Here is a 51222-nt window from a genome sequence, read left to right on the forward strand (position 1 = left end):
TTGTTTAACCACTCACTGTAAAAGTCTTGAAACTACGTCGCTGGGGTAGTGGTGAAAAATAAAAAAAAACGTTTATGGTCAAGCACTAGGCCTTCCTCGAAGCGAATGACGAGGCGCTACATTGCCCCCAATTTATTTTATCTCCTAATTAATGAAACAGGATTTATGTATTTTATCATTGCACCGTCCTCGACCTTCTCGTTACGCCACAGGACGGGAGAGGAAAGAAGACGGCAACCTTGTGTGACAAGCGTGACAATAATTTTGTTTGAAACAAAATTTCCCCAAACTTCACTTTCCTTTAAACAGATCTTTTTGCAAAAGACCAGAAACCCTTAAGGTTAAGTGAAGATCACGACAAAACATGCAAGTAACAGCCCTGTCAGGTTTGTCACATGCAAACGTTTTGCTGTCCTCTTCTTCCTGCCGTCCGGTTGCGTAAACTCACTATTAGCATCAACTGCGTTTTTCTTAGCATATTCAGTTCAAAGCCCTTGTCTTTCGACATTCCTGTGAGTGGTTAGTGTGTGTTTTGTGCAGTTTGAGGGCGGATTTATTAAAAGCAGAATAAAAAAACCTCGTTAACTTTAAATGGATATTTTTCATCAATGCATTTTTTCTTAACTCTTCTTACCTTTTCTTTAGATTCCTCCAAGCGGCAATCCCTGCGCCAAAACAAATCTAGCAGAACACATTAACAATGTTAGGACTATTGTTATGCTCTTTCACAGTATGGAATTTACGAGGTCAGTGAGCAGCTTCCAACTATAAATACCTCGGAAATTTATTTTCTAGAATAACCGTAATAACTGTTTACCTTTTCTGAGACAAAGTAGAAACTTAGCATGAACTGTTAACATAAACGTGTCTAAGAAACATTGATTAAAATTTAATAAGCTTACACTAATTTAATTGAATCAAAATCTAGGTTTTTGGTCCGCTTCTTCTTTATGAAATTTTTGCTTGTGGAATCCGGAATCCTGGGCTTTGGAAACCGGAATACAGTTTAAGGAGTCCAGTCCCCCTAAAAGTTGGAATCCGGAATCCAAGTTCCACTGACAAACAATCCGGAATCCATGCCGTGGAATCCAGAATCCAAGACTGTCTTGGATTTCCTTACATGGGGTGAAGCTCACTTACCATGGTCCCCGCAGTACCTCGACTGGCAGAAGTCAAGTGGTACCAACTTATAGACATGCGGCGCGCTGGCTTTGCAGCGGTGAGTCTGAGGACAGTTTTCTGACGTAGATGTCCCAGCTAGACCAATAAACCGATACCACTGATTTACGATTTCCGAGTCACAAGTTAGATTACCGTCCACATTCCCGTAACCGATGTACCTATCTGGTTTGCTCAGTTCAGTGTAATCGGTACATGGATCGGCAAGTTAAACGCAAGAAAGGTTTTCTTTCCGTCAAGAAAAGCAATAAGATCTAGCCGAGAGCAGTTAAACAATACATGTTCAATCATCGCATTTGTTCACTTTTTCGATCACAAATTTATGTTATGACTTAGTGTTGCTTTTGGGCGCTTTCCATTTGTCAGAACTGACCGGCCGACCGACCGTTCCCGCCTCAATAATATTATACTGTAAATCAAAACTTTCCGGCAAAATCAGTCAAATCCTAAATTTATGCAGGAAGCAGATGATTTTCCATTAAACCCTCCTGGAAAAAGCCCATTTCATTGTCAAACTGACTGGCCGGGCAATGGTCCGGCCAGCCAGTTCTGACAAATGGAAAGCGCCCTTGTATAAAGGGGTATCAGGGTCAAAATTCGGTTCCTAATAGGGACAGGCACAGCGAAAGGCCAGCTCAACGTATTTAGGACTGGCACAGCGTATTTAGGCCAGGCACAGCCTATCGAGCACAGGCAAAGCGTATCGAGGACAAGCACAGGCTACTTAGGGCAGGCACAGCGTATTGAGGACGGGCACAGCGTATTGAGCACAGGCACAAAGTATTGAAGACAAGCACAGGGTATCGAGAACAGGCACGGCGTATTTAGGACAAGCACGGCCTATCGAGGACAGGCACAGCCTATCGAGCACGGGCAAAGCGTATCGAGGACAAGCACAGGGTATTTAAGACGGCCACAGCGTATTGAGCACAGGCACACCGTATTGAAAACAAGCACAGGGTATCGAGGACAGGTACGGCGTATTTATTACAAGCACAGCCTATCGAGGACAGGAACAGCCTTTCGAGCACAGGCAAAGCGTACCCAGGACAAGCACAGGGTATTCAGGACAGGCACAGCGTATCGTGCAAAGGCACAGCGTATTAAAGACAAGCACAGGGTATCGAGAACCGGCACAGCGTATTGAGGACAAGCACAGCGTACCGAGGACAGGCACAGCGTATCGTAAACAGGCACAGCAACTACAGAGCCCGAAATACTGTTCTTCTACTGTACATCGAGCACTGTCTCCTTTTCGGGAGCTTTTCTGGAGTTGTGCAACACACAGTGTCCGCATTGTTTTCAGCTTATAAAATGAACCATCTTAAAAGCAAACTGCAGGAGATAAAATACCATATGGACGACAGTATCTGTGCTATGTCTTCAACTCCCGGCACGTCAGCCGCTGGAGCAGCACGTTCAGTTGCACAGGGCCAACAAGGCAATTCCTCAAAGACCGAGACGGTTTCGTTTGCTACTCGAGCAGCCGACAACTTCAGGTATCTCAGTGTTTTTTTTTTATTTTCTACTTTGTTTTTTCTTTTGTTTTCTTTATATTTGCAAAATAAAAGTAAGCTTACCTTGTAGTCGCTGTGTTGAATTTTGACTTCCTATCGAAATGGAACTAGGCTTGTCACTGTCAGCCTGGCCCCGGTTGTTCAAACGTTGGATAGCGCTATCCACCAGGTCTCAGTTGTTCAAAAGGTGGATAACGCTATCCGCCGGATAAATTACTATCCACTGGATAGCGCAATTGGTTTCCCTGACACTTATCTGTTGGATAGCGATTTATCCGGTGGATAGCACTATCCAACGTTTGAACAACTGGGGCCAGATAAATCACTATCCAGCGGATATCGTAATTGATTTCCGCAATACTTTTCTGCTGGATAGTGCTCGGTCGCAAAACAAGCACACAGGCATATTTTCCTGGATGCCTAGAATAAACAATGAACAGGCCATTCCACTGTGGCATTTTTAGAAGTGGTCCTGCACTGTTGATTTCTTTGAGTCATTTTCTTTATAATTATTGCATGCCTCAAATAATGTTAGTCATGCTACTCTGCTTACTTATTCTGTCTTTTACAATTACCCAGTGCCTGGATCCAGACCTTGAGATAAGGGGAAGGACCGGTCAGCAAAAAAAATTTTTTCGGCCCTTAGGGCCTCAGTTTGGTCTAAAAATAAGGGGGGAACTCGGGCCCTTCCCCTGGAGGAGAGTCGCGTAAGGCTCCCGTTTCCAAGCGCTGGTAAGCGTCCCCTCCCCCTCCCTCTTCCCCTTCCCCACACCAACTTAGAAAACGGCTCTGCAGTCCCCTAGGTAGCGTAGTGAATAACTGTAGTTCTTACCGGTTTATACAAACGCGAGTCGATTGGTGGCATTTTCATCCTCTGGATTTTTTTTCCTTTTTTTGTTTTTTTTAAGAATCACGAATACCAGAATTTTTGAGTACGGTAAGACAACATCATAGCAGGGAACATTAAAACAAGAAAAAAACCTAAAATACTGCTAGCTTCATTCTAGCCACCATGATTGGCCACTAACTGGAGGAGGTTGAGAAACTCAGTTTCCTCCAGTTCATTATCATCAGTCATCTTTTCTGCTTTTCCAGTGAGAGCAGAGAGTCGTTTCTCGACCATTTTAAGTCTGTCTTCTGTACACTTGATTATACTTTTAGAGTTTAAACAGTTAGGCTCCGCCTCTGACTGGCACATGTTGAAATATGTTGCTTCGTCGCAATATAGCTTGAATTCTGGTCGCTTCCTGTTGCCCCTTAACATTTCTTCAAATCTTTCCGAAATAAAGCGCGCTATTTCAAGTTCTTCAGCACTTTCCTCTACGTATGTTTTAGCATCGATGTATGACTCGTTAAGAATCGAAACTAACATATTCATAAGGACAATTGTCATTATTGTCATGTATATGAAAACGAATAAGGGTCCAAGAATTTGGTGTTCACGTCTTAAATCATCAAGTGGGACAGCTTTTCCCAGAAGGAATTCAAACTGAGAAATCACTGCTCGCAAATAACTAGAGTATTCAAGGACAGTGTGACCAAAAAATTGTTTTCCTGATATAATAAACCCATTAAACAATACCAGGAAAATAAAAACGTAAGACAGCTGATAGCCTACCGACTGACGGAAGGATGAAAACAAGTAGATTACATAAGGATTAAATCGAATCAGATTTAAAAGTTTAAGTGTTACCATAAAAATAGCACAGGCATTAGCAACATTTTCCCAACTAGCCCAAGTCAAGGAGGAGTGAAAATGTACGATATCATATGGATTGTTTTGGATAGATTTGATGCTTTTTAGAAGAGTTTTCGAACGGATCACGTAAAACAGTACCGCCAATACTGAGAATATGATCATGAAAAAATCGACCATGTTCCATACTGACTTGAAAAAGCTAAGGCGGCGACGGTGGAAGTTGTAAAACATCATGATGAGGTAATAACACACCATGGCCATGAAAAGGAACTGGCAGATTAAGAAGAACATTTGAGCCCCTGATTCAGTGCTTTGTAAGTCGAGCGTTTCAACCGTTCTTGTTGTGTAAGCAGCACCAGTGGAAAGAACCTCGTAAAAGTACGTGGCAATGCTGAGAAGATTTGTGTTAACGTTGAAAACTGCGAACTCTAATATCACTGCTCGCGTCTGGCGATCAACCCATCCATGACCGAATGTTTCGCCAAGGACACTTCGGCCAGTTTCAACGTCGTATCCCAAGACAGCGACATAGCCACCTCCTTCATATGTATTGTAGGTCCCCATTATCCGACCATTGTCTAGTTCTTCACTTGTGCGATAACGCCAAGGCTTGGGACACAGTTGAAGGGCCTTTGGCCATGAAGTATTGTAAGGGAGTCGTTTCCATCCAGGAAGACTCAGTGTTGTGGTGTCCTCACCTTCACTTGTGTAATCGTAGAGGCAGTCTGGGAAAAGCACTGCTAATGATTTGCAAGAACCTAAAATTAAAATATACAACAGTTTTTCTATCATTTTTTTAGCATTACATTTGACTGGCCTAAGACAACTGAATAGATCGTTTTCACATAACGACACGGCGACCATATTTGTGTACAAAACAACGAAATGGCGGTCACGTTACTTTAGTTGCATTCCTTTTAGCCAAACTTTTTTCGGATTTAGACAATCCAGATTGTTTAGATTTCCTGCTAGCCGGAACAAAAGTCTGAAATAAGATTGATCCATACAGTAGCTACCTGCTGCTCTGATCTTCTTCTCAATTTCAACACATCGTTTATTTTTTTTCCGCTAAATTAAGCGTCTTCTCGTCGAAAAATGGAAAGAAAAATTGCTCTTTAACTAGTGGTGGTTCATACTGGGACTCGTAAACTTAAAATTATCTGGAATTACGAATTCTCAAGTGCTGAGAAGCGCGTTCTAAACACACACACACACACAGACCTTGGACACTGTGGTTTTACGGTGAGAAAATGCAAGCGTTTTGGCCTCCCTATAGATTTTGAGTTACTGGGGAACTTGAGTTTCATATACTACAATCTTTTAGTGGCATAGAACAAAGAAGGAGTGTAAATAACTTTTGTTCGAACTAACCTTGACCCACCGTGTTTATCGATAAACGAGCACGGCCTTGCAATCGAAAAACAGTTTCGTTAAGTGGAATAAATATCTGAAACCAGATTGAGATACCAATCTGAACGATCCAAGTGCGGAAGTGGATCGTTCAGATTGGAACATTACATTGGTTTAGTCCTTAATGGAACGGAAAAAAATTTTGGATCGCAAAATCCAGATTTTGATGGGTCAAAAGGAATGCTACCATTGTCTATCGAAAAAATCCTATATGGGGATTGAACTCTTTTCTTATGTAAAAACTTTTTTGTTCCAAGAAATTTGCATAGCTGCTAACCCACTTGAGTGAAAACGATCTAAAGAGTGTTTCACATGAAGTCACGGCGACCATATTGGTGTCCCAAACTAATCCCGTGGGAATTGCACACTTTTCTTATGAAAGCGCTTTCTTTTGTTCTAATAAATTTGCATGTTCTAATAAATTTCCGCGTGAGTGGAGACCATCTATTTCTCGGCCTTTCCGTAATTTTGACTTTATGGAATGCACGTAATACCTAGTTAACGTATCAATCATTTCAAGGATAACCGAATAGTAAAAAGTGGTTTGTAAAGGAGCGGCATAAAAATCAGCAGTGAAACTGTTCGTTGTCTTCTCCTTTTAGAAAGGTCCTGGTAATTTTGATGTTTTATCATGATATTGCACATAGTTAATAGAGTGGAATAGTTATGAAGCCCCGCAGACTCTTTTGCTATATTTTTTCCCAGACTTAAAGGTGCACAACGTCTTCAACTGAATCTCTATCACCCTGATAAAAAAAAAAAGTGGCATTAACTTATTCCGATTGGGCATTTTTCTTGTTTGCCGCCTTTTATAACCAGTTTGCTTAACTAACTTTTGTAGGGCATAAGAAAAAGAATTTTTGTCGATTTAATATTAGGTTTTGCAAATTCCAAATCATAAAGCTTACTCTTTTTGACTCTGAGTTGCCTCATCCATGGCATACCGACCAGTAAGGACACCTTGTTTTCAACATACACATCTTTCTCTTGACGTCCATTGTACCACGGATGGCTGTAAATATTTGGAAGGAACTCTTGTCTCATCCAACCCCATAGTCTGTACCTTCCAGTCACCTGAAATAATAAGAGTGCCGCTGTTTATACAGTCAACCATTGAAAGGACGCCTCTATATGACGGACATCTCTATAGAACGGAAACATAATGCTGGTCCAAAAGGTATGGAATTGACGGTAGTCCAATGAAATGCGATGGTTCTGAAAGAACTGTCCTGAAAATACGACAGAGGGAACGCCAACGCTTAGTTCACGCGGCGACAAAAGTCAGGAAACCTCCTGTAAACGTGACCACCGGAGAAACATGTAACACCGACGTGAAATTTTAAACCGGTACTAAAACTAACGGACGCAGATGCGCAAACATAAACTAAAAAAATTTAATGTATAACTACATTTGAAAAATCTCATCAATAACTCCTAAAAAAAATACCACATCAGTGATAATCCGTGTCTGTCATTCTGAACAATCATGGATAATTTTTCAGCGTTTAAAATTAAATTGGCACTATCTAATGACAGAAGTCTTTGAATCCAATCTATAAACTCCCAGTTGAAGTTTTACAGATTTGAAGACACAACGTTCGCCTTGTGTTTTAAACTTGATAGCATAAATCAGGTTTTATGTCTAAAAACAACGCTGAAAATTTAAAGTTACAACTAAAATTATTCCAGCTTCTCCCTTATATATGTGACCCTCCACAGGAATTTGATGCTAAAGGTGAAAGCACGCTCACGACACGCTTGCACGACACGCTTAGCGTGCCGTAGATCACGGATATGCGCATATTAAATTGAAAAAACAAAGACGGACACACTTGCCTTTGTTTTGGTAAATTTAACACGCTAGACCTTTTGTTTTTTTGTAGCGTGCCATATGTCACGGTAACTGTGCGAATTATAGCACGCTTAGCGTGCAGTTTGGGTAAGACACGCTGAACACGCTTGATTACTAAAACTGCTGAGATGATAAAAATGGCTTGGGTTTTCAGCGGATTTAATCAGCATTGATAACTGGTCGAAGTGAATCAAATATACCAATTGAGACTGTTTTGGAATTTGATCGTAACACCAATTCCTCCGGCTGTCGGGTGTTGACCGGAATCGCAAAGTTGCCTGCTATCTCATGCGAGGCAGTGGAGTTATGTCGCCTGAAAATTATAGTTATCCACCGGAATATTTATTAGCAGTAATGCACAGGAAATGAAGTTGAATAAATTAGTTATATTTCTTTAAGCCATGCTGAGACGAACGAAGGTAATTAAATCGGAGAAACGAAAACTGCCTAGAATTTTCCATAGGTTGAGGAAGGCTAAACATTTCTAGATGACCGTGCCATGCATGTACAATCTTCGAAGCTTATCTAATAAATTCCTTAAGATTTTCTGAAGTTTAATTCTTTCCATTTCACTCCCCAGGTTAAGCTATTTTTCGTAGAGAAAGGAATCCTAAAATTTTCGGAACCGAAAATACGATAAAATTCTCACTTTCCTAAAACTTTAAATTTTTTGGAAACATATTGCTGAAGCCCTTGTAATTTCGAAAAGACTGAAGTTGTCCTAGGATGTATTTAGGAGGAAATCGCCGTTAGCTGCCCCTGACGAACGAAGCGCTATCAAACATAATTTATGTGAAGATATCTCGTTACGCTATGCTAAGACGAATCAAGCGCTGTAAACGTGTACTGTATCTCTCCTGTTCTTCACAGGACACAAAAAGAATCTGTAAACTAAAAACACTGTAGAATACTAGACCCCGTTTCGAGAAACACAGAGGCAAACGTGTTTCCGATAGCGGGTACATCCTGGTAAGCCGGTTTTTCCATGTTTCCGTCGCTGCGTTCACCGGTTTCGCTTTTTGTGTTATTGCCGGCCGGATCAATTAAGCAACATTGAAACCGTTTTGGAATTTTGGTACATCTAGAAAAGCAGGCTGGTTTTCATTTGATCAGTACGATCCTTGCAATCGATAAAAAAAATAAGAAGAAGAAAAATAAATACAATTTAGCGATCCTGGCACTTGATGATTTCTATTTGATAGCGATTGTTACGATCGGCAAGAAAGTGACTTAAGTCCGAAAGATCACTGTTTCTGAGAAAATTGCAAATGTGTTTTAAATTAAGGAAAGTTAAGATAACCTTTGCACAGCTTCGTCAGTAAACATTTCTGGAAAGAGCTTTGATTTTGCAGTGCTAATATAGTTCTACCCATAAATCCAGTAGGTTCCACCGTTCACTGTTTATACTTTTTAAGCGACAACGTTTTTTCAATCAGATACTATCGCTGCGATCGCTGAGGTATAACTTTTTCTTTCTCGATAGTTACCAAAAAAGGGTGCCGTTCATAATCATTTACGGTTCCTTTTTGTAGAGGAAATTTATTTAGCTTATAGATAACACGCCTTGCGTGCTTTTGCGTACACTGTTGTGCCTTTTCGCACGGAGCTTTTGTTTGAAAACTTTAACACGCTCTTTTGTTCGACTTGCTCACGCTTAATTGTCTCAAGCGTGTCCTCTGAAACAAAAGGTATTGCTAATGAGGCAAGATTGCAAGCGTGCTAAAGCGTGTTAAAATAAATTCTTTTGTTTAAAGTGAAAGCGTGTCGTGAGCGTGCTTTCACCTTTAGCATTAAAATCCTGTGGAGGGTCACATATGACTTCACTAATAAGGCCTTACCGTTTCAAACTTTGCAAAAGGATTCATCAGAGTGGTAGTCATCATAAAGCGATTACTATTCTTATTTCCATAACACACTATCGCCAAGAAAAACACAAATATCAAATGAACAACAATTTCTTTCATCGTGCTCGCCAACTTAAGTTCTTTTATGGCTCGTTCACGCATGACTCCTAACCTTGCGCACTTAAAACGCTGTTTAGGATCATCAGAAAATAGATCTATGTCATTCAAGTTAACATCTTCTTCATTCTCTGTATCAGAATCTTCACTGCCGCCCTTGGTTCTCGTTACAAGCAATGACACCATCACCACGGCCAACATGACCTTTGTCGGCTGTACAATGAAGATGTCCTGACCATTTGAAATCAAAATAGAGGAGAGCCATTGCTCTGCAACTTCTTTGCCCCACATTAAGCTGTAAAATAAAGTGAAGGTTGCTGCAGTAAGAGTTGTAGCAAAACAAAGCAACCATGCTAGGTATACGCAAAAGTGAGGCAACATGCAACCATCGTCTTTTACTCTGTCGATGAGTTCTCGGGCGTGATCCACTTCCCGATATTTGTCTGCTTTTGTATTCCTCGGCTTGCTTGATTTAAAGAGCAAAACAATGACTACATTTACAGGTGCAACTATCAGTCCACTTTGCACACCAACAACGATTTGTCTCAACGAAACCTTGAAGGGTCCAATGTAAATAGCACCCTCTGATTCCCCACCAATGTTATAGAACATAGCATTGGCAATCATGGCGCTGAAGAGAACTGAAAGGCAGCATGAAGCTCTTTGCACACGAGTAAACGAGCTGCTACAGGCCTTGCCAAAGACAGACATCCACAAGTGACTGTCTGCAATTTTTCTGCCGAAACGGCTGCGAACTTGATCTGAGAAGGAACCCAAATTTCCATGCTTTACGGTAGCTTCTGTTAAACCATCACCTTTTTCTACCGCAAGCCATCTGTTTATTGGGAAGGTCCATTGCTCTTCTTTTTGTCTGTCTCGGATTGTCACTGTTTCCACAAACCAAGAAGGGCCGCGCCCTGAGTTGTCATGTTCTAAGGTTATTTCTTTCAACGTTCCCAATGATTCATCAGTGATCAAAACAAATCCGTTTATACCTCCTCGTGCAAACAGATCACTTGACTCGTCTTTCCTACGCAGTGGAATGTGATTGTGCTCATCTAAGTCACCTTTAATACTGATTGTCACGTTTGCTGTTGTACCCGAATTTTTCCAAACGCCTGTGCAAATTACCATGTCGTAATAATAGGTCCCTTCTTCCACAATGGGTACACGCTTTGGAGGGCATATCTAACATGTTGAAGCAAAATTTCGTTATAACATGACGCTGATGTAATCAAATTGAATCTTACTGGCGAGACAAAAACTGTTGATCAAACAAAACTACAAATAGTGTAGGGCGAGAAACGAGTAATTTTAATAGACCCATAGAACCGCCACAGCGTAGCGGATCAAAATATTAAACCTTTTCTCCCACTGAAATAAACGGCGAAACTTGGTTTTAATATTATGTAACCGTGCTAGGTCATGTTCGGTCATGCAACAGTTTAACTTCATCACATGTATATACCAAAGGGTCTGCATACATATGCGTCTTTTCAGTCGCGATCTCCAGTTTCTAAATTTGGGTGATCGCGTTTGCAATCTTAAAAAAGTATGGAGCTATTGGAGGATACGCATTGAGTAATACTCCGCGCCTCGTTGAATGGCCTGGGTACGAGAAATTATAGTTAGACGTGTGTTTTCGAAGGCCACTTTTGGACGGTCGAAAACGATGAGAAAATGATCGGTAAGCGACAACTATTTAGTCTGGACACGGCCTTGGTGTTAACACCGCGACCAAATGCCTGCAGATGAGGCTAGAGTGTCACTAGATACCCTACAGATAGTACATTTATTTTCACACATACCTTGTTTTCATCTCTTTTATCCGCTTTCCTCGCAAAAACTAGTACAACAAAGTAAAGAAGAAACGCACAAGCAATGGTCACCAGTACGGAAATGTTACCACTCTCAGCAAGGTTTGCAAACTCTGAGAAAACTTTGTCAAAGTCTATTGGATTTGGTGCTTGAATAAAGTTACCCCCGAAGGAGGTAAGGTGATTACAACGGCAAATGAGATGGGTGATATTCGACCTGGGATCAACCTACGAAAGAAGACTCAGTTATTAGCAACAATGCAAAGGAGAAGGAAAAAGATTTGGAAGATGAGACAAAAAGAATGTATAGGGAAACGAGTTAGCACTGATTGCCTCATTTTTGCTTCAGGCTCCTCAATGCTGTTCAAAAGCAAACAGTTTGAATGTGTAATGTTAGTAATATGCTATATCGCATCATTGAAAGGCGGAGATAAGTTAAAGGAAGAAGCAATAATATTTTTATTTTTCTTACTTTTGTGCGGTGACATTTTTAAAATTGACAAAATCTGTTAATGTCAAGATTTAAAAATTGAGCAGAATGCTGAACCAAACCCTAGGTTCGCATTTTACAGTTTTATTTAGCTACAATCTTGGACAAAAATTGTTAGGAATTTTGTACTTTCTTTTCCACAGAACGCCTATCTCACGTATTTGGTACCGTTATGGCCCCTCCCCTCGCCCCACCCTGATCATAGTTGTTCATTCGGAATGAGAAATGATCTTATCTTCCCCGCAGCCGTTTTTGTCCCGTCACGCAACGCTCCTCCCCAACAAAAGGCTGCTCAAATTTGAACCTCGTTCCACTTTGGGGAGGAGCGTATTTAACGAGACAAAAACGGCTGTAAGTGAGACTAGTAATATTCCAGCCAGATTTCAACACTATTTTTTTATGGGGGCAGGGGGAGTATTTGTAGTTGTTAGTGTTTTCAAGAACTTTATCTTGAAACTAGACATGGCAATGTCCATTTTCTTAACATTTTTGTCCAAGATTGTAGCACGCGTTTGTAATACTGAGAAGTAACCGTGTACCCACCCTGCCCTCCCTGGGTTCAATCGGGGTTTCCTAGAGCAATAAGGACTCCCAGAGTCCCAAAGATGGTAGGGTGGTCAAGTTAATATTACATCATTTTTTACGAAGAAGAAATTAACCTTGGAGACCCAGGCCGAGGGAAGGGCGAGTGTTTCAAGTGCATAGGCGCGTCAAGAACTTTAGGTTACCTTGCAACCATCAGATATCCACTTGCTCCTATCTTCAGACCAATACAAACAGCTTGATTGAGTAATAGTCATTGTATAGTTAACATCCGTCGAAGGGTTGTACCGCGGAGTAACCGTTTTAGTGAAACCCTTTGGCGGTGGATCTTTGAAGCCAACACAGGAGCGCCTTTGACGACCGTGGCCGAAACAAGATCTTTTTTCTCTGGAGTGTTCACTGGCATTTGTAGCACCCAAGAAAAGAATTCCGACATAAAGCAGACCTCGTTTTGATGGCACCACAATCATAGATGTTTCCTCTGGAAGACAGGACAAGCTGATGTTTTTGCCATCTGGTTGGTTTTCACACATTAATTTAAACTCTTGGGTAAAATTGTGATCGTGATTGTCAACTGTGGGCCTTAATCCAAACTTAACAAACACTTCCGTGACAAAGACACCTATTTCCGTAATACCCATCTTTATGGTCACTGGGACGTCCGCAAGTTCCGCGTAGTAGCTGCGGATGGTCATTTTATTTGGCTTTAAAAAGAAATGTTCAGGTGCATCGCTGTTGGTTGTATTGTTTGTCGGTGACTCTAAAATTGGTATCACTATTACGATGTCTTCTTTAAGGTTCGATACGTTTATTTTTGTCCCATTATTACTTTGAAGTTCGAGGCTGGTTACTGGAGACTGAATCGCATTGCTGCTGTTGTCCCAGGTGTAAGGGTTAAACTTCAATGTCAGCATCTGCGTAAAATAGAAAAATCGTGACTGATGTATATATGTACAGATAGGCCTACAACCGGTTAATTTTTCATCCAATAAAAAAGCAGCCACTTTCCCTGCCTATAATTAGCAGAAAGAGGAAAAACAAATTGCGCCATCATTCCATTTATTCTCTTACGGAACATAGCTGTCGGCCAATGAGGATGCGATATTCAGGTTGACAAGCAAGATTAATTTTACTAATTCATCATAAACATCTTTAAAAGAGCTATATTATGGTAAATTCTACATTTATTGGTCAAAGCTGAGCTGAACTCATCAGTAAGTATGCTCAGTCACCTTTTCCCAAACTTGGAACTCTAAAGAAAGCTATCAAATGACTCTATCAAAGTGAAAATAGTTATCGTTTCAGGGCAGTTTACGAGGAAGAAGTTTAATTCTAAAACGTTGGCCAAACTTTTTCAAGTTGCAATCCGTCTCGATCCCAGCAATTTAAAACCAAAGTCCCACACTTATACACATGTAGCTTAGGTTGGTTTAAGCTCAGGTATAGTAGTAGACTAGTCTTAAATAAAACTGAAACATAATTTCAGGGTTTTCAGTTATTCCAATCTGTTTTTAGGGTTTTAAAGTGGTACCAAAAAAGACCTGGAACGTTTATATGCGCGGTTCTCGAACCATAAATAGGCCGACGTTCTTCAAAGGAACAAAAAGTCCCTTACCTTTGCATTTACGTTATCGGTGCCCATTTCTCCCAGGTTTCTTGGCAGCTGAAACTTTGATGGTCCTTCTTCCATACTAAGTCCATTAACATCCTTTGGAGAGACCTTCTTAAGGGATGAAGCCAGATTTGCAGTTTTAATGATCATACTTTCGGAAGGAACAAGGCGAACAAAAAACCCATCGTTCATAGCATTTAAATTTTTCGAGGCTCTTAGTACGTTCTCCTGCAGTCACAAAAGAAATAAGTTAAAATAGAATCCTGGCTACAAAATGTAACACACAACCTTTAATTGGCTAAAACATTTCCATACATAACAAATCTTAAAGTGTGGCGCTCCGCCGTTAAAAAATGGACATTTAAAAAAAACTTTTTTTACGGGTCATGGATTTAAATAGCTTCAATTAGCATCAATATTTGAAGTAACTTTCAGAATATCCAGAATAGTACATCTTTGTCAGATTTATTTGGCACATATTGTGAAAGGGCTCCATAGAGAGGCTTTCAAGCAAACAATAATAGAATGCCTGAGCAGAGGACTGGGGTTGGGGGCTCCTCACGGTGAACACTAACGATTCAGGTTTCGATATGGTAACTTTAGTCCTGAACTTCCTTTGACAGATTCGTGGAAGTCTTGAATTCAACGTTTTTTCAATATAGCTTCAAATTTGACAACGTAGCATGGAAATTTAAAAAAAAATTAGGAAATAATTGAGTGTCCACACTAACGGGAACGTTGTATTTTCTAACATTCTCAACCTTATCACGTGCCATAGCTTTCGCTGCTGCTCCGTTCGTTCGGCCGGATGCAGATTGTAGTACATTGTTAAGGCAGCTTGTGACACTCGTTGCTGCTTCATCTAACTCAGCACTGAAAGGCTGCTCTAGGTCATTTAGAGCCGACAAAAGTAGGCCGGTTGTTTTCACTGTCAGTTCTGTTACTTTATTCTGAAATAATAAATATTTATTAGTTCAACGAATTACGATTTTGCCACGTTGTTGGTTCAGAAAGACAAAGAAGGAAAACTAAGATTTTAAAAAGGATTGGATTAAACTGATTGGATGCGGGATCAAAGGATACACTTCTGCAGCGATAAACTTTTAATTTATGAAAGTGTTCACTGTTTTCTATTTATAACAAAATATTCTTTGCAAATGCGTCCAGGAATAAATAATATACCTCAAACTATTTGTATAATGTCTAAGAAACAGTAATTGATTTTCGAGTTTATTAGCCCACAACACAGAATGCAATTTTTTGTACGATTCTATAGTAATTTTTATATGTCTTATTACTTAAGCAATGTGCTGGTTACCATGGCGCCACTGCAGTCATCGCATGTCTGCTCTCCTTGTTCTCCAGTCGCCACTTTGACTACCGCCATGATCGTTCGAGACATTTGCAGGGTCTCTGGGTTTATTGATGTGAATTTCTCCACTAATGTGGTCGAAATCTGGTACCGTTCAAAGGCGTTACATGAAGTTAACAATCAAGGAGATAACGTGTTAATGTCAAACTAAAAAGTGCTTCAATAAATTTTGCAAGCTCGGTGCATATAAGCATCATTTTTGACTACCCAACTAACCCTCTTGACTCATTAAACAGAGAAATGGCACAATGTTCACCTCCTGCGTTGCATTGCATTAGGAGCAAGTGTACAGTGCAAAAAAAAAAAAACGTGTCAAACTGGATAAGCCACCTAAAAATAGCACATGACCTTATCTTCATGCCATTCCACCGCATTTTTATATTTCCGCAAGGAAAAACTGATAAGGGGTTTCTACTATAATTTAATGAGTTTCCTTAGGAAAAAAAGGAGTAAAACATCCCTGTCATACTACTTGAACATGAAAGCATAATCTTACTAAAGCCTTCTATCAGCATCGTTAGAAGGGACTGTGTAGTGCCCACATCGGAGGACGTGTCGCTCACGATGACTCTTACTGCCCAATTACACTGCTTAAATCAGAGCTACTAATAGCCATTCCAAGGGAATATTTTTGTTGTACTAATGATAAATTCTGCTACTAAAGTGCCCTGTACGCATTTTATCAATTCTCAGATTTCTCAAGCCTCGTCGTGATCCATGCAATGAGTGCCCAGTGACATCCTTCATCCTTCTTAAAAGGTAAAAACCTTTATCAATTCCATTATTTTACTTACCGAAGTTTTTACTTCTATGCTTAAGCCTTTTCCACAATCTGGCGTCTCATTGGCTGTCTTCAAGACAGTTAATGCAAGCTGTGAAGCCTGGCTGATTTCACCTTTTCTTAAAAGTTCATCCAACTTACAGTCCTTCACCGCGATAAGGGCATTTAGCATATTGGATACTTCGTCTATTGGTGTATAGCAGGGGTTAAATTTGGAGGATGGCTTAACCTGTAAAAGGATAAGCAATGCGTTTTTTCATATTGCGGCTTAGCGGTTCGTGTCCTACACCTTTGCTGGGCATAACATATATTTTCTTGTTACTGTAATATTGCAATTTATTTTTTAATGTGCGTAGCGGCTATATGCTCTTTCGGCATAGCCAAGACCTGATCCATAACAACCTTATAGTGGTTTCCTTCATATTTCGGTTTGTCAAGCAGAGCTACCGCTCAAAGGAATGTGCCGAGTTTCGGGAAATAAGAACATGGCGTAAGTTGTCGCAAATGTACCGATTCTCTCTGTTTTCGATTATGGGGGGAAATATTAAGAGTTAAAAGCCTAAAAATATAAGTAACAACTGTGTTAGTACCTTAACAAACACTGTCTCTGTAACTACCACACCAACAAAGTTTTTAACAATAATCGTTATTTGCACTCTGTGTTGATCTTCTGGTTTTCCACTTGGTAACACCGTTGGAACAGACTTTGGAGAGTTTCCATAAGAAATTGGATCGTCTCCAACGCGAAATTCATAGCTTAAAGGCTTACTTTTATCTTCCCAATTCAAACACTCAAAGATGAACTCTGTCTCAAGTGCGACGCCTTCGCTGACCGATGGCGTGCAATGCCCGCTGTGTGGCGCTCCAGCGGTCTCAAAATCCAATACACCAAACCCTTGTGACCCTGATCGCGAAGTCACAATCAGCTTTAGAGTAAATTTTGTGTTTGAGGGCAATACGTCCTTCTTGAATATCATGTTACTCGCATTTAATGCTGTTGAAGTCATATTGGGGAAAATAGTAACATCTTCCAGTGTATTCGTTGTATCATTTTTCTTTTGTAGCCGCCATTGGTAGACTGAATCATCGCAAGGAGCATTGGAGCATTCCGATGTCACTCGAAGCTTGTTTGAAGCCGAGACTATGGTTCCACAGTCTACAAAGCACCTTTAAACAAAATAAATTTGATATCAAACGTAGTTACGTTTCGTTTTCAGCCTGTTAAAACAATTATTTCAGAGGTAGCATGAAACTGAGCGATAAGGATGATTTGCATCTCTCGAAAATATTTTGCCTCTTTTTATTGTTACTACTATATCTGTTTTCAATTAGTCTATTTAATTCTTTATTCATTTCAATAATTTTTTCCAAGACAAGCAAAGCCAATTAACTGAATTGGCCATATATCATTAAAATAAAAATGTAGTGTCAAAGACTTTCTTTAGACAATATTTCGGCTGCTTGACTTACTGTTGTATTCAAGGCGTTTACAGCGTCCTGATCAATTACATTATCACATTTACCTCAGTTTTACTTGAGGTATCTCTCCGGCTGCTATCTCAAAAGTCATCTCAGCAAAGGCACTCCTCACATGTTTGGACACATTTAAACATAAGACATACGTCTTTCCTATATCAAGTACACTGGTGTCAATACTAACTGCGAGGGCATTTGCTCCATCAACAAAGGCACCAAAACAATCATTGTTCACTGAACCATTTTCAATTGCCTCACGGCAGTACCAAGTAAATTCGACTCCATCATGATTACCAGGGCCAATGTCTCCGTCGTAGCTTAGTGAACCATCCACTGTAACAGTTTCTGCTGATCCCCAACGAACACTGCTGCCACCGTCAATGATGGCTCGTAGAGGTGCAGTAATAACCTCAATAAAACCGAAGTTGAACGCCTGAATAGTCTGTGGAGCACTTGAATCTCCAATTTGAAAAGACGCAGTGAACTTGACTTGGTAGATTCCCACAGGTATAGATCTCCTATTTATAATCCATTCACTGCTTCCTTCTCTTTCTAAGGTTCCTTCTGCTGACTCTGAAGCTGCTAATTCAGCTTCACTCACCAGACGCCATTGCAACACACTTTGCAACACTGGCGCATTTTCTGGTAAACCTTCAATCAGTGCTTGTTGCACACTTTGAACAGATCGCTGGACAACAGTAGCGTTATATTTGTCCTTGGACATATCTACGATGACCACGGTGAAGTCCCCTGTTAATTAGAAAATGAAAACATGTGGAGCTATTAATTTTCCCTGTTGTTAACAGGAAACAAAATTTGTTCCACGTGGCTGTCCCGTGAAAAAAAAAAAGACAAAATAAAGTAAGAAAATCACTGACGCACAGTCTTTTGGCTTGTTTGCCCTTTTTTTTTCTCGTACCACATTTTCACTTTATCTGTGATCTCTGACTACAGATAATCATAATAGAACTGAATATATAGGTGGAATCTGACAGTTATGATTCATTTTATAAATCACAAAATACCATTATACACTACAACTCCTTACCTACAGGTTCGCAGACAAGACCATCCCCAGTGTAGTCGCTGCGACAACTGCAAGTGAATGAGCCGATTGTGTTGTGACAGTTTGCCACTCCATGACAATTGTGACTTACTGCTGAGCATTCATCGATATCTAAAATTAAAAAACAAAGGGACTGGACCCTATTTATAGTTCACGAAGTGAGAACGGTTGCTATCCTTTCCAACATTTGAACAAGTGACTCTAACATTTTGTCGACATTTTCTTTGAATTACATACTTTTAACAGTGAAAAAAACATCAGATATCCAAACAGCAGAAAGTCGGCTTTAGAAACTTGATTTTTAAAGCCACTATCTAGAGTTTTGAAATTTGATAATGGTGCCGAGTGTGGTTGCATTTGATTTAACTTTATACATTCAGACGTATAAAACATTTGAAAAAACTTCTTATGGAAAGGCGGAATTGTCATGATCTGCCCGCGCGTTATTCATGATCGAAGTTATAGATCAATATAGGTGTTTTATGCTTTCAGTACTTGTCACGATGTAGCCTGATGAGGCAAACGCAGATCCATTGGTCGTTCATATCTGCGGTTTGACGTCCAGTAGTGTTCAGTTTGCAGAGCTTGCACAATAATTTCTTGATAGAGTATAATAGTATATTTGATTGAAATAAGATATTACCCTTAAATGAAGGAGGCGCTTGTCATCTCGGACAAGTATATAAAGTGCTCATGCGCCAACAAACGTACCAGAACATTCCACACCGTTTCCTGAATATCCTTGAAAACAGTTGCATGTAAAAGAACCAATTGTGTTATTGCACTGAGCGTTTGCGTCACAGTTATGTGTCCCAGATGCGCATTCGTCTATATCTGTGTGGGAAAGCATATGTTAATATCTAACAAAATACTAATTACCTTTAACACTTTTCAAAGATAGCCGGCGTGGATTAAAAACTAGGATGTATTTGAATCTGCATATTACAAAATGATGTCTAAGACATTCCCGATGCGGTGATTAAAAAAGACTCTTTTTTCAATGATAATTCCTTTTCAGGATAGTTCTCCATATCTCCATCCTTGGACCTTTGACCTTAGATGTGTAAAAGCAGCCTTTTTCATAAGTAAATTGAGCTGTGTTATGTTCTATTGTATTGTTCTATATGGTGTCGTACAGTATTGTCTTCCTGGTTGCCGTTTTATTGCAAATTCAGTTTAGTTATAAAGTATGTGTTAATCAAACATTTTGCAGCTTTGCTGCTGATTCACATATTCCTTTTTGCTTAAAAAATGTCAAAGAATCATAGCACTTATGAAGTCATATGTCGTTACTATAAAAAAAACCAACTAATGTTGCTAAAATCTTACTGAGGAAGACACGAACAGAAAAGAGGGTCTGAAAAAAGCACTGAGGAGAGCTATCCTCTTCGTTAGCGATTATTACCGCAACTTCAGAGCAGTCTTGTATGCTGGCTGCCCGAGATTGGCCATTATTTTCTACGCGTGGCAAGTGTCACCGACTAAAAATTATGTTTAAGGCCTTCAAGAATCTTAACGGTGTAGACCTCTCGAAGTCTCTCAAACAAAACGCTTTCAGGTCATGAAACTTAATCACCTCCCTGCGCGAACTGATGAATGTAAATTTTCCTTTTTTCCATCTGCTATTTTTGTATATAATACCCTTCTTCAGGAGGGAGTCCACACTTCAAACCTCGCAGCTGTTCGAGCTAAGGTCAAAGCGTTTGGAAAGAAATTGCCTTGGTCTAAATTCAGTTAACTCTAGTAGCAAACATTTTATTTCATATATGTCATTTCATTGGTGTTATTTGCAGGATGTAAATGTATTTTCTTATTCAGATATAGTGATGTAATGAGGAGTTTGCAATATTTAAATTTAATTTATCGGCCTCGGTGATAACATGCAAAAAGCGTCACCGATAAGTAAAAAAGATACAATTGAAGAACGTCTCATTGTTTTTGAATATCGACGAAAAAACTTAATATTCGCTTGAAAACCACCACTCCGCCACACAATTCTCCCCTTCCCGTAACACCAGGGTTAACATGGAATCTTCCGTTTTCTTGATATTAATATTACAAACATACCGTCGCACTGTTTTCCATCCCCGGAGTAACCTTGATTACAGCTACAAGTGAATGAACCACCTGTATTGCTGCACGTCGCATCTAAGTGACAGTCGTGCGCATTTGTTGTGCATTCATCAATATCTGTTACGACACAAAAAAAATGGTAAAACTGTGAAAGGTTTGGCGTGTGACCGTCCGAGTGAGCGTAGTCCATGAAAGAACTGTTTTTGACAGTGCATGACTGTCGTTTCTGTGCATTAGTTGTCTTCAGAGTCAAAGGGAGTTGCATCACGCCAGTTGATGGTCATTGGATGGTTGATTTTGATGGTTGATGGTTATGGCCATGAAATGGAGTTAGTAAGTGTTAGCTATAGAAACAAATGAAACGGATTTTATAAAGCCTTAAAGGCTCTTAATCATGACATATTAATAATCAATACCAACAAAACCTATCTTCATAATTATTATGGTGAAACATAGATTGACACCTCGATGAAACATTGTCTTTTTTTAAACGTGACGGTGCAACTAATCTAGTTAATCTCAGTTCAGATTTCAAATACCAAGATAAGACAAGGCAGTTACTATTAACCTTTAGCTACATTTTCAATCTTAAATCCTAGGTGGTGTCATAACTGAACACTTTTGAAAGGGTGGTTTCTTTTCCTCAGTAGTCTTAGGTGAATATTCAATTGATATCTTTGAACCGACGCTGTATTAGCTCAGTCGGTAGAACAATTGGCTGCAGAGCGGGAAGACTAGCATCGATTCCTAGGGCGGGACCAATCCAAACGGTCTTAAAATAACTGAGAAATAAAGGTATTGCTTTTGCCCCGTAAACGGCTAGACCTCAGCGTGGTTCGGATGACGTCCCTACAAGACGTAATAATAGTTTACTAATTAGTACTTTTAATTAATGCCTAAACAATTAACACCCAAATTAAGTGCTTTTTAGTTTTTGTTAAGGTTGTGGGAGAGACTGAGTCGGCCATGTGTCGAGTTGCATCGCGGGACTGTTTGGGGAGGCACTGTCGCTTGCTGCAAACCAATCAGATTGTTGTTATGTGGGAGTTTTGTTCCCAAAACAGTCCTATAATGCAATTTGATACAACACCGACTCCATCACACGTACCACCTCTATGAGGCCAATATGATCACATGATCACTAGGACATTGCTAACCCTTTAACTTACCAGAACAGACTGTCCCACTTCCTGAGTATCCTTGGAAACAGGCACATATGAACGAACCAACGCTGTTGTTACACAGAGCGTTTGAGTCGCAGTTGTGAGTCCCATCCTGACATTCGTCAACATCTGAGGATATACCATAACTTATTGAGACAAGTTGTATGAGCTCAACATGAAATAGGTACAAAAATTGGGTAAGTGCTTAAGCAGATTGTTTGCTGGGGCAGTTTTACACGACTGTTTAGACATCTCCTTGCAAAAAGAAAAACATGGTGTGCTGTGGGGTGGAGAGATTTAAAACTGAAAGTATAAAGTTTATACAGAAATTGAGAATGTTTATCCTTGGTTACAACTGCAAGTGAATGAACCATCTGTATTGCTACAGACTGCTTCTGCGTGACAGTCATGAGCACTGTTTGTTTTAGCCTTGCGGGCCTTATTTTGGTCTACAAGTGAGATGGGTCCTGGGGCCCCTTTCTCGAAGGTCCCTATAATTAACGGGTCCGGTAAGCTGTTTCCGTTTACATTAAAGATCGAGGTTTCAATACTTTTGCATCTGACATGATAAAACTTATATATATATATATATATATATATATTAAGCCAGGGCTAAAACCCAAGCTCCCATTAATAAATCTATAATTTAAATCAAACACATTAGGCCACATTCATATGACTTTTAAGGGAAAGGCTTAGTGATTTTAGAGAAAAATTATTTGCAAACAGTCAGAAGCAAAGCTTACATCGACTTAATAGTCTTATATATGCACCCAAAAATTAACAATCATCTTCGGTGAGTCAAGAGCCATAATCAATAGCTCTTGATCACAATAGATTAGGCCTGGAAAACAAATTCTTCCCAAACAAATAACCCAGGGCCCACCTACACTACCTATATTTTATAAGGTTAATTGGACACACTGTAATATACAGATTTAGTAAGGGCTAAAGCGAAGCTCTTGATAGTATTTATGGTTTGTTCAAACAAAATATCAAATCCTGTAATGCTAAGCGGCGAAGGCAACGAGAACGGTGAAAACACAACAATAGGTCTAATTAGTAGAAAAAGCAACTTTACAAGTGCAGCACACTTTTTACGTCCATTTCTTTGTCGTTGTTTTGCACGACTACAACGTGAAACTTCCAGAAACTTCCTCGTTACACGATTTATAGAGGAAAAGTCGTACGCGTTTTTGTTTTGTTTTGTTTTGTTTTTTTTGTTTTTTGTTTTTTCTTTCACTATCGTTCTTTTCACCCCGGTTGCCGCTAGCATTGCTCATTTTCTCACCGCTGCTACAAATTTCATGTTGTTCCTCCAAAAAAAATGTCTGTCTCCTTTGTTTTTTCTCTCTAGCTCTAGCTCTATATCTCCGGCGTTGAGTTTGCTGGCCTCTCGCCCTAATTTCTCTTTTTCTCTGTCTTCAATTCTCTTTCTCTATATTCCACATTTGCGGACATGACAATTAATCTAAGCTTAATACTTTAGACAACACGGATACGGAAACATTTTCCGCTTTCCGTTCTCGTCTTTATTGACTCTTTAGTCGTGTCTGCTTCACAAGACGTGGGTGGCCATACGCTTTCCCGCCATAATAACTTTAAATTTGGCATCGGCCTACATGCAGTGGGTGAACGGACGGTCGGCGTTCGTACGCTACGTCATAAACGAATTTTCTTGCTCTCACAGGTTACAAATTTATCTTAGCAATGGGGCTCCGCCGCACGCGCGAACACTCCGCTATTATCGGGTTTGGAATATACTATAGAAAACAAAAACAGGCTAAATGTTGTTTAAACGAAAGACAGAACAGTTAATTGAAATGTTTATTTTAGGAGGTAAACTAAAATTATTCGAAGCAACATTTACAATCCAACAGTCAAAAGCTAGTTAAAATTTGTTAAAAAAGTAAAAGTTAAAATTTGTTTTTAAAAGTCGTTTTTCATTTGTGCGCTTCGTTTACCTAATATGCAAAAAGGGTTACCGATAAGTAAAAAAGATACGATTGCAGAACGTCATTTTTGAAATAACGAAGAAAAACCTTAATATTCGCTTGGCAACCACCACCCCGCCACACAATTCTCCCCTTCCCGCAACACCAGGGTTAACATGGAATCTTCCGTTTTCTTGATACTAAGATTACAAACATACCGTCGCACTGTTTTCCATCCCCGGAGTAACCTTGATTACAGCTACAAGTGAATGAACCACCTGTATTGCTACACGTCGCATCTAAGTGACAGTTGTGCGCATTTGTTGTGCACTCATCAATATCTGTTACAACACAAAAAAAATGGTAAAACTGTGAAAGGTTTGGCGTGTGACCGTCCGAGTGAGCGTAGTCCATGAAAGAACTGTTTTTGACAGTGCATGACTGACGTTTCTGTGCGTTAATTGTCTTCAGAGTCAAAGGGAGTTGCATCACGCCAGTTGATGGTCATTGGATGGATGATTTGGATGGTTGATGGTTATGGCCATGAAATGGAGTTTTGAAAATACCATGAACAGAAATATCTAATCACATTTCGTGTTATTTAAGCTATAGAAACAAATGAAACGGATTTTATGAAGCCTTTAAGGCTCTTAATCATGACATATTAATAATCAATACCAACAAAACCTATCGTCATAATTATTATAGTGAAACATAGATTGACACCTCGATGAAACAATGCCTTTTCTTAAACGTGGCGGTGCAACTAATCTAGCTAATCTCAGTTCAGATTTCAAATACCAAGATAAGACAAGGCAGTTACTATTAACTTTTAGTTACATTTTCAATCTTAAATCCTAGGTGGTGTCTTAACTGAACACTTTTGAAAGGGTGGTTTCTTTTCCTCAGTAGTCTTAGGTGAATATTCAATTGATATTTTTGAACCGACGCTGTATTGGCTCAGTCGGTCGCTGTATTAGCTCAGTCGGTAGAACAATTGGCTGAAGAGCGGGAGGACTAGCATTGATTCCCAGGGCGGGACCAATCCAAACGGTCTTAAAATAACTGAGAAATGAAGGTATTGCCTTTGCCCCGTAAACGGCTAGACCTCCGCATGACTCGGATGACGTCCCGTCTCCAGTACAAGACGTAATAATAGTTTACTAATTAGTACTTAAGTGCCGAAATAATTAACACCCAAATTAAGTGCTTTTTAGTTTTTGTTAAGGTTGTGCGAGAGACTGGGTCGGCAATGTGTCGAATTGCATTGCGGGATTGTTTGGGGAGGCACAGCCGCTTCCTGCAAACCAATCAGATTGTTGTTATGTAGGAATTTTGTTCCCAAAACAGTCCCATACTGCAATTTGATACAACACGGACTCCATCACACGTACAACGTCTATGAGGCCAATATGATCACCTGATCACTAGGACATTGTTAACCCTTTAACTTACCAGAACAGACTGTCCCACTTCCTGAGTATCCTTGGAAACAGGCACATGTGAACGAGCCAACGCTGTTGCTACACAGAGCGTTTGAGTCGCAGTTGTGAGTCCCATCTACACATTCGTCAACATCTGAGAATATACCATAGCTTGTTGAGACAAGTTGTATGAGCACAACATGAAATGGGTACAAAAATTGGGTAAGTGCTCAAGCAGATTTTTCGCTGGGGCAGTTTTACACGACTGTTTAGATATCTCATCGCAAAAAGGAAAACATGGTGTGTTTTGGGGTGGAGAGATTTAAAATATCTTATGAATTCAAAATATTTATGTAGCGCGAAAGCTTCGATTTATAGATTTTTTTAAGTTAAATTACCTTTGTATCGTGGAAACAATACCCTAACACTTGGGTCTTGAATCAAAGGTCGCGACATGCGTCGGCTTCCTTTGTGAGCGCACAAATAGTCATGAGACCCGCGATTTTGCGGGCGACACGGATCTACAGGGGCCGTTCCGTAATGTAATTTAAAACAACAAAACTCATTCAAAGGGCGATTAAAAGCGTTTATCTGACACCGGGCAGTAAGTTAGTGGTCCCTAGCACAGGTAACCAAGGCTCTGTGATAGTACCACAGTACGGTTCCAGTAAAATTACCGTGTTTGTATGGGGTAAAAAATACCATCCTAAAATTTCTAGGAAATACTCAATAAAGATCAATGAAACTTACTCTGCAGTTAATTGTTGTTGTCCTTATTGCTCCAACGAAGTTTCGTGATAATTTGCAGTAATTTGTTCAAATTCACTCTATACACAATAATAATATACAAGGTAGGAGACAAGAGATGCCATTTTCGCCGACATGCTCTCATTCAACACAACTTTTTCCACGAAATTCGAACTCCGACGGAAATAAACATGCGAGGATCGAAAGAAATAGGATAGCAGCAGACATAGAAACCAATGAAGCTTTCCCAGATAGACAAACGAATCCCACAGACTTTGACAAACTCGAAGGATATAATTCAAACAGACCGAGAATATGCTCGCCGAAGCAGCCGAGCCAGATCAACGCGCGGCCAAGAAAATGAGACCTGAGCACTCTACAAAAAATTCCATCCCGGGAGTCCTGAGGTGAACTTTCTGGGGACCGTTACATCATTTGCCCAAAGCCACCCTACCCTGCTGAAAAAATACTACCCTGGCCTGTTATAAAGATATCATGTCCCTCTCGAACTATATTCAGCGCCTGGCGCTGGTCCTCAGAAAGTTGTCCACTTGTTCTCTCATCGTTCTGACTTCTTCAACAATTTGACAATTTCTTTGACTAAATGGACAGAGTACCGTAAAAATAGATGCCTGAGCTCTAGCACAAACAGTGTACGCCTTCATTTTCGTGAAAGAGTAGAGAAAACAAAAGAAAACGCCCAAAAACGAAAATAGAAAACCTACAAAATGGGTAGGAAAAATATGGCGGGAAAAAATTCGCGTACGTGCACATTTGGGGAAAAACTTTAAAAAATATCATAATTTCTTCAAATTTTAGTTTGAAATTGCTTTGAACGGTTCTTTAGATAAATTTCCTACCTGAATCAGTTAACATTTGCCGTGCCTAAGGAAGCATTATATTCTACGCGCAAAATACAATTTACAATCGGAACGAACTTTTCAAACACCCTGTACATAACGACATAAATAATTAGCAAAACACCACCTTTTTAGCGGTCAGATAAACAACAGGATTCCGCATGGAATAGACAACAAACTGACTCAAACATGGTACACAAATTATCACCTTCTTATCTGCAAAAACTGGTCTATGGTGCAATGCCATTAGAGCCCGCTGAAACTAGACCTAGATTCAATTTTCCTGAGTGGAGAGTTACTTTTCCAAGGTACAATTAACTAAGCTAGACACCAACGAAACAATATTAATGGCTGGCACAGAATATTTTGGCGAAACCGCAGTTCAACCACGCGATTACATACCTGTCAACACCATGCGGAAACCACACAATCACACACATTCGCGGCACTGATAAGACTATCCACAACCACGGACAATCTTCTCACGTTTAACATACGCGAATTATCATCAAACTCGGAAAAACTCAGCCTACTGCCAGATAAACACCTCTGGAATTTTCTCTTACACTCGTCTTATCAAAGTTCCTAGATGTAGAGTCACACGGTCGGCGGATCACCTTAGCCTTGTTTTCACACGAGAAAAAAAGTCTTAGCCCGGGTCAGAGTTCACTAGCAATTTTGCTCACACCTAATTCATTTGACTCCTAAGAGCCTGTTCCCGAGGCCAAAGACTTAGTGGTCATCCTAGAAAAGCGAACAATATCGTACCTTTCTGTCTCAGCCCGGATCAGGGTGACTGATCCGTTTAGCCAAATGAAACGAGAATATGATACGATATTGGACGAAGCAGACTCTGCGAATCGTAATAACTTTGTCCCATCTCAGAGCTTTACATGATGCTCTCCGGGAAACTTTTCTCAAGGTGACCAATATATAAAACTAAACTGCTAAACGGCACCGAAACCAGCTTTAGGCGCTTGTGTTAAAAAAAGAATTGTGGGTAGGGAAAAAAATCGGGGGGGGGGGTAAGATAGTAATTCTGTCTACATCCACTTCTACACAAATCCCTAGCCACAAAACAAGCCCAAAAAAAACGACATAAGCAAACAACACAGTAAACATTTGTCAACCTAGTAGACAAGGGAAGTTGCGAAAAATTACAAAATGTTTGCCAACCCGGTTTTCATAACGCCAGGTAGAATTATAGTATTACAAATAATTTAGTAATATTTAATCAAATTTATTGTAACTGTTAATTCCATGCAGGCTTTTTAATGGGCCATTTGTGAAAAAAACGGATTTATAGTGAACAAATGGAAGATGTTTTGTCTCATGTAAGGGAATCCGGATTCCGGAATCCAAGAAAGTTTTATTTGCGGAAACTGGAATCCCACAAGTTTTTGCTTTGGAATCCAGAATCCTGTGGTTTGTAATCAGGAATACAGCTCAAGGAATCCGAAATTCCGCTTTCAATTGGAATTCAAAATCCTGAATCTAAGTTCCACTGACAAAGTATCCGGATCCAGTACCTGGAATCCAGAACCGACGCCGTGGAATCCAGAATCCCAGAACGTCTTGGATTCCCTTTTTAATACATGGGGCGAGATGTTGGGCTGAAAAAACGAGAAGTTCAAAGACTACTGCAAAGTTGATGACAACGTGTATTGATTTTTTTTTCAAACAATATTTTGGCTGGCCAGACTAGCATGCTTGAGGTTTACAGATGTTATTAAATTTTTAATAATATAAATGAAAACATTTCTCGATTGTGATTGGCTAACAGGAATGCAGTTTGTAGGTAACACAGTGCAGAAGAAAGGTAATTGAGTGCAGAAAAGAGTAGCAAATGTGACATTCTGATTGGCTAATAAACAAAGGAACTCACTGAGAGCCAATCAAATGCGCCATCTAAATGGCGCAAAATTTGGATCCGCTCCGGACCAGTTTCGAGCAAAAACCGCAATGGTTGGCGATTGCAGCACATTTGCTTTTACGACCGAAACAACTGTAGAGGAGCTGAAAAACTGCTCTAAAAACGAAAACACTGCGAAAAGCACTGGTTTTTGGCTCTCTTTCTGGAAGAATTGGTGCGTAGGTAAGGAAATTACTGATGACATAGAAAATTATGAGCCGGCTGAGCTTAACACTTTGCTCGAGCATTTCTACGCTGAAGTAAACAGTACAAAAAGGGTTTTAAAGATTATGAACCAGAAAGCCTTAAAGTAATGAAGGCGTCGCTTGATAGACACTTAAAGAACAAAGGCTGCACCCTGTCCATTGTAGGTGACCGAGTTTTAGTTCGTCCAAAGAGGTGTTGGAGGAAAAAGCGAAATAGCTTCGCTTGGCTGGCTGTGATAAGCACCCAAACAAAGCTTGGCAAGTATCAGAGGAGGAAGAAGAAATTCTCTGGAAGAGCGGTAAACTCGAGTTAATAACCCAGAATCTTTATTTCAAACACATTGAACAATTCCATGAACTGTTCAGCCCGTTTCTGCAGCTTGCAAACTTTAAAAACATGGAGCAAAATGTTGTTTTGAGTGCACGTGTGATGGTATTTGCAGCATTTGAATAATCTATTTTTGCGCTTAGTTTACGCGGGTTGACTCCCTATTAAAGAGATTTTAAAGCTATCTCGCAATTTTTTCATGAATATTATTAATAAGTAATCACATGATTTTTCTCGTGCAATTTGGAATAAATAAGCACTCGTAAATTTTTTCAAAGACCACAAATTGCACTCGCCCTACGGGCTCGTGCAATTTTGTTAGCCTTTGAAAAAATTTACTCGTGCTTATTTATTCCAAATTGCACTCGAAATCATGTGATTACCTGTACAAATTAGAATTACAATCAAACATTGAATAAGGGGATTTTAGAACACAGTGAACGACATGGTTAAGATAAATAAGGAACCATTTCATCAAAACTTACCGCAATTTTCCCAGTTTCCTCCATAAACAGGATCCAAGGAACACCAGGGACTGCCATGATTGGCCTCAGTGCAAGAGTTATACACCACTCCATTGTAAGTAAAAGGTATACTGCAACATTGCCCAGACACAGTTCTCGGCTGTCCATTACAATCAGTCGATGGCGTGGGGGTAGCTGGAGACAAGGGAAAAGAAATCAACCATTTAAGTTTATTTGCGCGAATCTAGCGCATTTTACCGTATTAGGGTAGAAGAACACGTGAAATAAGCCTTCATAGTCCTGTTAGGCAGGTGTTTTCAAAGGGAGAGCAAAAAAAGGCCAAACAAGGCGCAAAAACGAAACACGGATTAATTTTGACATGTTTAAATCTAGTCAGGTGCGGAACAATTTAAGACAATTTGACTTAATTCTCGTAAAAACTGCTACAAATCAAACTTCTTTTCTTTTCCGGCGTAACAGAAAGAAAACTACTTGGCGAACACAACTCACCGGGACAGTTGATTTACGACCATGCAAGTTAACAGTCTAACTAACGTATGAAAACATCAAACCACTTTAAAAAGCCCATTAGTTGGACGTATACGCTGAGCAACAAATACTAAAATAGTAATAACCAAAGGTTACGGAGTGCCGGCGACAACGATCGATGGTCAAAACGCCTTTTCTCCATCGCTGAGCTTTGCGTAAGTTTCACGTGACAGATAGTCAAAACACGCGTGATCAGATTACGGAGATGGAAGGTCCAAACACGCGTGATAAAATTGCGTTCTGTGCATCCCATTCATTCTTAGTGAAAGTCCAAACGAATGCTGGCTACATACATGCGACGCATGCGTAATAACAACCTGGAGATTGGGATTGCGGGTTCCTCTTGTCGCCCGGAGTGTGGAGTGCGGAGTGCGGAGTTTAGAAAATGAGGAGAACGGTGAAAAAGAAAAAGAACAAAATGAAATAAAAACAAAAGTCGGTTTTAATAATCAGCTCTTTTTTGTATGAAAAAAGGCTATACATCATTTTGTTTTCTCCGCTATATACTAGATTGTACAGTATTGGTAGCCATATACTGAGTTCCCTAATTACTACCTCGATCACAGGAAATAGAAAGTCACCAAAGCTAAGAGATCAAGTGATTGATGTGTTCATTAGTCACGTGGGTGTTATGACGTGTGACCGATATTCGGGACAGATGGCGCAACAGAACACGTGGCCGTCGTCATCCCAGTTAGCTGGTTAATGACATATTACTTACGTCATCAATGACGTTAGCATGACGTAACTACATTTAAAGCTGAAGGTTAGCGCTCTTAAGGGTTTATTATATCTTACTACCGCTGCGCACGTAATCCGTAGCTACCAAGAAACCACGTGCTTTGAAATCTGATACTTTGTGGGTTTTGTCATTTAAGAAGCCTTCACTTATGGAACTCAAAACAGTCGGTAAGTTTTCCTCTTGTATTTCGCACGCTGACTTCGAACTTTTGAACACTGAATTCATAGTGGATTTATGTTTTGGTTTTAGAAAACCTAACTCGTGCGTAGGATTTACGGTATTGGGTTTGAATTCGTTTGGAACTACTCTGACTTCATTGTAAATTGGATTTGAGACAGCAGTTCAGGCTGTTGATTTATTTGGATCTGGATCTATTCGGAACGTGGAATAAAGATAAGGTTTACGTAAGGAGTTCGAGTGTTCCACGTGGTTTCGTAACAGTTTTCGACTTTGAACAGTAACATTATATTTAGGGCAAAATGTTATTACATTTAGGGTCGTTTATTACATTTAGGCCTTCTACATCAGTCTTAGATCCTCGCTTAGCCTGTTCCAAGAGTTCAAATAGTGGAGAGCGGTGCGAAGTAAAGAAAGCGATGAAAGTAGAAGGGGACTGGGGAGAGAGGTGCAGGAACCCTTGTAAGAATTTTTAACAAAAGTATGTTCCGGTATACCAGATCCTGGTATACCCTCTGATTGGTTGATTTTGACAGTTTTTGTCAACAGTGGAGTGTCTTCGATCACAGAGAAAAATGCGATATGGCGCAACAGAAAGTGGAGCGTCTTCGATCACAGAGAGAAATGCGATATGGCGGTGATGATAGACTATACGTCCCGTCACGCAGAATTCGAACTCGCAACAAACACAGCGCTGAGTGACTTTCCAAACGTGGAGGCTAAACGCGAAGAGCAAAGAAACTGTTTAAAACACATAGTCGGCAGGATAGATGTCTTCGCAATTTTACCGACTGGCTTTGGAAAAAGTCTTATTTTCCAGCTTTTTCCTCGAATAAAGCCTGCGTTGGAATGAATGCAGGATAGAATGCCATTTACGATTGTTGTGGTAACTCCGTTGATTGCCACCATGAAAGACCAAGTGGAACATTTGAACAAAATAGGAGTAGCGGCGGTAATGATGGGAGAAGATGTGGATAAAGCCGTTAAAAGTGGAATGGACAAAAGGACTTCAAGAAGGAAAGCTTGGAAAGCAAGTTGCAGCTATCGCTATTGACGAGGTCCACTCAATCACTGAATGGTAAATTTTCCCTTGAATTGTTGTGCATTTTCATTGCTTGAGTTAACGATCTGTACTAAAAACGGCTTTCTATCGAAATGAGGGATATTTGTTTGTTACTTGAGTCATAATTTTGTTGTCACGTACACGCTGAAATCATGTTTTAAAGCCGTAAATAAATTCATTGTACATGAATACTTCTCCCGCTCTCTTTTGTCTGGAAGTCTTACATTAGGTTTTTAGTAAGATTGTGTAACATAATATTAATCTTGGATCTGAGAAATTTTGATTTATTCCCAAGAAAAACAATAAATGTAAGGGGCTGTAACACTAGTCTTGATTGACAAGTGAAGACCACCTACAGCTGATGCGGTCTGAGTGGGTGGAAGCGTCTATTTAAAACAAATCTTATAGGCGTTCACTCTCTCACCTCTCCTCCTCCCTCGCTTTTATTTTTTCGTGCTCCTTTTTACTTTGCACCGCTTCCCACTATCTGAACGCCCGGAACAGGCTAACCCTCGCTCGATCAGAAGGGCCAAATTGAGAGGAAGTGCCAAAGAAGCTTTTAGTGTAACCAATTCAGAAATTAGATGTCCCGATCGGTACCATCTACAACTGTTTTGACTATTTCTGTCCAAGATGTATAATTTGCACAAAAGAGTATCATCTTCCTTTATTTTAGACCCAACGTGTTTCGGTTTCTGCCTTCATCAGTTATGAATAGGAAAAAAATATGTATTAAAATTTATTTTTAAGTCACATTAATAATAGAGCGTTTTAACCCCTCTTGCGGCCAAATCGGCATCTTATTATTTGGACCTTAAGGGGGTGAAATTGAGAGGAAGGGCCTAAATAGCATTTAGTATGGCCAATTCAGAAATAAGATGGGCCGAATTTGTACCATCTCAAACTGCTTTGGCTCTTCTTATCCAAAACAGCCCAACATAGGCCAAATTGGCCCTCAAGACATTGAGGGCGATTTGGCTCTTGGAGCCGATTTGGCTCTTTCCATTTTACAGTGAGCTCCCAAATTTAATTTTATGCTATAAAGGATGGTTATATTAAAGGCACGATAATCCTCGGTGGCAGCCAATTTACACGTTATAATTGACAGGTTGCATTCCTTTGTTTACAGGGAGGGCTGAATAAAAATGAAGCCGAATTTTTTGTGTTCGACAAGTTTGGCTTTACAAAATCTTGCCAACAAATCTGGTGACGTGTAAGCCAGCCTTTTATGCTTTTTATACATCACATCTGAGGTAAACAGTACTATGAGGCGCTGTTTTTTTAGTAAGCTTACATACTTCGAACAGAGATGTATGCAGTTTTTCACAATTTTGCAAGACAAATTGCACCCATTCAATAATCAGGACGATCGAAGCACGCGCTTCCTTTGCACAACAAATTATAGCATTGACCACATTATTAAAACGTTTTCATGAAGAGAATTCCATAATTTCGGCACTGTTCAGTCAGAACAATCTGCTCCTAAGTGGTATACAGGGCGATAATGGGCTTTTAGCGAAATGTTCAAAAACTTTCCAAAATCACTTGTTCTGCCAGCCGGTTCTTACTTTTGACAAGTGCCAAATTTGCAGTGAGAGTTGTCGCATGTTTGAACAACATAAAAAAGAAATCAATGTATTATTTTTATTCCTTATTTAATGGTTTTATTATGTGTAATCTTTAAAAGCGTTTGATACGCGCGGCATTTTGAGTACTCCTGCATGCGGTGCATGTTCATGCACCCCTGAAAACAAGCGGCAAACCGATTAAAAATGCAAGAGAGACTACTATTGATGAAAAAAATATATAATTCGGTGAAACATTTACAGAGACAACAATTTTCATTCATGAAGACAAGTATTAAAGTGTCTCCAAAACTCCTGAGTCATGTAAGCTTAAGCCATAAACAACCTTGCAGCTTTATGTTTATTTTAAGCAGGCTTCCTGGTGTTTGCTATTTTTCAAGATGAACTCGAGGCAAGAAAATTGCTCAAAGCTTCCTTTTTACAGTCAAATTTATAACTAGATATTCTTCGGAACGTTTTCTTTCTATTTGCGGTGAGAAAATGCCTGAAGGCTTTTTAAAGTTCTGTAAGCTTATGACAAACCTAATACTAGGTCAGACGTACATAAACTAGCCGCATAAGCTACGTTCGACTTCATGAAACCAAAAAAATTAAAAACAAACGAAAACAAACATGAATAATAATAATTACTAAGGCTTACCAGTAAAGATGCAGCTCCTGAAAGCCATCAAGTAAGGCAAGAATCGCTTTTCAACCGTCTTACGCATCAAGCAAGGTGAAAATGGAAAACGATGCCATCCGAAATCGGATTTCTAATGACTTTGACAAGCGGTGCAATTCTCAACAAAATACCTAGCCTGAGATCGTGCCCTTTCCCTATTATCCCTTTATGTCTTTCACGAGAAGAGGGCATGATACATTTCTTTGTCGAATCACATGTTAAAAAGCCAGAATCTGGACTTTTTTCTGATTGGATAGGAAACAATACGGATGATTTGCGCTGTTCCAATTGGCCAAAATGCTGCCATCCATCAGTTGTTGTTGATTTCAGTCTGCATTTTTGCTTGCGTAATGAACAGTGAATACACACGAGAGTTGGTTATAAAATTTCTGCCGGCTCAATTTTCTTGAATTTGAGGAATGCCTAAATAGAAATTTCATCCATTGAAATATTTTCCATCTCATCGTATACTAAAAAGTTGCAGTCAAAAATTCACCGATCATTTGAATGCAATTTGCTACAAGTTACAGAAGCGACAAACGGGTTCACTTTTCAAATAATCAAATCATGAATGGAATCTTGACCTGGTTTGACCGTAATTCCTTCTTCAGAAACCTGCCAATTATTCTGAGCGATCTTTGCTTTCACAACACCTTTCAGTTCGTAAAATATCACTGAAATATGGTGCTTCAGCCTAATTTTTTTTTTTCACTGCTTTCGGCACAGAACGAAGTCAACGAGCTTTAACTTGTAAATTCTTTATTATTTGTAGCTGTTAAATAAAGGTACCGCAGCTCCAGCTAGCAGTATTTCATCACAAAAACAACACATTTAAATTTTTTTTTGGAAGCGCCATCTGAACATGGACGTACTCAAAAATTTTCTTTTCCTTAAAATAGATTTCAAAAGAGACATTAAAATTTGATTTCCGAATGGTAATCGCTTATTGGCTAATAACATGACAGGTCAAGCAGACGTTACATTATGTAAATTAGGGGGCGGTTAACGGCTTGTTAAATAAATGTATCAGCGTTATTTTTTTCCTCTCGAGCCAAAGAAAGAAAGAAGCCAAAAATAATAATAATAATAATAATAATAACGTCTGATCTCAGGTTACAAAATACCCTGAACAAACCAGCCATGAATATCAGAAGAATCTTAGAAGCGGATGTATTTCATTGGAAAAAACAAGTGGAAAACGACAGTTAATAACAGTATAAAAACATCACAAGATGACACAAAACTCTGTCAGCTTCAGCTATCAGTAAACAAGTTTCCAGATGCTGCATAAATTTTTGCAATTCACCTGTCAAATTTTGACCAATCAGAGCATAAAAATTGGACGTAGAACGTGACCAACGCGTGACCATGGTGAGAAAAGTCAAGAGCAACTCCCATAGCTACCTGTAAAAACTAGCAGAATTTTCGCGTCCGAGGTCAGTTTGAAATCAAAATTTACTAGATCTAGTGCGGCTCATAAACACAACTTATTCCCTATGCATTTTTAAAAAATTGAACTTGAGCCTGCTATCATTTGAAAACTATTAACTTGTCAGCGGATAACTTTTAAAATACTCGACCTCGTTGGGTCTATACTGAGCCCGCGATACTGTCAGATGATACTGGTCGGCGGAAACCCTGTTTTGACAGCTGTCAATTGATCACAACATGGATGTGCAAAATCAGGTTGCACCTGGGCTCCCAAAATACTATCTTAGCTAGAAAGTGCGAGATTAAACATTGGTTGCCCTGTGGTGCGGACAGACGATTGTAATAACACCAAAGAAAATTTCTTATGGGAGCCCAAGAAAACGAATCTCAAATTTCACAAAATGACATCTTACACATAAAATTTTAGAATTTCACCTGTTTCTTCACAATTCTAGTGAAATTTGACATTTATTTTCTCGGGTTCCCATGAAAAAATGGTCTTTGGTGTTATTTCAGATAATAAATTATATCTACAGCCCTTGAATAATGTAAAGAAAGAATGCGGTATTGTTTAAATTATTCTGGTACATTAGGTTTTTGCCCACTGAAAGTTGAAATTACTCAATTTCCTGATGGATTCTGTCTTGATACTACTTGAATATCCAACGGAACTGATTTTTCCAATCGATTTTCTTTTGTTGAACTTGCTTTCTGAAAAGTCACTAAAGTAGCACACAAAAAGCAGCTAAAAATCTCAGATTCTCTCCCGGATTTTTCCATTTGAACTATGTTATTTTAGAAACTACTGACCAGTACTTTTTATCACCTAGGATATTGAACGGATGTCTTTGTCGTGTTGTCCTGGGGCCTTTCGTACAACAACAAGTGATGGAAACAAGGAAAAAGAAAATACACGACGACAAGCTTAAAAGTGGAGTTCCGTTTAAAACCAACCGGCAACAATTAACATCAAACAATTGAAAGACTAAGAACATTTTAAAATGATAAATTTGTTGCTGAACATTATTAGCAAAACATGAAGAGCAATTCTCACCTATATACATCTAATTAGCAGTTATACTTCAACTTACCTCCACGCACTTGCCTACCACGAGTTAATATCAACAAAGCATAAAGGAAGTAGAAAATCATGACTGTCTGTAAGTAAAAATAACGTAATGCAGTGAAACGCACGGAAAGATCCTTTAATAGTTTTAACCCACTCTGAGCAAATAAATAAAGCTTAACATCACTGGCACAAAAATTCTCATATTTAGCTTTTTTCTTCCAAAAATTTCTTGCCATTATCCCTACTGATATTTTTAGGGTGAATTCTTATTTGAACGGTCTCTTTATCCTTAGCAATTTTTTCTCTGCCAATTCCAAGAGATGGGTTGACGGCGCTATGAAGCGTGTATAAGGTAGGGTTAGAATGTACGTTTACTGTTCAGTTGCATTGGATATCGCACTGTAGTAAGGCAACCATTTGAATTTCCCCTGACAAATGCATCCAGAAAGGCATCAAATTCTCGTCTCTTTGTTAGTTTTTATTGCCCAAACAATGGTCAGTTATTTACTATTGTGTTGTCTCAGACATGGGTTTACCAAGCCGGGGAGAACTAGAAAGGCATTTATTTATCCACATAGCGTTCTCGGATCTAAGGTTACATACATTCAGGTGACAAAGCTGGTCCTTAAAATTCTTCATGTAGAGGTTTTTTTATTGCTACAAAGACGACTCCTTGAGAGCGTTGGCAAAACTTTACACATGCAACAAACCACTACGACGTAAAATTTCTTAATTTCATGATCTACAGCTACGTTACTAACAGAAGACACTTGGATACGGTCCATAAGAATTCAATTCCAAAAAAATCGCCCATAAATGAAAAATTGAACAAAATAGAATAATAAAGATGAAGTCGATTAAAACAGCTCAGACTTGTTTTTCTTTTAAAAGCAAATCTGAGCTGTAAAAGTGACTCTTTTTTTTTTGGTCTTGCCGTCTTATTTGCATGTAACTAACTTCCCTATTAACATCCTCCGTCTTGATCGTCTTGATATTGTTAGAAGTGTCCAGATATATCTAACGAGATTAAGCTTGTGAACGTAAATAACACTATTTATCTAATAATTCTACTCCTGGGGAATTAAAACGTTCAAATTTTGCAAAAACGCCTACCTTAAACTCGATCTGTTGGACAGGAGATTGGAATACTGTCACACACTCTCTTTAATCACACCTACGGGGTTAGTAGCACAACTTTTTGCGTAAGTCTAATTTGTTTTCCGCTTTTTGGGGTTTTTACACGAAATATTGAAATCAAGCAATAAACTTCAATTCACTGAATTATTAACTATTTCGGGAACCGCTCTTTGATTAAGAGACCTTTACATGGTGCATTATTGAACTGTATAATTTATCAACAAAACTTAATTAATCTCAGTCAGTGAAGTTGTTTTGGATGAACTACTGAGAGTACACCGACAACTTTCGTCCAAAGTCATATATTCGAAGGCAACTTACAACTTAAATGAAATCAAAGAACAACCCTACTTTAACAACGTGGCAAAGCCATGTTGACGCTACACTTTTAAATGGCCGATGTTTAATGTTTAATGTATGAAAATCACACTTTTTCGAGAACGAACAAAGGAAAAACGAATCAAACGTTAAAATTTAGTATTTATGCGTACTTAGGTTATTATTCGAAATTTCAATACGCATGTAAGGGTCTCGTAGGGGGGATCGGAAGAGACGAGATTCATGTTCCTATTCCGCTCATTAAAATTTTAGAGCTTTCTCCTATAGTTTTTTTTAACACCAGTAAAATAGATCCACTCTACATGCAATACGTTGGATCTCAATGTGACTGACACTATCTTATTTTTCTGAAATTTAGAATCAGTCAAATCTGCACTATCAGTCTGATAGTGCAGATTTGAGCGTAGCGTCCATTTACGACCATCCGCCTTAGCATACAGCTGAAATCAGTAAAAAATGTGTCCAGAAAGCATTTTTTCATCATTGAATCGGGACATGTCGCCCGTTTCTTAAACTTCCTTAATGACGTTTCTGTTTTAACTTTTTTTCTTCTTTTCCCCGTAAACACTGTACTTTACCGCCAACACTACGGATGTAAAATATACAACTAGCTATTGCATTTTCCTTCTTATTTATTTACTGAAAATATCCTGCGGAAAAAATCAGGAAATGGCATTTCTGATCCCCTAAATTTAAAACTTCTGGTGGAGCATACCTCCATAAGAACCCCATAGTTTGAAGTGCCTTCGGCGTACTAACCTTTTACCACGCAGTGTGTACACCTCAGCTATGTGCCTGTCATTTTTACAGCGTTAACAACTTCTTCGAGCAGTCTGCTTTAAAAGTAAATTTAATGCCAGGATATAAATTAACATCCCTTTGCATCCAATTTTTTGAGAGGCCCTGCGAAAATTGTGATCCAGAATAAACCTGATAACATCAAATCGAACCAAAAGAATGACCATAGTAATAAACAAAAAAAAACCATCTTAGCCTTTAGGGAATCAATAAAATAGCATTGGTTAGTTAAAAACATGAAATCATTCATGGGAATGTTAGGGAAAGAATCGCTTCACAAAAAGAAAACATTTAGCAAAAGAAAGAATCATTCAGCAGCTTCTAAAGTAATAGTACTTGAGTGGTAATCGTTAAGGAACCCTCAAAAATATAGGTAGTGTGTTAAGTACCAGACAAGATCATTCTTACAGTGGATTACGTAACCATTTCAAGTTATCACCGCTTTTATAAGATTTCTATGGCAAAGTTAACGACTTTGACTGAAGTTGAGTTTTCTGTTTCATTTACTTGCGATGGACTGGCGGATGCCTTGAAAGGGACTGGTCGATTGTTTTGAATAGCTTGCTTGTTTGACACTAACTGTAAAGGTCTTGGAATTACGTCGGCGGGGTAGTAGTGGAAAATTTAAAAAAAAGTTGTTTTTTTTTTTAGCAGAAATGATAACTTGAATTTGCGCCGTAGAAAGATTGAGTAGCTTATGGTCAAGCTCTAGACCTTCCTCAAAGCGAATGACGAGGCGCTACATGACGGTCAATTTAGTTAATATGCAAATTAATGAAACTGAATTTATGTATTTTATCATTGCACCGTCCTCGACCTTCTCATTAGTGAACTTACGCAACAGGACGGGAGAGGCAAACCTTGTGTGACAAGCGTAACAATAATTTTGTTTGAAACAACTTTTCCCCAAACTTCACAAACTTTAAACAGATCTTTTTGTAAAAGACCAAAAAGTAATAGCCTTGTCACGTTGGTCACACACGAACGTTTTGCCGTCCTCTTCTTCCTGCCGTCGATAGGATCAACTGCGTTTTTCTATTCAGTACCCTTGTCTTTTGACATTCCTGTGAGCTGTGAGTGTGAGTTTTGCGAAGTTTGAGGGCGGATTAAGAAAAATCTCGTTAACTTTGACTGGATATTTTTGATCAATGCATTTTTTCTTAATTAACACTACTCTTACCTTTTCTTTGGATTTCTCCAAGCGGCAATCTCTGCGTCAATAGGAATCTAATTAAACACATTGCCAATGTTAGGACTATTGTTATGCTCTTTCACAGTACGGAATATACAAGGTCAATTAGCAAGTCTGGTTGCAGCAGCTTTCACCAACAATGTGAAGTTTTTCCTGGGAGAGGGTGGGGGGTTATGAGGCTCAACATAGTTTATACGGGAAGGTTCCAACCGCTACCCTTTAATATACCATTTTTGACAGAAAAGGTACCCATTTCGCATACCTTCTATTGACAAATAGTACCTCTTACACATATTTATTTAACTTTGTATGTCTTTTAACTGCTGCAAATGTACTGTCTTTAAAATATGAATAAATTACTAAACAAAAAAAATTTCTCTACTTTTTCAGAGCCACAAAATGCATCTGTTAGCCATTTTGGGTCTTTTTACAGACGAAATGACAGCTTTTCCTAGCTTTTCCTATACTCCAACCAGTGAAATCCCTACCTTTTCATAAACGTAAATCCCGAAAAAAATATCCCTTTCGGCGGTGCCCCCCCCCCCCCGTCTAGGCCATTAACGGGTGTACCCTTCCGGAAAATTTCGCTCGTTGGAAGCACTTTTGAACAATTAGGGTGGTTTTCCACTGTTGCGTATTTTTTACTTCAAGCACGTACATTTTACGCTCGTGAAAAAGATGGAGGCAATAAATGGGATTATCATTCCACTATTATGTCTTTTACCATATAAGTTCAAGAGAACGCGTAAAATACGAGGCCGTCATACACTGTAGTGTCCTGGTTTAACCGGTTTACAACAGGGCGAATACCGGCAGATTCAAAAGGAGCAACTATGACTGAACTGTAGGATGTTTTGGATACTCTTACCAGAAAATAGAAGCCAAAATAATTTTTTTTTTCATTTATTTTTATTTTCTTATTCAATGGTTTGGCATATAATGCGCGCGAACATTTTGCTCAATGTTAACGTCATCCTCACAGACGGAATCAGGACTTTTTTGAATACGCTTACCAAAGAAATAGGAGCCAACCAACTGCAGATAGCAATTTTTTTTCGTAGTGGAATAATAAACCTCTTATTCCATGGTTTAGCATATAATACGAGCGGACATTTTGCTCATTGCTGCGTATTTTTCCTCGTCCCTGCGGGGCTTGGATAACTACTACGCAACTCGCAAAATGAACTGTAGGATGTTTTGGATACTCTTACCAGAAAATAGAAGCCAAAATATTTTTTTTTTTTCATTTATTTTTATTTTCTTATTCAATGGTTTGGCATATAATGCGCGCGAACATTTTGCTCAATGTTAACGTCATCCTCACAGACGGAATCAGGACTTTTTTGAATACGCTTACCAAAGAAATAGGAGCCAACCAACTGCAGATAGCAATTTTTTTTCGTAGTGGAATAATAAACCTCTTATTCCATGGTTTAGCATATAATACGAGCGGACATTTTGCTCATTGCTGCGTATTTTTCCTCGTCCCTGCGGGGCTTGGATAACTACTACGCAACTCGCAAAATATCCCACCTATCATATGCTAAACCATCGAATAAGGTGAATAAGTCATGCGTAAACGTTTAAGTTGAACCTCGCTTAATTTTACGTTTAAGCGCGACTTTCCATATATATTTACGCGCGTAAAATGCGTGCGGACGTATAAATTAAGCGATATCGGAAATCCAACCTAAGGAATAAAATTTGTAAGTTGTCTTATCTTGAATTTCACTTACTTTTCACCTGTCAAGATTTTCAGCGATAATCTAAACAGATTTCAAAGTAAGCCCTTATTACATTGTGAATTAACTAAAGATGACACCGTATGAGCCTTTTGTTTGCGCGTGTACCTATTAATTTAACATACGTCTGTCGTTTTAAGCTTGACAATACCCACAACTATAAATACCTCGGAAGTTTATTATCTAGAAAAAAAGGAATAATTGTTTACCTTTTCTGAGACAAAGTAGAAACTTAACATCAACTGTTAACATAAACGTGTCTAAGAAACATTGATTAAAAGTTAATAAGCTTACATTGATTTCATTGAATCAAACTCCAGGTTTTTGGTTCGCTTCTTTTTTCTGTTTTCGATATCACCAAGCTATTTTCTTGATGAAACGCGAACAGTGATTTATTCAGGCATAACCGTGTTCTCTTAAAAAAATGGTCGTCCAGGATTTTTCGTTCCCGTCGAAAGTAAGTTAAAGGGACCATGTCGCGCTATTTACTATTTTTAAGAAAGCTAAAACGTGTCCTCGCATCGATTGAATTCCAAAATAATAACCCAATTTGGTAATTTAAGACAATATTTAGGCATCAAAGCTGTTTCATGTGGTCTGTTGCAAAGGGTGGACATTCATTGAAACTTGAAAAAATTGGTATTGGGCAAACTTTTTAATACTACGCTTTCCAGAAGCTCAAAAAATATTATGATAGGTACTCCCTGATGAAATTAGTTTGATATGTTCCACATAACTCTACAGGAGGATTTTTTTTCTATGGGTAAAGGCACTGAGTAAAGAATTCAGTAGTGAATTGACCAAAAATTAACAACAATTTCCTATTAGAATAGCCCTTTTGAGACTGTTTCTAATGATGAGTTTCACCAGGTTTCTATTAACTAATCTGAACTTTTCAGAAAACAGCTGGTTGGTTTTTCACTAAAGGCTTGATAGTGCTTATACAGGGACTTCTCGTCAGTGGAGGTTTGTGAAACTAAATATACATTTGATATTGCTAGAGCACTTATTTTATTTAATAAACCAGCATTTTATCTCCGGGTTTACTTACAAATGACAAGCGCCTTTTGGTTCCGATTTTTGTGTGATGTCGTTGTTGAAAAAATGCAAACAAACGTTATTACGTAATTACTTGAAGTGGTTCATTTCCAGCTTATACTGTATTCTAAAAACTCGAGTTCGGCTTTGAAATGACGCATTCCTACTCACCCCGTTTTTGTCACCCAGTTTGCGCTACTAAAAGTTTTTTAGCCTCATTGGTTAAGTATCAGGCCCGGTAGGGTATGTTTAAAAAAGCTCCGCCTTGAAGTCCAACCCCTTAACCTCTTTTGTAGCATTTTTGACAGAAAACGTAACCCTTTCTATACTTTGTATTGATAAACGGTACTCCTTTTACATACCTTGTTGACATCTTTGTATCCATTTTAGCTGCTGTAAATACATTTTCTTTAAAATATGAATAAATCACAAACTGAACCAGCACGTTTTCTATACAACACTTTTACTTTTACATAACCAAGAAATGCATCTGTAGCACTTGTGGGCCTCTTCACAGACGGAAATGACAGATTTCTCTACCTTTTTATACACTACAACTAGAGAAACTCCTATCCTTTCAGGCGGAGCCTCTCCGTACAATGTATAGGTCATTAAATGGGGTACCCCCCAGCCCCCTTCCCGGGGTACCAGGCTTAGAAGTCAAGCGGTAATCCCGGGTTCGATTCCCGGCCGGATCAGCACTTAGTTTCTAAATTTAACTAAGTTGAATGTACTGTCTTTAGTTCACATTTGCAAATGGTTATACTTTCTTATTAACCTCCTTATTCCTCGATGACTGCTGTAGCCTTCATACTCCTCCCGCCTCGACTTGCGACGACTATTATTTGGTGGAACGACTTGTTAAGTTAAGGGTGAAAGTGTTAGGTACTCTAATCTTCAAAGGTAGTGACGGAAAACTGTAGACCTCTCTTACAGCTCCTCTCGGGTCTGACTCTTTGGGGACATAAAGGGACCACTTAAGAAGTAACAATCCTTGACAGTAGCCAGCCCTAGTGTCAAACTGCCTCTCTTTCAAGAGCTATGTCCCGTAAAGCTCATAAACAGATAAATAACATTAATAATGTTCTACCCAAAACACACTTTTTTTAGTCTTATAATGCTACAATCCTGGGCAAACGTCGTTGGGAGAGTTAATGCAGTATTCATAATTTTCTGTAATTTCTGTGTGTTCTCTTATAACAGTGCATCCTTTTCGAAATTTTGTTTGCAGTTCTCCATCCCCCTCACGCTACAGATTGTTGAGACTCGGAAAATTCTGGATACACGCTTCCAATGTTGTTTCTGAGTTAGGAGGGAGTTGAGAATGTGTGAATTGAAAACAAGCCCAACAAATGCAAAAGTGTACAAAGAAATAGTCCATGATAGTAGATTCTACCACGGTTTTCATGATAGTTATTTAATAAGATATTGCTTTTCCAAGTTCCAGATCCAGTTGCATTCTTTCCCCTCAATGGAGCATATGGCTTGAACGAAATAAAAGGCCGCGTAGTTCAAGGGAGAAGCAATGATGTAGATCGAACATATGGACCTGGCCGAAAAAGACTTGGTTCATACCAATTACACGGAACGTCAGATAGCTACATCGAATTCACGAACGCACCTGGGGGAATTTTAGATGTGCGCCATTCGATGACGATTTTATGTTGGCTAAGATATCAGGGCACAGATGGGCCAATCTTCAACTACGGAGTCAATCGGTCTGGAGTGCATCTTTGGGTATCAACAGGCCGCCTATATGTACGGTTCGTAAAAAGAGACTATAATTTTCTACCTTATTTAAAGAGTAACACCACTTTGGAAAGTACTTGGATGTTTGTTGGCGCATCCTACGACCAACCAACTGGCGAGGCCAAGTTGTGGGTTGATGGAAATGAGGTTCAATCACAGAACACTGGAATAGGACTTGAACTGGCAACACAGGATAGCGTCAGAATTGGAGCCCATCCTAATGACACGACGTACTTGAAAGCCAAGATCGGCCAAGTACAATTGTACAACGAAGCTTTATCTCAACAACAGATCCAAGCAAAACGAAAACAAATTGCGGGTAAGGATGATGTATGTCTGTGGGTAGGTATGGCACTTGAAAGATATCGCCCTCTTGGAGTTGCTTGTATAAAGCTCAGTAGTCCAACCTCCGAAGGATTTTCTTGGTAACCCAACATGACCGCCGTAACGCTTCCACTGATTCACCAAAGTGAAGTGAAGTTTTACCTCAGTGTCATCGACACTGAGCTACAAAATTGTGTTTGTACACAACGCTAGTAAAATAACTGACATGGTCCAAAATTAGAGCTCTATTTTTAGGAGAACGATTGGAAAACCCTCACCAACTCCAGAGTCGAAAGGCACTTAACCCTAACGAGCGGAAGAATAGAATAGCGCGGACTGAAACTGCACTGTCTATGAAAGTTTTATGTATCTTGCAGGTTGATGTGAAAGTTGTTTTTGTTCTTTTTTATGGACTATCCAACGTAGAAATCGGTTTTTCCTCGAGATTTACAATTTTCATCGTTAATTTGGTCCAGGAACTTAGTGAATCTGCAACTGTAAAAACTGCCACGAGACGGAAGAGGGCGTTGATTAGGATGATCAGCGAATCGTGAATTTCACAGGAGAGGTTTTTAAATCCTGAGACGTAGTTGTTACTTCAATGCCGTGGATGGTTACATCTCACAACAACGGTTAAAATACATCTATTATTCATTCAAAATATTTCCCCCATTCTGTTTGGCTAAAAGCACAATTCACCACAACCAGTTACGGATGACCAAATTTGGAAGAAGAATTTTAGGATTAATCAACCGATGACGTCAAAAGTTCAGCTTTCTTGCAGGTTAATGCACCGTTAACCGAGAAAACCTGGGACGAGGTTGAGTTGTTTTGGTTGTAAAAACAAAAATGGCGGACACCTTGCTCGTTTCAGGAGTAAGAACTAGGCAAAATAATAGGTAAGCTAAAAACATGGCAAGAACAGCAAATAGACAACTCTAAGCGCGACATCTGTTAATTGGAGAATATTTGCGGAACTGAACAACCCTAAACGTGCACTATCGATGATGAACTTAACATCCATGGAGGTAAGCATGTTTTAGCTATGTTTTTAAACTAGGTATTGTTTTGAATGAATAATAAAACAATTATTGAATTCGGCTTTCGTATCATATGAAGAATTATGGAGATCTCGGAGGGTGTTATCCGTCGAGGCCGTAACACCCTCCTCGATCTCCACAATTCTTCATAAGGTACTCAGCCTCATTCATTAATTGTTAGGTATTTTTCAGTAGTTTATACCTATAAAACTCCTACTCTCATTGAACACATAATTCATTTAAAATGCAATATTTTCCCACAGATGACTGCTTTTATAACTCCGTTGGCGTTTCTAGTACTAAATTTATCCCTGATGATCAAATAAGTGCTTCTTCGTATAAGGATTCTAATTACCTTTCCACTTATGGGCGACTATACGACGTTAGAGGGCTCGGTTGGTGCGCAGGAACAGCAACTGGAACTGATGATTGGCTACAGGTGGATGCTGGGGAAATTTTAGTACTCTGTGCTGTCAGCACTCAGGGAGATGTCACTGGCAACAACTGGGTACAAGAATTTAAGCTTTCCTACTCAATGGAGGGATCATTCTGGAATTCTTACACCGACAGCCATGGGATGGAATTGGTGAGATTTCATGCTTAGGGAGCTTAATAGACCTTTTTCCCAATACCCGCCATCTTTGCACGCGCTTAAGGAAGAGCTAGATTTACGACATTTTTGCTTGCTATGAGGACATATACGCTCACTAATGCATCCAAAAAAAGTAACAATGATCACTTCCACTCATAATTTCCCATTATTGTCTTCAAGATGAAAAGTTCTTGCCTTCCTATTCCTTTATCTAGAATAAACGAACGCCATAGCGATTTCTTGTTTTGGCGAATTTTTTTCAAAAAATTTCCATGAACCAATGCAAAAAAATGCACTTTATTTGAGTGTCAATGTATTTAGCACGGAAGTGCTATTTGGGGACACTATATTAACGTCTCCTACTGGAGACGGGACCGCCATTTTACGTGGTCATCCGAGCCACGCGAAGGTCTAGCCATTTGCAGAGCAAAGGTAGTACCTTCATTTCACAGTTATTTTAAGACCCCGGGAATTAAACCCGCGACCTCCCGCTCTGCAGTCAAGCGCTCTACCGACTCAGCTAATCCTGCTGCGGTACGGGACAAAATAGTTACGTATTTCTTAAAGATTTTCCGTGTATTTGACGAATTTATCCTAATTAATCTTTCATTGGTAAAATTGGTCGAAGAAATAACATTAATTAAACTAACATTGAATTAATTTATTCTTGTTGGTCTTTTTTCATGGTACCGTGTTTCCATTTATGGCGCTGTTCGACCATTCGAATCATAAATCACATACAACCCACAACCCCTTGACTCACTCAGACGAAGTGATCAGGCTCAAAAGTTAACTTTTTGATCTTGCTCTTTTTTTAACAATGGCAAATTGACAATCAAATGATAAAAACAAATGTTTGTAAATACCTACCTTTTCAATTGCTTATCTTTGGACGAATTCCTCTTTAAGAAATTTCAAAGGCAAGGTGCCAATCACTCACTTTACCGACACATGTTACCCGTGCCAGTGCCAGCAAGATATGTTCGCTTCCATCCGACTCAACAGTATAACTGGAACTGTATGAGAGTGGAAATGTATTCAAGTAAGTTTCAAAGGTCAAGACGAAATCCATCAGGAAATTAAGTAATTTCAATTTTCAGTGGACAAAAACCTTTTTCAGATTTTTTAAGGGCGATAGATGTAATCAGTTACTTGTAATAACACCAAAGAAAATTTCATTTGAGAGCCTGAGATAATAAAAGTTAAATTTCAAAAAATGAAATCTTACACGTAAAATTTCAGAATTTTACCTGTGTTTTCACAATTCTTGTGAAATGTGACATTTATTTTCTCGGGTTCCCATGAGAAACAGTCTTTGGTGTTATTACAAATAACTAATTATATCTATGGCCCTTGAAAAATGTAAAAAAAGAATGCGATGTTGTTTAAATTATTCTGGTATAAGGTTTTTGCCCTCTGAAAATTAAATTACTCAATTTCTTGATAGATTCCGTCTTAATTTGTTTCATCCACCGAACTATTTTACAAACATATAAACGCTCTATGGTATCCTTGACGAAATCAAAGTCGCTACCAATGCTTTTTGATATGATGGTTAAGAAAAAGAGAGAGTATCGCGCAACGTCAAGAATGAAAATTTTTGATGGCTTAGTGTGGGTAGTCAATAGGGTCACGGAAAAGCTAGAATGGAAGCAGAGCTTTCGATTCGTATTTCTTACAGCGAAAACTGAATTTTCGGAAACTCATTTAAACACATTTACAGGGAACTTTTTCACTTGTTAAGAGATTTCGTTTCGTCTCTTTGATCTGTAGCGTGTCCATCCGCTCTTGGTATGGAAGATGGCACAATTTCTGACGGGCAAATAAGTGCTTCTTCTGAAATCGACCTAAACCATGCTGCCACCCAGGCCAGACTTCAATTCCAGCAAACTGGAATCAAACAGGGATCTTGGGTAGCTGGAACCGTAGACACGAACCAATGGCTTCAGATTGATTTGGCTAATTACCAAACGACAGTGAGGCTAGTAGCAACACAAGGTCGAAATGGAGGTAGCCAATGGGTGACAAGTTACAACCTGCAGTACAGCGATAATGGAGTGAACTTCACATACTACGGAGACCAAGGGCAGGGGCGTATCAAGGTAGAATTCCGTGAAGTCCCTGCTATGAGTATAGTTAACATAAAGGATTATAACAAATCAAAAATGGGAATTAAGTATACTATATGCAACTAGCACGAAAACAAAAGACTTGAGATGGAACTGATATGATTAGGTGAGACCTAATCCAATCACTTATCTAGCTGCTTATACGTAAAAAAGCATATCCAAAGCCAATTATTACGACCAGGTCTTAAATGTACTGGAGTGCCTGGGTCCCTCAAATGAAAGAACCACTATTCTAAGATAAATCCAAAATCTGGACGGATAATGTAGAATGTTTATTATAACTAACGAATGATATAAGCGCATGAGAGGTACACAAAAACCCGGAAGCGTAGGAGTGGCCTGGAATTTTGGGAACGAAGCTGAACCCAAACAGAGACGAAGAGGACTTTACAAAGATACCGGTCGTATTACAAACAACTGCTTGTATTTAAATATCTTTTTAATAGTGCAAGTTTCCAAAAGAAACGAAAAGACAGTCCTTCAACGAACAACATTCTGTACTCACGTGCGAGAGGAACAAAATTCCATCCGAAGGTCACTGATCCCTGAATATTTCGTATTGCCTTTTATCTTAGTTTTATAGTTGACTGTTTACACTAGCAATCTTAGATATTGTCGTCACATCATGCTCCTTTCTTTTTTAAGGATTTTACTGCAAATACAGACTCAGATAAGGTTGTAAAACATGACTTAAGGCCACCAATCAAAGCACGTTTCATTCGTTTTCGCCCAACAACGTGGACAGATCAAATCGCAATGAGAGTAGAGCTTTTTGGCTGTAAAGGTAAAGCGGACTTGATTGTTAATAATGAAGATAATAAGAATTGTTATTAGTGGTAGTAGTGGTGGTAGTAGTCGTAGTAGTAGTAGTAGCAGCAGCAGCAGCAGCAGCAGCAGCAGCAGCAGCAGCAGCAGCAGTAGTAGTAGTAGTAGTAGTAATCATTATTATTATTGTTATCATCATTATCATGGGGGTGTGAAAATCTTGACCTCAAATAAAGGAAATTACCTCCTTTTTTGTCTTTTGCTCACCTCTGCTTTTATTTCTTCTTAAGTGGACTATTGCAATCCAGTATTTAGTAACCTCACCAAAAAGTCAGCTGCAGAGTATGTTCAGAATAGTGCTGCAAGATTTTTAACGCGTACGAAAAATATATTTACCATTTTTACCGAGACCATAATGATTATTATCATTATTATTATCAAGAGCTTACTTGAAACTAACTTCACTTCTAGTTTGAAGCCAACAATTATCTTTATTGCTAACTTGAAATATAAACCATAATGTGATTATTCACCTCGTCCTTTGGTCATTTCGTTAGGACCAACTTACAGGAAAAATGCCTCTTTTCGTTAGAAAAAGCTTTCGAGTTTTCTTTTCAGTTTCTCCTAATCGCCCTTTGCACTCCAAAACCTTTAGACTGTGTAGATGCACTGGGCATGGAAAGCGGGGCAATCACTGACGGACAAATAACTGCCTCCTCAAGCTACGGCTCTTATCATTCTCCCAGCCAAGGAAGACTACGCCTAGAACCAAATGGGGATTTTATAGGAGCTTGGGAACCTTATTACCACGATATAGACCAATGGCTCCAAATTGATCTGCGCAGTTACTATATTAAGATAACACGAATAGCAACTCAAGGAAGACATTCTTATCATATGCATTGGGTAACCGTGTACAATCTGCAGTGCAGTGACGATTGTGTGGATTCGTTCATGTACTACGTGGAGGATGGACAAGGTGTATACAAGGTAAACCTGGGCCAATATTGTCCCCACAATTTGAGCCTCAAGGGAAGTATAACCTTGGATATTTTTTGGGGGGGGGGTTGTTTGTAGACCTGCTTACTTTACCATAACAATTTAACTTTCGCAATGAGCAGAGCAAACAACAGTATGCAACCTTACGATTCACTTTCAGTGTTTGAAGACGAAGTAAAACTAGTGGGGCCAGCTTGTCAGACGAAGTCAAACT

At 39.1% G+C, this 51222-nt stretch overlaps 1 protein-coding gene across 1 annotated transcript; it reads right to left on the reverse strand.

Annotated features, from left to right (window-relative positions):
- Nucleotides 1–3609: 3609 nt before the first annotated feature.
- LOC140944349 (polycystin family receptor for egg jelly-like) lies at nucleotides 3610–31402 on the reverse strand. Its single transcript, XM_073393515.1, has 18 exons — nucleotides 31234–31402; nucleotides 29908–30081; nucleotides 25401–25523; nucleotides 24164–24286; nucleotides 22018–22140; nucleotides 19487–19609; nucleotides 18758–18886; nucleotides 17757–18459; nucleotides 16824–17400; nucleotides 16247–16462; nucleotides 15399–15536; nucleotides 14812–15030; nucleotides 14084–14308; nucleotides 12654–13382; nucleotides 11427–11663; nucleotides 9496–10806; nucleotides 6714–6879; nucleotides 3610–5153 (listed from the first exon to the last, which is right to left on the reverse strand). The coding sequence occupies exons 1-18, from the start codon at nucleotides 31400–31402 to the stop codon at nucleotides 3700–3702; spliced, it is 6939 nt and encodes a 2312-aa protein (XP_073249616.1). The 3' UTR covers nucleotides 3610–3699.
- Between the last annotated feature and the right edge of the window lie 19820 nt (nucleotides 31403–51222).

This window comes from Porites lutea, chromosome 7 (assembly GCF_958299795.1).
Source record: "Porites lutea chromosome 7, jaPorLute2.1, whole genome shotgun sequence".
Classification (NCBI taxonomy): Eukaryota; Metazoa; Cnidaria; class Anthozoa; order Scleractinia; family Poritidae; genus Porites; species Porites lutea.

Excerpts from the sequence above, each read along its gene's own strand:
- LOC140944349 (XM_073393515.1), bottom strand. The coding sequence starts at position 31,402 with ATGAATTCAGTGTTCAAAAGTTCGAAGTCAGCGTGCGAAATACAAGAG. Across the intron at positions 16,463-16,823 it reads CAGAGACAGTGTTTGTTAAG|GTTAAGCCATCCTCCAAATT; the intron begins GTACTAACACAG and ends ATCCTTTTACAG. Across the intron at positions 13,383-14,083 it reads CCGATAACGTAAATGCAAAG|ATGCTGACATTGAAGTTTAA; the intron begins GTAAGGGACTTT and ends TATTTTACGCAG.